Genomic DNA, 72089 nt, shown 5'->3' with positions numbered 1-72089 from the left:
CACCGTCTTACAGCGGAACACCTCCGCTCCCTCTTTTGATGGTGTATGTTCGGGCATTCGAACCTTTTCTTACCCGCTTTTACAAACCAGGGTCGGACTTTCACACCTTTTAGTAGCCGAACAACTCCGCTCCCGCTATTGATTGTGTACAGTCGGGTATTTTAACCTTTTCTTACCCGCTTTTTACCAACTATGGTCGGACATTCACACCGTCTTACAGCGGAACACCTCCTCTCCCGCTTATGATCATGTACGGTTTGATATTCGAAAATTTACTTTCTTGTTTTAAAGCAATTATTGATGGACATTCAAACCTTCTTTTTGATTGTGTATAGTCGGGCTTTCGAGCCTTTTCTTCCCGGTTTTTACAAACCATGGTGTGACTTTCACACCTTCTTGTAGCCAAACAACTCCGCTCCCGCTATTGATTTTGTACAGTCGGGTATTTTAACCTTTTCTTACCCGCTTTTTACCAACTATGGTCGGACATTCACACCGTCTTACAGCGGAACACCTCTGCTCCCGCTTTTGATGGTGTATAGTCGGGCTTTCGAACCTTTTCTTACCCGCTTTTTACAAACTATGGTGGGACATTCAAACCTTCTTGTATCCGAAAACCTCCGCTCTCTCTTTTGATCATATATTGTCGGACATTCGCACCTTTTCGTACCCGCTTTTTACAAACCATGGTCGGACTTTCACACCTTTTAGTAGCCAAACAACTCCGCTCCCGCTATTGATTGTGTACAGTCGGGTATTTTAACCTTTTCTTACCCGCTTTTTACCAATTATGGTCGGACATTCACACCTTCTTTCGGCGGAACACCTCCGCTCCCTGTTTTGATCATTTATGGTCTGGCAATACTACCTTTTCTTACCCGTTTTTAGGTAATTATGGCTGGAAATTCACAGCTTCTTGCAGCCGAACACCTCTTCTCCCGCTTTTGATGATGAATTGTCCGGCATTCTTACCTTTTCTAACACATTTTTCAGCAATTATTGTCGGTCATTCACACCTTTCTCATCAGCTTTTTGCAAATTATGATCTGACATTCACACCTACTTGCAGCCGAACACCTCGGCTTCCGCTTTTGATGGTGTATATTTTGGCATTCGAACCTTTTCTTACCCGCTTTTTACAAACCATGGTCGGACTTTCACACCTTCTTTTAGCCGAACAACTCCGCTCCCGCTATTGATTGTGTAGAGTCGGGTATTTTAACCTTTTCTTACCCGCTTTTTACCAACTATGGTCGGACATTCACACCTTCTTACAGCGGAACACCTCCGCTCCCTCTTTTGATGGTGTATGTTCTGGCATTCGAACCTTTTCTTACCGACTTTTTACAAACTATGCTCGGACATTCACACCTTCTTGCAGCGAAACACCTCCGCTCCCTCTTTTGATTGTGTATGTTCGGGCATTCAAACCTTTTCTTACCCGCCTTTTACAAACTATGGTCGGACATTCAAACCTTCTTGTGGCCGAACACATCCACTTCTGCTTTTTATGATGTATAGTTGGGCATTCACACCTTTTCTTACCCATTTTTCAGTAATTATTGGTGGACATTCAGACCTTCTTGCAGCTGAACACCTCTGCTCCCGCTTTTGATGGTGTATAGTCGGGCTTTCGAGGCTTTTCTTCAACGGTGTTTACAAATTATTGTTGGAAATTCAGACCTTGCAGCCGAACACCTCCGCTCCCTCTTTTGATCATACATTGTCGGGCATTCGCACCTTGTCTTACCCGCGTTTTACAAACCATGGTCGGACTTTCACACCTTCTTGTAGCCGAACAACTCCGCTCCCGCTATTGATTGTGTACAGTCGGGTATTTTAACCTTTTCTTACCCGCTTTTTACCAATTATGGTCGGACATTCACACCGTCTTACAGCGGAACACCTCCGCTCCCTCTTTTGATGGTGTATGTTCGGGCATTCGAACTTTTTCTTACCCACTTTTTACAAACTATGGTCGGACATTCAAACCTTCTTGTAGCAGAACACATCCACTTCTTCTTTTGATGATGTATGGTTGGGCATTCGCACCTTTTCTTACCCATTTTTCAGGAATTATGGGTGGACATTCACACCTACTTGCAGTCGAACAGCTCTGCTCCCACTTTTGATTGTTTGGTTGGATATTCGAACCTTTTCTTAACTGCTTTTTACAAACTTTGGTCGGACATTCACACCTTCTTGCAGCCGAACACCTCCGCTTCCGCTTTTGATGGTATATATTCGGGAATTCGAACCTTTTCTTACCCGCTTTTTACCAACTATGGTCGGACATTCGCACCATCTTACAGCGGAACACCTCCGCTCCCTCTTTTGATGGTGTATGTTCGGGCATTCGCACCTTTTCTTACCTGCTTTTTACAAACTTTGGTCGGACGTTCACACCTTCTTGCAGCCTAACACCTCCGCTTCCGCTTTTGATGGTATATATTCGGGCATTCGAACCTTTTTTTACCCGCTTTTTACCAACTATGGTCGGACATTCGCACCATCTTACAGCGGAACACCTCTACTCCCGCTTTTGATGATGAATGGTCTGGCATTCTTACCTTTTCTAACACATTTTTCAGCAATTATTGTCGGTCATTCACACCGTCATTGGAGACGTCCTTTGAGTGAAGGAATATATTTCCCCATTCCAAGTCTGAGAATGGGAAACAGTAGTGAAAAAATATGTGCGCCTACTTTATTGGCTGTGTCGCTCACTCCAGAGCAATTCGATTTTTTTAATGTTTGTGGTGCTCGCCCTCACATTTCCTTGGCCAAACCTACACACTGGCATTGACAAGGTGTGGGAGAGTTTGTTGCTACATGTCAGAAAGAAACAGATTGGACCGTTTCACCTGCTGATCCAAATTTGATGTTTTCTGAACGATTGTCAGCATACAAAAAAACATTTTTGAGTACAATGCATTGTCAAAGAACTGTGGAATTAATTCCTACCACAGAATCACATTTTTCAGCAACTTTTGTTGGTCATTCACACCTTTCTCATCAGCTTTTTGCAAATTATGATCTGACATTCACACCTACTTGCAGCCGAACACCTCGGCTTCCGCTTTTGATGGTGTATATTTTGGCATTCGAACCTTTTCTTACCCGCTTTTTACAAACCATGGTCGGACTTTCACACCTTCTTTTAGCCGAACAACTCCGCTCCCGCTATTGATTGTGTAGAGTCGGGTATTTTAACCTTTTCTTACCCGCTTTTTACCAACTATGGTCGGACATTCACACCTTCAACATGCCCTTCAATGTCCACAATTTTGGCGTCACGAACAGGATCCCTCGACTGGTGTCTCTGGACCGGACCGCAGTGCATGGCCAGCCTGGACTGAAGTAGCTGTTCCAGCCTCATACCTCCAAGGCCTTTTCTGAGAGAGAGGACTGGCAGGTCCTTTTCCTGAATACCAGCGCTGGGATCATTTTTTAAATATGATAGTCTGAGACGATAGGACTGCTTTTTAGTTTTTATTTGAATAAAAGAGGGTTTCCCGGTTGTGTCATTAGTGAGACAGAGATTTCATGGGTAAGTGAAACTTTTGAAGCAGTCCGAAGAAGTGTGAAGTACTCTGAAGAAGTGTGAGTACAGATTAAAGGTCCTCATTGGAGACGTCCTTTGAGTGAAGGAATATATTTCCCCATTCCAAGTCTGAGAATGGGAAACAGTAGGTCTCAGACTTTTGACCCTACCGGGGGACCTAAGCATGTTGAAATGAAAAAGAAATATGGTCCAGAGGTTTTCCACCTGAAGGTTCTTTTAGTATGTTAGAAATAAGAAAATTAGAAGAAAAGTTTTGCAAATATGAGAAAGAGATGAAGCAAAAAAAAGAAAATTAAGTTTAAATAAGAAGTAAGAAAGGTATAGAATGTTGGAAAAAATAAAGTGTATTAAGAGAAAGAAAGGAAAATGTTAAACAAATGCCATGACGGAATGATGATAATAATTTAGTATGTGGACGAAAACATAATTCAGCTCTGATTAAGACTGAATCTTCTTTTAAACCACCACCATATTCCACTGATAACACTTTTTCTCCTTCTGCACCTCTTTACCCCACCCTGAGCGCTCTCGCTGTGCCGGATCCAGACCTGGACTCCTGCCCTCCACGACGCCTGCAACAACAACAGCCAGCCCTGCCACAAGCCTCTGGCTCTCGGGAAGAAGGGACTTCTTCCATCCTCCCTCGGGAAGAAATTCCATCATTCTCACAACATCAGTTACATAGGTCTGATGATGAGGAAAAGGAAGACGTTTGGTTCTCCAGCGTACCTGCCCAAGAACTTTTAACGCAAGTGACAAAAATCCTTTACCCACAATCTGGACTTCAGAGATCTAAACGTGAGAAAAAACAAAACCAGATTCAAACCATGCCTATGGTTAAAGTTGCAGTTCCCACTGGACCATTACTGGTTTATCGACCCTGGACTGAGACTGACATCATGGAAGCATAACAATGCTTACCAGATCCAGAGATTTCTGGACCCCATTTTGCTGACGAGTTGCGAGATTTCTGCGCACAATCTGCCCGACTGGGGTTGAATTGCGTCGCACATTGGCAAAAAAGTTCAAACCGACCGACCTCTGCAAAATAGAGGCCAGTATGCTACAACTGGATTTGCGACCTACCAACAGTGAACGAGGACATAATGATAACGCTCAATATGAAGCAGCCATCCAAAGACTGTGTCAAGCCATCACCACTCAATTTCCAACCAAAATCAATATGTCCCACATTTACACCTGCAAACAGAAACCCGGTGAAGGGACTGATGATTTTGTACACCGCATCCTTGAGGAAGTCAGCAAGCACAGCGGTCATCAGAGACCAAGGGATTTGGGTAATGAATCAGGACCATGGGAGAGTATTGCATGCAATGCAATAATTAAAGGCCTCATGCCAGATGTCGCCACTGAAGTAAAGAACATTTACGTGGGATGGTGTGAGGGTCCTCGTTTGGCTGACGTTCGCCGATATGTTTGCCATGCTCATAACCAAGTTGAGACGCGTAAGACAACCAAAAGGGACAAGTGTGAAAAGGAGCTGCATTTGGCAGCCATGACCATGTATTACGCAGTTGGTGTAAACAGAGGACGAGGCCGAAGTTGAAGACGTGGACGTGTGGGAGAGGAGGTCGAAATGGGCCACGCCAGAGCTATGATCCGAATATTTGTTTTTACTGTGGCCAGACTGGACACTGGAAGAAGGACTGTCCACAGCTGAAAAGTGATGAAATTGGGCAAAAGGCTGACTGAGGGTGGGAGGCAGGTTCTGGACGTCACGCGGCAGCGGAGCCTCCACTGATGGGTGATAGCACAAACACACTCACACATTTTTCCTGCTCTGTGTAGTGAAGAAACGCTTGCCGACTGTGATTCACGTAGTAAAGTTTTGCATGCTATTTCCGTCCTAGAGCAAAGATATTTCTTTCAGAATATAGGAACTTATGTTCATCAGTAGTGACGTCAGGGGAGTTTGATTGTCCTCAAAAGTTAAGTGGAAACCACGTTTACTGTATGTCTGCCTCAGGCCAGGTTGTGAAGGAGAAAATGACAATGCCCATTGCGTGTTGTCACTCCCGATGAGCTCTCCTTCAAACACTCATTTTTGTTATCAGAGTTGTGTCCCATTAACCTGATGGGCTGTGATCTCATGTGTAAATTAGGCATTATTTTAACTTCTACACCAGAGGGTGTTAAGGTTATGTTACAGCCTGACAAAGTTTTCACAGCAGTGCAGTTTGATTCATCGGCACTTACATATGCTTATGAGTGGAAACTTCCCAGCTCTCCTTTTTCACAACAACTAGTGGAAGAAGCAAAAGCGTTAGTTTCACCCCTTTCTGATTTCATGCAACCTACTGATTTGCACTGCACATCACACATTTCTTCGGGGCCTGACAATGACTATGAGAAGAAGTGAAAAAATATGTGCGCCTACTTTATTGGCTGTGTCGCTCACTCCAGAGCACTTCGATTTTTTTAATGTTTGTGGTACTCGCCCTCACATTTCCTTGGCCAAACGTACACACTGGCAGTGACAAGGTGTGGGAGAGTTTGTTGCTACATGTCAGAAAGAAATGGAGTGGACCGTTTCACCTGCTGATCCAAATTTGATGTTTTCTGAACGATTGTCAGCATACAAAAAAACATTTTTGAGTACAATGCATTGTCAAAGAACTGTGGACTTAATTCCTACCACAGAATCACATTTTGAAGCATGTTTTTTATCTGAAACAGATTTGTCTTCGATACCCATGTTGGCTGAAGTGCCCAATGATCTTTGGGCTAAGAGCAAATATGATGTGGGGTTGATAAAAGGCTGTGAACCAGTAATTGTCACCCCTAAATCAGACTTTTGTCCATGTAAAAAACAATACCCTTTTAAGCCTGAAGCAATTAAAGGGATTAAACCTGTTTTTCAATCTTTTCAGAAAACAGGCGTTATTGTTCCTTTTGAAAATTCACCTGTGGTTACTCCATTGTTTCCTGTTAAAAAGATTAAAGATGCTGGCCAGCCAGATGAATGGCGTTTTGTACAGGACCTCCAAGCGGTGAATGCTGCAGTTCAGCCACATGCTCCTACTGTGCCCAACCCACACACTATTTTGTCTCAAATTACATCAGATGCACAGTTTTTCTCCGTGGTTGACTTGTCGCCAGTGCACCCTGATAGCCCATTTTGGTTTGCTTTTTAGTTTGAAGGGAGATCTTGGACTTTTACCCGGTTATGCCAGGGGTACTGTGAAAGTCCCACTATTTACAATGCTGCCCTCAAAGCTAGTCTGGATTAACTTCAATCAACCACAGGCTCTGCTCTTTTGCAGTATGTGGATGACATCCTTTTATGTGGTCCATCTAAACAACAGTGTGAAAAAGACAGTGAATCTGTTGAAACATCTTCCTTCTTATGGCCATAAAGCCAGCCTTTCTAAGTTACAGTTTGTACAGGACGAAGTCACCTTTTTGGGTCATGTGATTTCTAAGGATGGGCGCTCACTTTCTCCTAAACGTGTTGCTGCAGTTCAGATCATTCCTAAACCGGTTACTAAAAAACAGCTTATGTCATTCTTAGGTATAACATCTTACTGCAGGAACTTTATTCCTAACTACTCTTTTCTCGAAGCTCTCTTAGGTGCTCTTATCCATGGTAAAGGCAGCTGCAGTTCTGACATGCAGCTCTCTTTGCAGGCAGAAGACTCCCTCACAGATCTCCATGCTTTGTAAACCTTTGCCTCTGCAGATGAAATTTGGTCCTCTGGACGCATTTGGTCCTCTGTGGGTGCAACTTATATGGATGGTGTTTGGATGGGACCTGATGGTAAACCCTGTCTACCTAAACATTTTTTTCCTCATTTTTCAAAATTGACACATGGGTTGGACCATGTGTCAAAAGGGGGGATGCTGAATGCACTCACTGCTCAGTGGTTCACAAAAGGGTTCAGTTCATATGCGCAAAAATACTGTCAGTCATGTATGGTTTGTGCCACACATAATGTAGGAAAGGCATTACACACATCGCAAGTTCCACACCCTCCATCAGAGAAACCTTTTGAACATTTGATGATGGATTTTGTTGAACTCACACCAGCTGAAGGAAAGAAATATGCACTAGTAATAGTGGACGTGTTTAGTAAATGGGTTGAAGTTTTCACTGCAAAACATGCAAACAGTAATGCAGTGACTAAAGCACTGCTAAACAGAAATCATTCCTAGATGGGGCATTCCAGAGAAGATCAGCAGTGATAATGGCACACATTTTGTAAACACTGCATTGACTGAGGTTGGTAAATTCCTGGGAATAACCTTGCGCACACATTGTGCTTATCATCCACAGAGTGGAGGTGCTGTGGAAAGAGAAAATGGTACATTAAAGTCCAAGTTAGCCAAATGTTGTGAAGAAACAGGTCTGCCATGGACAAAAACATTACCTATTGTGCTTACCTACATGAGAATGAGAATCAGAGCTCAAGTGAATCTCAGCCCATTTGAAATTTTATTTGGCAGACCTCCTAACCTGGGATTGGGACCTGTAACCAGACCCCTCCCTTCCACAACTGTTTGTGATGATGCTATGTTGTCTTACTGTCGAAACCTTTCCACTGTTCTATCTCAAGTTTCACAGACAGTAAAAGCAGCCCTTCCAGCCACAGAAAACACACCACTCCAACCAGATGACAGGTGGTGAAGGAACTTCGCAGGAAACATTGGAAGTCCAAACGTTGGCAAGGCCCGTTCCAGGTGCTACTGGTCACTCATACAGCTGTTAAAGTTGCAGAGAGAGCAACCTGGATTCATGCCAGTCACTGTAAGAAGGTACCAGAACCAGTAGATGACTTCCACCCTGACATACATCAGCCTAACCAACACGCCCGGAAGGACAAAGATAAGAGTCAGCAGTAAAAGCTGTACTCCACCGGTGTGTTAAGTGCTAGTAACCTCTGACACCGAAGATTGAAACATCCTTACTGAGACCAGCGATGAAGATGATCATACACATGCTGTGAACCATGGAAGAAACTGTTTGTTGTTTGTATTTTCTTATTATATATATAATCCAAAATGGACATTTTATTTTATTTTATGAGCTCATATCACAACATGAGATAGGCAGCAATAAATTCCTAGAATATCAACAACTTAAGTCTATAATAACAAAGAAATATATCCTCCACCAACCAGACTTACAACTCCCGATTAGGGTAGTAGAATTTCTAAGCATCTGCACCCCAAAACTACTATCAAAAATATATAAATTATTGTCTAAGATAGATGACACAATGTCTCTACCGTCCTCAAAATGGGAGGCAGATTTATCCATCAGTTCTAGTCATAGCTTCTGGCCACATATATGTTTGAACACCTTCAGAATGACTCGAAATCCTAATTTACAGCTCATACAATACAAAATTCTTCATAGAACACACTATACAGGACAAAGGATGTTCAGGATGGGTTTAACACACTCAAACATCTGCTCACATTGCACAGATAACACACCTGATGATTATGCACACGCTTTGTGGTTTTGTGCGCCTGTCCAGAAGTTCTGGCTTGAAGTCTGTGCGGACCTATCAACATGACTAAAGTGTACCATTCCTGCATGCCCCACACTGTGCATACTGGGTGACTTAGACAACATCAATGTGGAATTTAGCTTAGCACACATGATCCTCACAGTGTTATGTATAGCAAAGAAAACTATTCTCATGAACTGGAAAGCGAAGAACAATCTGTGTATTAACCAGTTTAGAAATTTTCTTTTAGATTATATTAGCATGGAAACAATGTCTGCTTCCTCAAAACATCAATTGGCTGAATTTAATTCTCTCTGGTCCCTTCTGATTAGCTTGATCACATAGTGGTGGTGGTGGGTTGCTGTCCCGTCGCTCTGGGCGGTTGGGTGTGTGCTGGGGGGGGCTGTGTGGCTTCGGGCGTCTGGTGGTCTCTCGGGTCGTGGGGAAATACGGCAGCCCTGTATTATTGCTTCCTGTGAAATCAAGATACAATGTGCACATGCTGGTTACAAATAAGAAAATACAAACAACAAACAGTTTCTTCCATGGTTCACAGCATGTGTATGATCATCTTCATCGCTGGTCTCAGTAAGGATGTTTCAATCTTCGGTGTCAGAGGTTACTAGCACTTAACACACCGGTGGAGTACAGCTTTTACTGCTGACTCTTATCTTTGTCCTTCCGGGCGTGTTGGTTAGGCTGATGTATGTCAGGGTGGAAGTCATCTACTGGTTCTGGTACCTTCTTACAGTGACTGGCATGAATCCAGGTTGCTCTCTCTGCAACTTTAACAGCTGTGTGAGTGACCAGTAGCACCTGGAACGGGCCTTGCCAACGTTTGTGCTTCCAATGTGAAGTTCTTTCACCACCTGTCATCTGGTTGGAGTGGTGTGTTTTCTGTGGCTGGAAGGGCTGCTTTTACTGCCTGTGAAACTTGAGATAGAACAGTGGAAATGTTTCGACAGTAAGAAAACATAGCATCATCACAAACAGTTGTGGAAGGGAGGGGTCTGGTTACAGGTCCCAATCCCAGGTTAGGAGGTCTGCCAAATAAAATTTCAAATGGGCTGAGATTCACTTGAGCTCTGATTCTCATTCTCATGTAGGTAAGCACAATAGGTAATGCTTTTGTCCATGGCAGACCTGTTTCTTCACAACATTTGGCTAACTTGGACTTTAATGTACCATTTTCTCTTTCCACAGCACCTCCACTCTGTGGATGATAAGCACAATGTGTGCGCAAGCTTATTCCCAGGAATTTACCAACCTCAGTCAATGCAGTGTTTACAAAATGTGTGCCATTATCACTGCTGATCTTCTCTGGAATGCCCCATCTAGGAATGATTTCTGTTTAGCAGTGCTTTAGTCACTGCATTACTGTTTGCATGTTTTGCAGGGAAAACTTCAACCCATTTACTAAACACGTCCACTATTACTAGTGCATATTTCTTTCCTTCAGCTGGTGTGAGTTCAACAAAATCCATCATCAAATGTTCAAAAGGTTTCTCTGGTGGAGGGTGTGCAACTTGCGATGTGTGTAATGCCTTTCCTACATTATGTGTGGCACAAACCATACATGACTGACAGTATTTTTGCGCATATGAACTGAACCCTTTTGTGAACCACTGAGCAGTGAGTGCATTCAGCATCCCTCCTTTTGACACATGGTTCAACCCATGTGTCAATTTTGAAAAATGAGGAAAAAAATGTTTAGGTAGACAGGGTTTACCCTCAGGTCCCATCCAAACACCATCCGTATGAGTTGCACCCACAGAGGACCAAATGCGTCCAGAGGACCAAATTTCATCTGCAGAGGCAAAAGTTTGCAAAGCATGGAGATCTGTGAGGGAGTCTTCTGCCTGCAAAGAGAGGGAAGCGAAAACAGGAAAAAAATTAGCTGCCTGCTTAGCTGCAGCATCAGCTCTGGCATTGCCACAAGCAACAGGATCGTCTGAGTTAGTGTGAGCTGCACACTTACAGACCGAGATTGCTGTAGGCAAAAGGATCGCATCAAGAAGATCAGAAACCTGCTTGGAGTTCAGAATAGTTTTACCATCTGATTTAAGGAAATGCCTGTGTTTCCACAGCGCACCAAAGTCATGAACAACACCAAAAGCATATCTGGAATCTGTGTAAATAGTGACAGACTTACCAGCTGCCAACTTACAAGCTTCAGTAAGTGCAATAAGCTCAGTAGTTTGAGCGGAGAAATGTTTAGGAAGAGAACCAGACAACAAAGTGTCATGTGAAGAACATACTGCAAACCAAACACAGTTAGTACCTGTGGCTGGATCACGCAAAGCTGATCCATCTACAAAAAGAATCATGTCAGAGTTTGGAAGAGGAGTCTCTAAAAGATCAGGTCGGGGTGTACAAACTTGTTCCAAAACAGCTTCACAGTCATGAGGCTCCCCATCCTCAGGAGTCGGAAGCAAAGTAGCAGGATTCAGAACAGTACAACGTTTAACAGTGACATTTGGCATATCACGGAGCACAGAGGTGTATCTGAGCCAACAAGCAGTTGAAAGATGTGAAGTTTTCTGCTCGAGAAGAATAATGGCAACAGTATGAGGAACCAAAACAGTCAAATTAGCGTAGCCCACAATATCTTGGGAGGCCAGGACAGCTTTCTCTGCAGCTGCAACAGCACGAAGACAACCAGGCAGGCCTGCAGCCACAGAGTCCAGTTTTGCTGAGAAATGAGCCACTGGCCTTTGCCTGCCCCATGTTCCTGCATAAGAACAGATGTCATACAACCATGCTTCTCATCAACTGCCTGTATGAAAGGTTTATGAGGATCTGGAATGCCAAGTGTTGGTGCAGTTTGAAGAGCCAGCTTAAGCTGACTAAAGGCTGATTCAGCCTCAGGAGTCCATGGAACACGATCAGCTGACTGGAGCTGCATGTCAGAACTGCAGCTGCCTTTACCATGGATAAGAGCACCTAAGAGAGCTTCGAGAAAAGAGTAGTTAGGAATAAAGTTCCTGCAGTAAGATGTTATACCTAAGAATGACATAAGCTGTTTTTTAGTAACCGGTTTAGGAATGATCTGAACTGCAGCAACACGTTTAGGAGAAAGTGAGCGCCCATCCTTAGAAATCACATGACCCAAAAAGGTGACTTCGTCCTGTACAAACTGTAACTTAGAAAGGCTGGCTTTATGGCCATAAGAAGGAAGATGTTTCAACAGATTCACTGTCTTTTTCACACTGTTGTTTAGATGGACCACATAAAAGGATGTCATCCACATACTGCAAAAGAGCAGAGCCTGTGGTTGATTGAAGTTAATCCAGACTAGCTTTGAGGGCAGCATTGTAAATAGTGGGACTTTCACAGTACCCCTGGCATAACCGGGTAAAAGTCCAAGATCTCCCTTCAAACTAAAAAGCAAACCAAAATGGGCTATCAGGGTGCACTGGCGACAAGTCAACCACTGAGAAAAACTGTGCATCTGATGTAATTTGAGACAAAATAGTGTGTGGGTTGGGCACAGTAGGAGCATGTGGCTGAACTGCAGCATTCACCGCTTGGAGGTCCTGTACAAAACGCCATTCATCTGGCTGGCCAGCATCTTTAATCTTTTTAACAGGAAACAATGGAGTAAGCACAGGTGAATTTTCAAAAGGAACAATAACGCCTGTTTTCTGAAAAGATTGAAAAACAGGTTTAATCCCTTTAATTGCTTCAGGCTTAAAAGGGTACTGTTTTTTACATGGACAAAAGTCTGATTTAGGGGTGACAATTACTGGTTCACAGCCTTTTATCAACCCCACATCATATTTGCTCTTAGCCCAAAGATCATTGGGCACTTCAGCCAACATGGGTATCGAAGACAAATCTGTTTCAGATAAAAAACATGCTTCAAAATGTGATTCTGTGGTAGGAATTAAGTCCACAGTTCTTTGACAATGCATTGTACTCAAAAATGTTTTTTTGTATGCTGACAATCGTTCAGAAAACATCAAATTTGGATCAGCAGGTGAAACAGTCCACTCCATTTATTTCTGACATGTAGCAACAAACTCTCCCACACCTTGTCACTGCCAGTGTGTACGTTTGGCCAAGGAAATGTGAGGGCGAGTACCACAAACATTAAAAAAATCGAAGTGCTCTGGAGTGAGCGACACAGCCAATAAAGTAGGCGCACATATTTTTTCACTTCTTCTCATAGTCATTGTCAGGCCCCAAAGAAATGTGTGATGTGCAGTGCAAATCAGTAGGTTGCATGAAATCAGAAAGGGGTGAAACTAACACTTTTGCTTCTTCCACTAGTTGTTGTGAAAAAGGAGAGCTGGGAAGTTTCCACTCATAAGCATATGTAAGTGCCGATGAATCAAACTGCACTGCTGTGAAAACTTTGTCAGGCTGTAACATAACCTTAACACCCTCTGGTGTAGAAGTTAAAATAATGCCTAATTTACACATGAGATCACAGCCCATCAGGTTAATGGGACACAACTCTGATAACAAAAATGAGTGTTTGAAGGAGAGCTCATCGGGAGTGACAACACGCAATGGGCATTGTCATTTTCTCCTTCACAACCTGGCCTGAGGCAGACATAGAGTAAACGTGGTTTCCACTTAACTTTGGAGGACAATAAAACTCCCCTGACGTCACTACTGATGAACAAAAGTTCCCATAATCTGAGAGAAACATCTTTGCTCTAGGACGGAAATAGCATGCAAAACTTTACTACGTGAATCACAGTCGGCAAGCGTTTCTTCACTACACAGAGCAGGAAAAATGTGTGAGTGTGTTTGTGCTATCACCCATTAGTGGAGGCTCCGCTGCCGCGTGACGTCCAGAACCTGCCTCCCACCCTCAGTCAGCCTTTTGCCCAATTTCATCACTTTTCAGCTGTGGACAGTCCTTCTTCCAGTGTCCAGTCTGGCCACAGTAAAAACAAATATTCGGATCATAGCTCTGATCCCACACATCCACGTCTTCGACTTCGGCCTCGTCCTCTGTTTACACCAACTGCGTAATACATGGTCATGGCTGCCAAATGCAGCTCCTTTTCACACTTGTCCCTTTTGGTTGTCTTACGCGTCTCAACTTGGTTATGAGCATGGCGAGCATATCGGCGAACGTCAGCCAAACGAGGACCCTCACACCATCCCACGTAAATGTTCTTTACTTCAGTGGCGACATCTGGCATGAGGCCTTTAATTATTGCATTGCATGCAATACTCTCCCATGGTCCTGATTCATTACCCAAATCCCTTGGTCTCTGATGACCGCTGTGCTTGCTGACTTCCTCAAGGATGCGGTGTACAAAATCATCAGTCCCTTCACCGGGTTTCTGTTTGCAGGTGTAAATGTGGGACATATTGATTTTGGTTGGAAATTGAGTGGTGATGGCTTGACACAGTCTTTGGTTGGCTGCTTCATATTGAGCGTTATCATTATGTCCTCGTTCACTGTTGGTAGGTCGCAAATCCAGTTGTAGCATACTGGCCTCTATTTTGCAGAGGTCGGACGGTTTGAACTTTTTTGCCAATATGCGACGCAATTCAACCCCAGTCGGGCAGAATTGTGCGCAGAAATCTCGCAACTCGTCAGCAAAATGGGGTCCAGAAATCTCTGGATCTGGTAAGCATTGTTATGCTTCCATGATGTCAGTCTCAGTCCAGGGTCGATAAACCAGTAATGGTCCAGTGGGAACTGCAACTTTAACCATAGGCATGGTTTGAATCTGGTTTTGTTTTTTCTCACGTTTAGATCTCTGAAGTCCAGATTGTGGGTAAAGGATTTTTGTCACTTGCGTTAAAAGTTCTTGGGCAGGTACGCTGGAGAACCAAACGTCTTCCTTTTCCTCATCATCAGACCTATGTAGCTGATGTTGTGAGAATGATGGAATTTCTTCCCGAGGGAGGATGGAAGAAGTCCCTTCTTCCCGAGAGCCAGAGGCTTGTGGCAGGGCTGGCTGTTGTTGTTGCAGGCGTTGTGGAGGGCAGGAGTCCAGGTCTGGATCCGGCACAGCTAATACTAAATTATTATCATCATTCCGTCATGGCATTTGTTTAACATTTTCCTTTCTTTCTCTTAATACACTTTATTTTTTCCAAAATTCTATACCTTTCTTACTTCTTATTTAAACTTAATTTTCTTTTTTTTTGCTTCATCTCTTTCTCATATTTGCAAAACTTTTCTTCTAATTTTCTTATTTCTAACATACTAAAAGAACCTTCTGGTGGAAAACCTCTGGACCATATGTCTTTTTCATTTCATCATGCTTAGGTCCCCCGGTAGGGTCAAAAGTCTGAGACCTACTGTTTCCCATTCTCAGACTTGGAATGGGGAAATATATTCCTTCACTCAAAGGACGTCTCCAATGAGGACCTTAATCTGTACTCACACTTCTTCGGAGTACTTCACACTTCTTCGGACTGCTTCAAAAGTTTCACTTACCCATGAAATCTCTGTCTCACTAATGACACAACCGGGAAACCCTCTTTTATTCAAATAAAAACTAAAAAGCAGTCCTATCGTCTCAGACTATCTGTTTTATGAATTTAAGGGGCTAAAAAGTTTTGTTCTCGTTTTTCTATGATTAACCGAATGTATGTGAGAGTCCAAACAGACAGAAGGGTTACGGCCGAGCGCTGGACCTTCCTACCCGGCTGGGGTATATGTTCTTGTATGTTGTCTGACTGTTTGATTTGAATGTGTTGTGTAAGTGTCCTGTTGAATGTTACATGTTTGGGCTTTGACACGCTTCACTGTGGTTGTTAACTGTGTGGTGTGTCCTGAAATGTTATATGTTTGGGCTGTGTGACATGCTTAATGCTTTTCAGTAGCAACCCACTTATTCATATATAGCAACTGACAACATAAGAAGTCCGGACATACTTTGATAGTAGTTGTAGAAGTATCCTTATTGATAATAGATAAACTAATTCATAGTGATAGAACAGTAGATGAACAGGTGCCTGCACATGTCTCATGAAAATAAAATGGGTGTATGATTGCTGACGGCAGAGCAATACTGCCAAACTTATGAGTTCTTGTGGCAAACTTGATTCAGTGTCTTGACGTGTATACGCTGTTTCGCTGACTTGTCACAAGAAACAAAGTGTGTTTGATAAGATCCGACCATTTTATTACGGGAGGATCAGTATGTATGGATTCTGATGTGACTGATAAACCCATTCGTATCTTAAGCATAATCTAATACGTGAGACAACGCCCTGGCACACAATCAAAAAAAAAAAGAGAGAGAGCGGTTTTGTGTCCCCACAGTCCATAATGTAGAAAAGAGAGAAAAAAGCCTTTCTTATTTGGTGTGTGTGCTCACAGTGCAGAGTGTAGAGAAAAGAGAGGAAAGAAAGCCGTTTTGGTGTCACGGGTGCTGTGACTTACACACACACATTTCTGAATTGAGAAAGGAAATTATTTTAGAGAAAGCACTAGAGTTTAGATCCCACATTTGTTGATAGGCATTCATTTAATTTTTCTTTTAATCAGTTTTAAAGTGAATACTAACTGAGAAATGAAAAAGGTGAAGAGTTTAGAAGCTTGGTTCAAGAGCAAAACTTGGTTTATGATCAGCTGAGTCTCTAAACAGAACAGCAAAGGGCTTCATCGAACATTTAAAAAAGATTCAGATTGTTAGAATATCCAGAATTTATAGGAATGGTGGTGATTACTCTTATTTTCTAGAATGGAAATAACTGCACCATGTCTGTTTTATGAATTTAAGGGGCTAAAAAGTTTTGTTCTCGTTTTTCTATGATTAACCGAATGTATGTGAGAGTCCAAACAGACAGAAGGGTTACGGCCGAGCGCTGGACCTTCCAAAAAAGATGAGACAGGCTGGACCTGTGCCATACTAGTTAAGACCTGCCTGTGGATAACAGGTTCTTTAAACTCTCACACACACAAACTCACACACGTTCGCACACATACACCCATACACACACACATTCTTGAACTTGCTGCAAGATTAAACATTTGCATTAACTGACTCCAGCAACTCTGAGTCTCATTGAGAGACTTTTCTCAACAATTGGGTCCTCAAACCAGATCTCAACGTTTTTTCCGCTTTCCAGGGTCGGAGCTGAAACCATGCACGGGGGAGTCCAGTACTCCTAATGAAAGACCCCCTGCTGAATTGCGGTAATTAGGGGCCAGTGTCCACTGAAAGGGGGAAAAAGGGACGAGATCGTACTTTTGAATCAATGGCCAGAAGCCATTGGCAGTGCAGGCATCAACAATAATGGTGTTATTTCACCCATTAACACTTAAGGTACCTCATGCAGTGGCTGTGATATGGTTACTTAACAAAATATCTTTACCAGACATCTCTCCTACATAACAGTTCTTCTTTCACAGCCACACCTTGTTGTCGAGAGATGTGCTACACTTAATCCATCCACACTGCTACCTACCCCACAGATGGAAAGCCTCATGATTGCATGTCAGAAATAACCATCAGTGTTTTACCCAGGCCAGACTTAACTGATATACGTTATGAAAATGCAGAAATAACTATATTTATTCAACAGGTCAAGCAAAAAACCCTGATGGCACAAATGCTACAGGATTTGCAGTAGTAACAGAAACTGAAGTTTTCTTAAAACAACCACTACCAAAAAATTACTCTTTTCAAGCAGTCGAATTGGTAGCTTTAACTGAAGCTTGTAAATTAAATAACAAAAAGGTTGTTAACGTTTACACTGACAGTCAGTATGCCTTCTCAACTGTACATGTGTTAACACAGCATTGGAAAAACAGGTATGTTGACATCCACAGCTAAATGTATAAACTACAAATATTTTAGCATTATTAGATGTTATTCAATTGCCATCTACAATAGACTCGTATGAATGACCGGAAGGAAAACCATACTGCCAAAGAATTTGTTTAAATATGCTGCAGTATTGAGCCACGGACCATGTCATGTCTCAACAGGAGGGATGGAAGCAATAATGAACAAGGTTTTTACAGCATATGGTTTTACTAATTATTGAATTTTTTTTTTTAGAATAAATAAATGAATAAAGTTTTGTCTAGCAGGTCAAATATGTGCAAAATACATTCCACAGGGCAATCTAAGACCAAAACGAAGATAATTCCCTAAGCCAGTGTATCTTTTTCAACATATTTGTTTGTATTTCATTATTTCATTATTGTGTAGATTTCATTGAACTAAATTAATGTTAAGGGAAACGATTCTGCTCAGTGACAACAGAGGTTTTTACCAAATGGTCTGAAATATTTCCATGTGCACAAGCAGATGCACTCTCAGTAGCAAAATCACGCGTAAAATAACTCATTTCTAGATTTGAAATTCCTGAAAAGATCTTCAGTGATAATTTGACACACTTTGTAAACTATGTCATCTCACTGATGGCAAAGAACTTAAAATAGATCTTAGAAACCACTGTGATATAGAAGGTTTCGCTAACACATTGGAATTGTTTTACTATTTACATATGCATGTGCAGTGAAGAATTGCTTGCTGCTGATAAATGCAAAGAAGAACAGCTTACACATAGATGCTCACATATAGGCTGCTGAATGCAATGAAGACCTGCTTATCCAGTAAAGTTCAATGTCAATGTGTAATATTCAATTAGGATTTGCAAAACAGTGAAGTTAAACAATGAATGGGTCCATAGTCGGTATGAGAAGACTACAGGAATATTTACCTGGGTGTACGTTCAAACAGAGATGAGAAAATTGCGATAAATTATTGTTTGTTTGTTTGTTAGTATGTATATGAATGTTATGTGTATAAACTGTGTTGAGTTGTAGTTACTCAGTAGTGTCTCAGTGAAACAACCGACGGGGGAAGCCTTGCGGTGACAACAAAAGCAGTGTTTTACTGATCAGTCAAGTTGCTCCAGTGTACTCCATACAAACTGGTTGGCTACTGAAGGGATAGAAAATGGGGAATACTTGTTTTAAAGCAAACAAGGAATTAGATGGGAAAAATACATGTTTTAACGGGACCCAGACAATATTAAATACTCAGACAGATGGGAGAAGAAGTGTAGTTTTGTAGGAAATCACAAAATTATTACATAAAATTAGTGAAATCAATTGAAGAATGCCTTTTTGAAGAGCTGTTTACCACAGATGAGCAGCTTTGCGACCAAGCACATTGTAGATCGCTTTACTGCCAAAATGATCTAGTTTAATGGATTGGTTTAGACATGCATAACAGCATTTTAAGAACAAAGAGAGAAACAAAAAGGGACAACGCTTCATGGTGGAAGGTGATGTATAAATAACTGTGTATATGATGAAGGAGAGACCATTTGAGCAGCACAGCCATTTCGCAGCACAGGGACAGCAGTCCAAGTTAAAGGATCTCCCACGTGGTATCACCTGTCACACTGTGTCAAGGCATCAAAAGAAGAAAAAATCACCAAACTCAAGGACAAAGAGACGAAGACTCCGGTGAACGAAGAGAGAGGACTTACAAACCAGAAATACAAAAGGATGCTCGATATCAAGATCCAGAAGAAGAGGCTAACAATGCCACGAACACTTACGATGCTGGGAATGATGCCAGCAATGAACAGAGAAGAAGATTCAGTGTCATCAATCTGCAACACGTGCCTCTAATGAGGGGGTGAATATAGAATCCTCAACGATTACAACGTCTCTGGGAACTGTGACAACAACAAGGTTTAAACCATTTTGATATATATTGTAACCTATTGGCTAAGGAATAGTGCTGAAAATTAGGTAAATCTAATCCACCACTGTCCTTGGTCTTCTGTAGGGTTTTTAAACTAATACGTGGTGGTTTGTTTTTCCACAGAAATTTGGAGATGCATGAATCTAGTGACTTAAACCAAGTAGCAAATGGTTTTATGGGGATCATTGAGAACAAATAGTTAACTTTTGGTAGTATCATCATTTTAATGGTTGTAACTCTCCCCATAAGTGATATAGGTAAGGACTTCCAACGAGAGAGATCGTCCTCTACTCTCTTTAATAATTGCACATAATTTAGCTTTGTTAGCTCTGAGAGCCTGGAGGAAATGTTTATGCCTAAATATCTAATATTTCCTGACTGTAAAGTGATCGCAGGTATATTCTGGACCCTACAGTTAATGGGCAGAACTGTGGTCTTAGACCATTTGATAGAGTAGTCAGAAAGTGCCGAGAATTTATTTATGAGTGTGATCGTGTGAGTGAGAGACGTCTCTGAGTTCTGAAGGAAAAATAATACATCATCAGCATAAAGACTTATTTTATGCTCAATATTTTGGGGTTGGATGCCTTTAATATTTCTATCTTGTCTGATAGCAGCTGCTAAAGGTTTGATGAAAATAGCAAAAAGTGAGGGAGAAAGTGAGCAACCCTGTCTTGTACCTCTCTGCAGACTGAAGCTTGGAGAAGTTTGATCATTTGTCCTGACACTTGCATTTGGGGAGCTATATAATATCCTTATCCAGTTGATGAAGTGTGACCCAAACCCAAATTTGTTTTATGCTGCGAATAAAAATTTCCAGTTCCCTCCATTAAATGCTTTTTCTGCATCTAGAGAGTCGATTGTGGTTTCCAAGTTGTTGATGGTAGAATAGTCTATGAGATTAACGATGCGGTTTGTGAACGAACTGTTGTGCCTACTGCTCTTCAGCCTTTCAAATGAAAGGTAGAATTTAAAACGTGACAAATGAACGAAGACCCAAGGAGTTGAGTCGTAAACTAATCAATACTGTTTCCTGTGCGAGGACCCGTCAGTCGAGGAGTTGAGTCATGAACGAATCAATACTGTTTCCTGTCCTGCTGACTGAGCTTATGAAGCTGCCGCCTGCCATGTGGTGAGGAAGGGTACTGCATGAAAATGAACGAATCACTCACTGAGACAACTCGTTACTCCCGAGTCATATAAAAAATTTGTTCATATCGAACGAATCGCTCACGAACGACACTTCACTATCTATTTGACGAGTTATGCATGAATTCGGATTTTGCAATAAAATTAATTCCTTCTCTCAAACCAAGTTCAAACTGCTTTGTCCTTCATATTAATCTATTTCTAATCTAGTTTCAACAATAAACAACCCCACATCATATTTGCTCTTCGCCCAAAGATCATTGGGCACTTCAGCCAACATGGGTATCGAAGACAAATCTTTTTCAGATTAAAAACATGCTTCAAAATGTGATTCTGTGGTAGGAATTAATTCCACAGTTCTTTGACAATGCATTGTACTCAAAAATGTTTTTTTGTATGCTGACAATCGTTCAGAAAACATCAAATTTGGATCAGCAGGTGAAACGGTCCAATCCGTTTCTTTCTGATATGTAGCAACAAACTCTCCCACACCTTGTCAATGCCAGTGTGTAGGTTTGGCCAAGGAAATGTGAGGGCGAGTACCACAAACATTAAAAAAATCGAATTGCTCTGGAGTGAGCGACACAGCCAATAAAGTAGGCGCACATATTTTTTCACTTCTTCTCATAGTCATTGTCAGGCCCCAAAGAAATGTGTGATGTTCAGTGCAAATCAGCAGGTTGCATGAAATCAGAAAGGGGTGAAACTAACGCTTTTGCTTCTTCCACTAGTTGTTGTGAAAAAGGAGAGCTGGGAAGTTTCCACTCATAAGCATATGTAAGTGCAGATGAATCAAACTGCACTGCTGTAAAAACTTTGTCAGGCTGTAACATAACGTTAACACCCTCTGGTGTAGAAGTTAAAATAATGCCTAATTTACACATGAGATCACAGCCCATCAGGTTAATGGGACACAACTCTGATAACAAAAATGAGTGTTTGAAGGAGAGCCCATCGGGAGTGACACACGCAATGGGCGATGTCATTTTCTCCTTCACAACCTGGCCTGATGCAGACATAGAGTAAACGTGGTTTCCACTTAACTTTGGAGGACAATCAACCTCCCCTGACGTCACTACTGATGAACATAAGTTCCTATATTCTGAGAGAAATATCTTTGCTCTAGGACGGAACTAGCATGCAAAACTTTACTACGTGAATCACAGTCGGCAAGCGTTTCTTCACTACACAGAGCAGGAAAAATGTGTGAGTGTGTTTGTGCTATCACCCATTAGTGGAGGCTCCGCTGCCGCGTGACGTCCAGAACCTGCCTCCCACCCTCAGTCAGCCTTTTGCCCAATTTCATCACTTTTCAGCTGTGGACACAGCCACAGTAAAAACAAATATTCGGATCATAGCTCTGGCGTGGCCCATTTCGACCTCCTCTCCCACACGTCCACGTCTTCAACTTCGGCCTCGTCCTCTGTTTACACCAACTGCGTAATACATGGTCATGGCTGCCAAATGCAGCTCCTTTTCACACTTGTCCCTTTTGGTTGTCTTACGCGTCTCAACTTGGTTATGAGCATGGCGAGCATATCGGCGAACCTCAGCCAAACGAGGACCCTCACACCATCCCACGTAAATGTTCTTTACTTCAGTGGCGACATCTGGCATGAGGCCTTTAATTATTGCATTGCATGCAATACTCTCCCATGGCCCTGATTCATTACCCAAATCCCTTGGTCTCTGATGACCGCTGTGCTTGCTGACTTCCTCAAGGATGCGGTGTACAAAATCATCAGTCCCTTCACCGGGTTTCTGTTTGCAGGTGTAAATGTGGGACATATTGATTTTGGTTGGAAATTGAGTGGTGATGGCTTGACACAGTCTTTGGATGGCTGCTTCATATTGAGCGTTATCATTATGTCCTCGTTCACTGTTGGTAGGTCGCAAATCCAGTTGTAGCATACTGGCCTCTATTTTGCAGAGGTCGTCAGTTTGAACTTTTTTGCCAATATGCGACGCAATTCAACCCCGGTCGGGCAGAATTGTGCGCAGAAATCTCGCAACTCGTCAGCAAAATGGGGTCCAGAAATCTCTGGATCTGGTAAGCATTGTTATGCTTCCATGATGTCAGTCTCAGTCCAGGGTCGATAAACCAGTAATGGTCCAGTGGGAACTGCAACTTTAACCATAGGCATGGTTTGAATCTGGTTTTGTTTTTTCTCACGTTTAGATCTCTGAAGTCCAGATTGTGGGTAAAGGATTTTTGTCACTTGCGTTAAAAGTTCTTGGGCAGGTACGCTGGAGAACCAAACGTCTTCCTTTTCCTCATCATCAGACCTATGTAACTGATGTTGTGAGAATGATGGAATTTCTTCCCGAGGGAGGATGGAAGAAGTCCCTTCTTCCCGAGAGCCAGAGGCTTGTGGCAGGGCTGGCTGTTGTTGTTGCAGGCGTCGTGGAGGGCAGGAGTCCAGGTCTGGATCCGGCACAGCGAGAGCGCTCAGGGTGGGGTAAAGAGGTGCAGAAGGAGAAAAAGTGTTATCAGTGGAATATGGTGGTGGTTTAAAAGAAGATTCAGTCTTAATCAGAGCTGAATTATGTTTTCGTCCACATACTAAATTATTATCATCATTCCGTCATGGCATTTGTTTAACATTTTCCTTTCTTTCTCTTAATACACTTTATTTTTTCCAACATTCTATACCTTTCTTACTTCTTATTTAAACTTAATTTTCTTTTTTTTGCTTCATCTCTTTCTCATATTTGCAAAACTTTTCTTCTAATTTTCTTATTTCTAACATACTAAAAGAACCTTCAGGTGGAAAACCTCTGGACCATATTTCTTTTTCATTTCAACATGCTTAGGTCCCCCGGTAGGGTCAAAAGTCTGAGACCTACTGTTTCCCATTCTCAGACTTGGAATGGGGAAATATATTCCTTCACTCAAAGGACGTCTCCAATGAGGACCTTTAATCTGTACTCACACTTCTTCGGAGTACTTCACACTTCTTCGGACTGCTTCAAAAGTTTCACTTACCCATGAAATCTCTGTCTCACTAATGACACAACCGGGAAACCCTCTTTTATTCAAATAAAAACTAAAAAGCAGTCCTATCGTCTCAGACTATCATATTTAAAAAATGATCCGAGCGCTGGTATTCAGGAAAAGGACCTGCCAGTCCTCTCTCTCAGAAAAGGCCTTGGAGGTATGAGGCTGGAACAGCTACTTCAGTCCAGGCTGGCCATGCACTGCGGTCCGGTCCAGAGACACCAGTCGAGGGATCCTGTTCGTGACGCCAAAATTGTGGACATTGAAGGGCATGTTGAAGGTGTGAATGTCCGACCATAGTTGGTAAAAAGCGGGTAAGAAAAGGTTAAAATACCCGACTCTACACAATCAATAGCGGGAGCGGAGTTGTTCGGCTAAAAGAAGGTGTGAAAGTCCGACCATGGTTTGTAAAAAGCGGGTAAGAAAAGGTTCGAATGCCAAAATATACACCATCAAAAGCGGAAGCCGAGGTGTTCGGCTGCAAGTAGGTGTGAATGTCAGATCATAATTTGCAAAAAGCTGATGAGAAAGGTGTGAATGACCAACAAAAGTTGCTGAAAAATGTGATTCTGTGGTAGGAATTAATTCCACAGTTCTTTGACAATGCATTGTACTCAAAAATGTTTTTTTGTATGCTGACAATCGTTCAGAAAACATCAAATTTGGATCAGCAGGTGAAACGGTCCAATCTGTTTCTTTCTGACATGTAGCAACAAACTCTCCCACACCTTGTCAATGCCAGTGTGTAGGTTTGGCCAAGGAAATGTGAGGGCGAGCACCACAAACATTAAAAAAATCGAATTGCTCTGGAGTGAGCGACACAGCCAATAAAGGAGGCGCACATATTTTTTCACTACTGTTTCCCATTCTCAGACTTGGAATGGGGAAATATATTCCTTCACTCAAAGGACGTCTCCAATGACGGTGTGAATGACCGACAATAATTGCTGAAAAATGTGTTAGAAAAGGTAAGAATGCCAGACCATTCATCATCAAAAGCGGGAGTAGAGGTGTTCCGCTGTAAGATGGTGCGAATGTCCGACCATAGTTGGTAAAAAGCGGGTAAAAAAAGGTTCGAATGCCCGAATATATACCATCAAAAGCGGAAGCGGAGGTGTTCGGCTGCAAGAAGGTGTGAACGTCCGACCAAAGTTTGTAAAAAGCAGGTAAGAAAAGGTGCGAATGCCCGAACATACACCATCAAAAGAGGGAGCGGAGGTGTTCCGCTGTAAGATGGTGCGAATGTCCGACCATAGTTGGTAAAAAGCGGGTAAGAAAAGGTTCGAATGCCCGAATATATACCATCAAAAGCGGAAGCGAAGGTGTTCGGCTGCAAGAAGGTGTGAATGTCCGACCAAAGTTTGTAAAAAGCAGTTAAGAAAAGGTTCGAATATCCAACCAAACAATCAAAAGTGGGAGCAGAGCTGTTCGACTGCAAGTAGGTGTGAATGTCCACCCATAATTCCTGAAAAATGGGTAAGAAAAGGTATGAATGCCCAACTATACATCATCAAAAGCAGAAGTGGATGTGTTCGGCCACAAGAAGGTTTGAATGTCCGACCATAGTTTGTAAAAGGCGGGTAAGAAAAGGTTCGAATGCCCGAACATACACAATCAAAAGAGGGAGCGGAGGTGTTTCGCTGTAAGAAGGTGTGAATGTCCGACCATAGTTGGTAAAAAGCGGGTAAGAAAAGGTTAAATTACCCGACTCTACACAATCAATAGCAGGAGCGGAGTTGTTCGGCTAAAAGAAGGTGTGAAAGTCCGACCATGGTTTGTAAAAAGCGGGTAAGAAAAGGTTCGAATGCCAAAATATACACCATCAAAAGCGGAAGCCGAGGTGTTCGGCTGCAAGTAGGTGTGAATGTCAGATCATAATTTGCAAAAAGCTGATGAGAAAGGTGTGAATGACCGACAATAATTGCTGAAAAATGTGTTAGAAAAGGTAAGAATGCCGGACAATTCATCATCAAAAGCGGGAGAAGAGGTGTTCGGCTGCAAGAAGCTGTGAATGTCCAGCCATAATTACCTAAAAACGGGTAAGAAAAGGTAGTATTGCCAGACCATAAATGATCAAAACAGGGAGCGGAGGTGTTCCGCCGAAAGAAGGTGTGAATGTCCGACCATAATTGGTAAAAAGCGGGTAAGAAAAGGTTAAAATACCCGACTGTACACAATCAATAGCGGGAGCGGAGTTGTTTGGCTACTAAAAGGTGTGAAAGTCCGACCATGGTTTGTAAAAAGCGGGTACGAAAAGGTGCGAATGTCCGACAATATATGATCAAAAGAGAGAGCGGAGGTTTTCGGATACAAGAAGGTTTGAATGTCCCACCATAGTTTGTAAAAAGCGGGTAAGAAAAGGTTCGAAAGCCCGACTATACACCATCAAAAGCGGGAGCAGAGGTGTTCCGCTGTAAGACGGTGTGAATGTCCGACCATAGTTGGTAAAAAGCGGGTAAGAAAAGGTTAAAATACCCGACTGTACAAAATCAATAGCGGGAGCGGAGTTGTTTGGCTACAAGAAGGTGTGAAAGTCACACCATGGTTTGTAAAAACCGGGAAGAAAAGGCTCGAAAGCCCGACTATACACAATCAAAAAGAAGGTTTGAATGTCCATCAATAATTGCTTTAAAACAAGAAAGTAAATTTTCGAATATCAAACCGTACATGATCATAAGCGGGAGAGGAGGTGTTCCGCTGTAAGACGGTGTGAATGTCCGACCATAGTTGGTAAAAAGCGGGTAAGAAAAGGTTAAAATACCCGACTGTACACAATCAATAGCGGGAGCGGAGTTGTTCGGCTACTAAAAGGTGTGAAAGTCCGACCCTGGTTTGTAAAAGCGGGTAAGAAAAGGTTCGAATGCCCGAACATACACCATCAAAAGAGGGAGCGGAGGTGTTCCGCTGTAAGACGGTGTGAATGTCCGATCATAGTTGGTAAAAAGCGGGTAAGAAAAGGTTAAAATACCCGACTGTACACAATCAAAAGAGGGAGCGGAGTTGTTCAGCTAAGAGAAGGTGTGAAAGTCCGACCATGGTTTGTAAAAAGCGGGTAAGAAAAGGTTCGTATGCCCGAATATACACTATCAAAACCGGAAGCGTAGGTGTTCGGCTGCAAGAAGGTGTGAACGTCCGACCAAAGTTTGTAAAAAAGCAGTTAAGAAAAGGTTCGAATATCTAACCAAACATAATCAAAAGCGGGAGCAGAGCTGTTTGACTGCAAGTAGGTGTGACTGTCAGAGAATAATTTGCAAAAAGCTGATGAGAAAGGGTGAGAAATCCCGACTATACACCATCAAATGCGGTAGCGGAGTTGTTCGACTGTGAGTAGGTGTGATTCTCCAACCATAATTGCTGAAAAGTGTGTTAGAAAAGGTAAGAATGCCGGTCCATACATCATCAAAAGCGGGAGAGGTGGTGTTCGGCTGCAAGTAGGTGTGAATGTCCATTAATAATTGCTTTAAAACATGAAAGAAAATTTTCGAATATCAAACCTTACATGATCATTAGCGGGAGAGGAGGTGTTCAGCTGCAAGAAGATGTGAATATCCACCCATAATTACTGAAAAATGGGTAGGAAAAGATGCGAATGTCCAACCATAAATCATCAAAAGCAGGAGTGGAGTTGTTCAGCTACAAGAAGGTATGAAAGTCCAACCATGGTTTGTAAAAAGCGGGTAAGAGAAGGTTCGAATACTGAAAAATGTGTTAGAAAAGGTAAGAATGCCGGACCATATATCATCAAAAGCGGGAGAGGTTGTGTTCGGCTGCAAGAAGGTGTGAATGTCCAGCCATAATTACTCACAAACGGGTAAGAAAAGGTACTATTGCCAGACCATATATGATCAAAACAGGGAGCGGAGGTGGTTCAGCTGCAAGAAGGTTTGAATGTCCGACTAAAGTTTGTAAAAAGCGGGTAAGACAAGGTGTGAATGCCCGACAATGTATGATCAAAAGAGGTGCGGAGGTTTACAGCTGCAAGAAGGTCTGAATATCCACCCATAATTACTGAAAAATGGGTAAGAAAAGGTGCGAAAGCCCAACCGCACATGATCATAAGTGGATGAGAAGGTGTTCGACTGCAAGTAGGTGTGAATGTAAGATCATAATTTGTAAAAAGCGGGTAAGAAAAGGTAAGAATGCCCAACCATAAATTATCAAAAGTGGCAGCAGAGTTTCGGCTGGTATTTATCAATGTCTAGATAGATTTCAACAAAAAACAACGTTGTACTTTGCAGTAAAAGAAAGTGCAAATCAAAAGTTTTAGGAATCCGAGAATAAGCTTATTTTCATGAGTTCTGCACGATTTCGGATTTTATGTATAAAATGAATTTCTTCACGCAAACTAAGTTAACACTGCTTTGTCCTTCATATGTACCCATTTCTACATATATTTCAAGCATAAACTTCCTCATATTACCCTGAATGAGAAAGAGCCACACTTGTGATTAAGCCATACCTCCCTTTTGAGGAGTTCTGCATGATTTGGGATTTTATCTATAAAATTAATTCCTTCACTCAAACTATGTTAAAACGGCTTTTACCTTCATATTTATCAATGTCTCGATAGATTTAAACAAAAAAACCACGTTGTACTTTTCAATAAAAGAAAGAGCCAATCAAAAGTTTTAGGAATCCGAGAATAAGCTTATTTTCATGAGTTCTGCACGATTTCGGATTTTATGTATAAAATGAATTCATTCACTCAAACCAAGTTAAAACTGCTTTTTCCTTCATATTTATCAATGTCTAGATCGACTTCAACAAAGAACAACATTGTATTTTGCAGTAGAAGAAAGAGCAAAACTGAAGGATCAGGAATCCGAGAATAAGCTTCTTTTCATACGTTCTGCATGATTTGGGATTTTATGTATAAAATGAATTCCTTCACTCAAACTAAGTTAACACTGCTTTGTCCTTCATATGTACCCATTTCTACATATATTTCAAGCATAAACTTCCTCATACTACCCTGAATGAGAAAGAACCACACTTGTGATTAAGCCATACGCCCCTTTTGAGGAGTTCTGCATGATTTGGGATTTTATCTATAAAATCAATTCCTTCACTCAAACTATGTTAAAACGGCTTTTACCTTCATATTTATCAATGTCTCGATAGATTTAAACAAAAAAACAACGTTGTTTAAATATTTCTAGACATGGTAAATATGAAGGACAAATCAGTTTTAACATAGTTTGAGTGAAGTAATGCATTTTATAAGCAAAATCCCAAATCATGCAGAACTCACGAAATGCTTTTTCTCACTTTTCACTGCTTTTTACAAACTTTGGTCGGACGTTCACACCTTCTTGCATCCGAACACCTCCGCTTCCGCTTTTGATGATGTATATTCGGGCATTCGAACCTTTTTTTACCCGCTTTTTACAAACCATTGTCGGACTTTCACACCTTCTTGCAGCCGAACACCACCTCTCCCGCTTTTAATGATGTATGGTCCAGTATTCTTACCTTTTCTAACACATTTTTCAGCAATTATGGTCGGACATTCACACCTACTCACAGCTGGACACCTCCGCTCTCGCTTTTGATTATACAATGAAGGGACATCGCTCCTTGTCTTACCAGCTTTTTACAAACTTTAGTCGAACATTCACACCTTCTTGCAGCTGAACACCTCCGCTCCCGCTTTTGATGATGTATAGTCGGGCTTTCGAGCCTTTTCTTACCCGGTTTTTACAAATTATGGTTGGACATTCAGACCTTGCAGCCGAACACCTCCGCTCTCTCTTTTGATCATACATTGTTGGGCATTCGCACCTTGTCTTACCCGCTTTTTACAAACTATAGTCAGACATTCACACCTTGCAGCTGAACCTCCGCTCCCTGTTTTGATCATGTATGGTCTGGTAATACTACCTTTTCTTCCCCCGTTTGTGAGTAATTATGGCTGGACATTCACACCTACTTGCAGTCGAACAGCTCTGCTCCCGCTTTTGATTATGTTTGGTTGGATATTCGAACCTTTTCTTAACTGCTTTTTACAAACCATGGTCGGACTTTCACACCTTCTTGTAGCCGAACAACTCCGCTCCCGCTATTGATTGTGTACAGTCGGGTATTTTAACCTTTTCTTACCCGCTTTTTACCAACTATGGTCGGACATTCACACCGTCTTACAGCGGAACACCTCCGCTCCCGCTTTTTATGGTGTATAGTCGGGCATTCGAACCTTTTCTTACCCGCTATTTACAAACTATGGTAGGACATACAAACCTTCGTGTATCCGAAAACCTCCGCTCTCTCTTTTGATCATACATTGTCGGACATTCGCACCTTTTCTTACCCGCTTTTTACAAACCATGGTCGGACTGTCACACCTTCTTGTAGCCGAACACATCCGCTCCCGCTATTGATTGTGTACAGTCGGGTATTTTAACCTTTTCTTACCCGCTTTTTACCAAGTATGGTTGGACATTCACACTTTCGTACAGCGGAACACCTCCGCTCCCTCTTTTGATGGTGTATGTTCGGGCATTCAAACCTTTTCTTACCCGCTTTTTACCAAGTATGGTTGGACATTCACACTTTCGTACAGCGGAACACCTCCGCTCCCTCTTTTGATGGTGTATGTTCGGGCATTCAAACCTTTTCTTACCCGCTTTTTCCAAACTATGGTCGGCTATTCACAGCTTCCTCTCCACCATACTTGTATGGTGGGATATTCACACCCACTTGCATCCGAAAACCTCCGCCCCAAATTTTGTTGATATTTAGTCGGACATTCGCACCTTACCCGCTTCTGGCAAACTATGGCCTTCTTGCAGCCAAACAACTCTGATCTCGCTTTTGATGATGTAAGGTTGGGCATTCAGACCTTGCTTCACCTGCTTTTCACCAAATATAGTCGGACATTCACACCTTCTTGCAGCCGAACACTTCCGCTCCACCTTTTAGTGTTCTATCACACCTTTTTTTTCACCGCATTTTATACATTATGGTTGGAAATTTTCAACCACTTTCATCCGAAGACCTCTCCTCCCGCTTTTGTTAATATATTTGAACTTTACTTTGACATTCAAACCTTCTTGCAGCTGAACCACCTCCGCTCCCTGTTTTGATCATATATGGTCTGGCAATACTACCTTTTCTTACCCGTTTGTGAGTAATTATGGCTGGACATTCACACCTACTCACAGCCGAACAACTCCGCTCCCGCATTTGATGGTGTATAGTCGGGCATTCTCACCCTTTCTCATCAGCTTTTTGCAAATTATGATCTGACATTCACACCTACTTGCAGTCGAACAGCTCTGCTCCCGCTTTTGATTATGTTTGGTTGGATATTCGAACCTTTTCTTAACTTCTTTTTACATATTTTGGTTGGACGTTCACACCTTCTTGTTGCCGAACACTTCCACTCCTGCTTTTGATGATGTATGGTTGGGCATTCACACCTTTTTTTGCCCATTTTTCAGGAATTATGGGTGGACATTCACACCTTGCAGCTGAACACCTCCTATCCCACTTATGATCATGTGCGGTTTGATTTTCGAAAAGTTTCTTTCATGTTTTCTAGCAATTATTGATGGACATGTAGACCTTCTTGCAGCTGAACACCTCCGCTCCCGCTTTTGATCATACATTGTCAGGCATTCGCACCTTGTCTTACCCACTTTTTACAAACTTTAGTCGAACAGTCACACCTTTTTGCAGCCGAACACCACCTCTACCGCTTTTGATGATGTATGGTCCAGCATTCTTACCTTTTCTAACACATTCTTCAGCAATTATGGTCGGACATTCACACCTACTCAGAGCCGAACACCTCCGCTCCCGCATTTGATGGTCTATAGTCGGGCATTCTACAGCGGAAAAGACTCATTCTTATGTTTGGTTAGATATTCGAACCTTTTCTTAACTGCTTTTTACAAACTTTGGTCGGACGTTCACAATATCTTGCAGCCGAACACCTCCGCTTCCGCTTTTGATGGTGTATATTCGGGCATACGAACCTTTTCTTACCCGCTTTTTACAAACCAAGGTCGGACTTTCACACCTTCTCTTAGCTGAACAACTCCGCTCCCTCTTTTGATGGTGTACAGTCGGGTAATTTAACCTTTTCTTACCCGCTTTTTACCATCTATGGTCGGACATTCACACCGTCTTACAGCGGAACACCTCCGCTCCCTCTTTTGATGATGTATGGTTAGGCAATCGCACCTTTTCTTACCCATTTTTCAGTAATTATGGGTAGACATTCACACCTTCTTGCAGCTGAACACCTCCTCTCCTGCTTATGATCATGTGCAGTTTGATATTTGAAAATTTTCTTTCATGTTTTCTAGCAATTATTGATGGACATTCAGACCGTCTTGAAGTTGAACACCTCCGCTCCCACTTTTGATGGTGTATAGTCGGGCTTTCGAGCCTTTTCTTCCCCGGTTTTTACAAATTATGGTTGGACATTCAGACCTTCTTGCAGCCGAAAACCTCCACTCCCTCTTTTGATCATACATTGTCGGGCATTCGCACCTTTTCTTACCCGCTTTTTACAAACCATGGTCGGACTTTCACACCTTCTTGTAGCGGAACAACTCCGCTCCCGCTATTGATTGTGTACAGTCGGGTATTTTAACCTTTTCTTACCCGCTTTTTACCAACTATTGTTGGACATTCACACCGTCTTACAGCGGAACACCTCCGCTCCCTCTTTTGATGGTGTATGTTCGGGCACTCGAACCTTTTCTTACCCGCTTTTTACAAACTATGGTCAGACATTCAAACCTTCTTGTAGCCGAACACATCCACTCCTGCTTTTGATGATGGGTATTCAAACCTACTTGTTGCCCGCTTTTTATTAATTATGGGTGGACATACACACCTTGTCGCAGCCAAACACCTCCGCTCCCTGTTTTGATCATGTATGATTGGACATTCGCACCTTTTCTCACCCGCTTTTTACTATGGTCGGCCATTCACAGCTTCCTCTCCACCATACTTGTATGGTGGAATATTCACACCCACTTGCATCCGAAGACCTCCGCCCCCACTTTTGTTGATATTTAGCCGGTCATTCGCAGCTTACCCGCTTTTGGCAAACTATGGCCTTCTTGCAGCCAAACACCTCTGATCTCGTTTTTGATGATGTAAGGTTGGGCATTCAGACCTTGCTTCACCTGCTTTTCACCAAATATAGTCGAACAGTCACACCTTCTTGCAGCCGAACACTTCTGCTCCACCTTTTAGTGTTCTATGGGGTATTCACACCTTTTTTTTCATCGCATTTTATTGATTATGGTTGGAAATTCTCACCCACTCTTATCCGAAGACCTCTCCTCCTGCTTTTGTTAATATATAGTCGAGCATTCAAACCTTTTCTTACCCGCTTTTTACAAATTATGGTTGAACATTCACACCTACTTGCAGCCGAACACCTCCGCTCCCGCTTTTGATGGTGTATAGTCGGGCTTTCGAGCCTTTTCTTCCCCGGTTTTTACAAATTATGGTTGTACATTCAGACCTTGCAGCCGAAAACCTCCGCTCCCTCATTTGATCATACATTGTCAGGCATTCGCACCTTGTCTTACCCGCTTTTTATAAACTTTAGTCAGATATTCACACCTTGCAGCTGAACCACCTCCGCTCCCTGTTTTGATAATGTATGGTCTGGCAATACTACCTTTTCTTACCGGTTTGTGAGTAATTATGGCTGTATATTCACACCTACTTGCAGCCGAACACCACTTTTCCCGCTTTTGATGATGTATGGTCCGGCATTCTAGTCTTTTCTAACACATTTTTCAGCAATTATGGTTTGACATTCACACCTACTCACAGCCGAACACTTCCGCTCCCGCATTTGATGGTGTATAGCCGGGCATTCTCACCCTTTCTCATCAGCTTTTTGCAAATTATGATCTGACATTCACACCTACTTGCAGTCGAACAGCTCTGCTCCCGCTTTTGATTATGTTTGGTTGGATATTCGAAACTTTTCTTCACTGCTTTTTACAAACTTTGGTCGGACGTTCACACCTTCTTGTAGCCGAACACATCCACTCCTGCTTTTGATGATGGGTATTCAAACCTACTTGTTGCCCGCTTTTCATTAATTATGGGTGGACATACACACCTTGTCGCAGCCAAACACCTCCGCTCCCTGTTAGGATCATGTATGGTTGGGCATTCGTACCTTTTCTTACCCATTTTGCAGTAATTATGGGTGGACATTCACACCTTCTTGCATTTGAACACCTCCTCTCCCGCTTATGATCATGTGCGGTTTGATATTCGAAAATTCTCTTCCATGTTTTCTAGCAATTATTGATGGACATTCAGACCTTCTTGCAACTGAACACCTCCGCTCCAGCTGTTGATGGTGTATAGTCGGGCTTTCGAGCCTTTTCTTCCCAGATTTTTACAAAATATGGATGGACATTCAGACCTTGTTTCAGCCGAAAACCTCCTCTCCCTCTTTTGATCATACATTGTCGGGCATTCACACCTTTTCTTACCCGCTTTTTACAAACCATGGTCGGACTTTCACACCTTTTAGTAGCGGAACAACTCTGCTCCCGCTATTGATTGTGTACAATCGGGTATTTTAACCTTTTCTTACCTGCTTTTTGCCAACTATGGTCGGACATTCACACCTTCTTACAGCTGAACACCTCCGCTCCCTCCTTTGATGGTGTATGTTCGGGCATTCGAACCTTTTCTTACCCGCTTTTTACAAACTATGGTCAGACATTCACACCTTCTTGCAGCCGAACACTTCCGCTCTACCTTTTAGTGTTCTATGGGGTATTCACACCTTTTTTTTCACCGCATTTTATAGATTATGGTTGTAAATTCTCACCCACTCTTATCCGAAGACCTCTCCTCCTGCTTTGGTTAATATATAGTCGGGCATTCGAACCTTTTCTTACCCGCTTTTTACAAATTATGGTCGAACATTCACACCTACTTGCAGCCGAACACCTCCGCTCCCGCTTTTGATGGTGTATAGTCGGGCTTTCGAGCCTTTTCTTCCCCGGTTTTTACAAATTATGGTTGGACATTCAGACCTTGCAGCCGAAAACCTCCGCTCCCTCTTTTGATCATACATTGTCATGCATTCGCACCTACTTGCAGCCGAATACTTCCGCTCCACCTTTTAGTGATGTATGGTTGGCATTTGCACCTTTTCTTACCCTTTCTTACCCTACTGATTGCTTAAGATGAAGTTGTTTTTTCTCAAACTACAACATTTTTTTAATTGTTGAAACTTGATTTGAAGTGGATAAATAAGGAGGACAAACAGTTTTAAGTCAGGCTGATAGAAGGAATTAATTTTATAGCAAAATCTGTATTTCGTCATATGTCGAGAGATGCTTATTGCTGAAGAAGTTCTTTCTCATTCTAGAAAGTACAACGTTGTTTATCGTTGAAACTTGATTAGACATGAATAAATATGAAGTACAAAGCAGTCTTAACTTGGTTAGAGTTAAGGAATTCGTTTTATAGGAGAATCCGAATTCGTGCATAACTCGTAAAATAGAGCTTATTTTCGGATTCCTGAAGAATGAGTCTGGTTCTTTCTCATAATACAAAGTTTGTTGTTTATTGTTGAAACTTCATCAGAAGTGAAGAAATAAATGAATGCCTATCAACAAATGTGGGATCTAAACTCTAGTGCTTCCTCTAAAATAATTTCCTTTCTCAATTCAGAAATGTGTGTGTGTAAGTCACAACACCCGTGACACCAAAACGGCTTTCTTTTCTCTCTTTTCTCTACACTCTGCACTGTGAGCACACACACCAAATCAGAAAGGCTTTTTTCTCTCTTTTCTACATTATGGACTGTGGGGACACAAAACCGCTCTCTCTTTTTTTTTTTGATTGTGTGCCAGGGCGTTGTCTCACGTATTAGATTATGCTTACGATACGAATGGGTTTATCAGTCACATCAGAATCCATACATACTGATCCTCCCCTAATAAAATGGTCGGATCTTATCAAACACACTTTGTTTCTTGTGACAATCAAGTCAGCGAAACAGCGTATACACGTCAAGACACTGAATCAAGTTTGCCACAAGAACTCATAAGTTTGGCAGTATTGCTCTGCCGTCAGCAATCATACACCCATTTTATTTTCGTGAGACATGTGCAGGCACCTGTTCATCTACTGTTCTATCACTATGAATTAGTTTATCTATTATCAATAAGGATACTTCTACAACTACTCTATCAAAGTATGTCCAGACTTCTTATGTTGTCAGTTGCTATATATGAATAAGTGGGTAGCTACTGACAAGCATTAAGCATGTCACACAGCCCAAACATATAACATTTCAGGACACACCACACAGTTAACAACCACAGTGAAGTGTCAAAGCCCAAACATGTAACATTCAACAGGACACTTACACAACACATTCAAATCAAACAGTCAGACAACATACAAGAACATATACCCCAGCCGGCATTGCTCCCTGCCTATTTTCCTACAGCTCACTATGTGTGCGCACACCTTTATTCACAAACTCTTCAACTTATACTCTTTTACCAAAGCTGCTACAGCTCGATTGGCCGAATACCGAATAATCCTAATTCGGTGAATTTGACATCTGCCTTACATGTAACAGATTAGCGGTTTAGCAGTTTTAATTTAGTTTGAGTGAAGGAATTCATTTTATAGCAAAATCCGAAATCGTGAAGAACTCATGAAAGTAAGCTTATTCTCGGATTCCTGAAACTTTAGATTTGCTATTTCTTTTCCTGCAAAGTACAACGTTGTTTTTTTTGTTTAAATCTTTCAAGACATGGTAAATATGAAGGACAAAGCAGTTTTAACATAGTTTGAGTGAAGGAATTCATTTTATTGATAAAATCCCAAGAGTCTGCTGAGAAAAGAGAGTGAATGCGAAGTAGACTTTAACACGGCTCTGGGAGCGAGCCGAATGCGGGCTAACCGGGAGAATTGCTTGAAAGAAACGCGACACCGAATGAGCGGTCAGAACAAAGCCTCAATACGGTTTTCCCGTGGTGTTTTTGTTGCTGCCTTGTCTTTTGCACAGAGTAAAAGACAAGGCAGCCATCGAATAGGGCCCGATTGTTCCTACTTGGTCAGCCGAGGAGCAAGGGGGGGGGGCAAGCGTCTCAACCAAGCAAAGCTCACCATGGGGAAGGTGGCTATGACAACTAGCCTGCACTAATGCACGAGCAGCACTAATGAGTTGTTTCTATTTTTGGCAGGCTTTACCTTTGCGGGTGAAGCCCTTTCTGTCTGTGCAAAAGAAATCTTGTTACTGTGCAGAGTGACTTCTCTGAGTAGAGTCGCCTTACTTGTTGCGACTGTGCCGATGTTCGAAGCTGGAGTGCAAAGTTGTTGCTTGAATGGTGCTTGCTGGAGCGTGCGGGAGAGCAAAGTTATACCATTTAAAAGGGCTGAAGAGTGCTCAGTGCAGCAGGTGGGCGGAGGTGCAAAGTGACACTCTGGCCACCTATGGCCATAAAAAGAACAGGGGTGTTAGCGGACAAGTGCGCATTGTGCCAGGAAGGGCCCTCGGACGTGAACCAGTGCATAGTTGTCGCTTCTCGGCCTTTTGGCTAAGATCAAGTGTAGTATCTGTTCTTATCAGTTTAATATCTGATATGTCCTCTATACGAGGACTAAATATTAAATGGATTTTTAGCAATAGGAGTTGAAAAATTAGCTTGCTCCGTTCACTCCAAGCATTGACCCCGTACTGCAGTGCCGCTGGGAACGGTGCGCTCTTCTCTACTCTTGTGAAAAAGCAAACAGCGGTGCAGGATGCAAGTTTCAGGGAGCCCAAGATGAAACTTTCTTTTAGTCTGCTGAGAAAAGAGAGTGAATGCGAAGTAGACTTTAACACGGCTCTGGGAGCGAGCCGAGTGCGGGCTAACCGGGAGAATTGCTTGAAAGAAAAGCCATACCAAATGAGCGGTCAGAACAAAGCCTCAATACAGTGTTCCCGTTGTGTTTTTGTTGCTGCCGCTGTTTGCTTTTTCACAAGAGCGCACCTGTTGAGGGGGGTTCTGGGGGGGCCTGGGTGATGGTGGGTCTCAGGCCTGGGCTGCTGCGACTGGTGTGACCGGGTGGTTTGTTTGTTTGTTTTTTGTTGTTGTTTGTTTGTTTTTTGTAGAGGTCCTCCGGAGTGGGGTTGGGTTGAGTGGGGTGGGGCGGGATGGGTACCTTCTGGGGGTACAGTAGCTCCCAGAATATGGTCGCTGCAGGCCCCGAGCCTGGTGGACATCAGGCCCTCCTGTCCTGTGTTGGCTCCCTGGTAGCGGGGATGCCTATTGCAGCCAGTCCCTGGCTGCCCCCAGTGTATATCCCCATACCCCTCTCCCTTCTGGCTCCTGTACACAGCACACACTCACACATGAAGGGTATTGGGGGCGTGTGTGTTCGGTGGGGTGTAGTGGACTCTGCAGTAGTTGCACTCTGCAGTTCCCACCCCTGTTTTAATTACACCTTAGACATTACTACTTATCAAACACACTCACACACACACATTAGGTCTTGGGGGGTGGTTACACTGAGTGGCATCTGGTGGGCGGGGCTCTTTGGGTATGTAGGCTTCCCAGAGGGCCACGCTCCCAGTTCTACAAGTTTGGCTGCCCCTCAATTTTAATTGCTCACTATTAGAAAATATTGAAGAGCCAGAAGGGTGAGGGGAGGGGTCTTCTTCGCACACCCCTGCTTCCTGGTTGCTGCTCGGGGTGGGAGGGGCCAGGAGGATTAATTAATTGTTCTGCTGGTTTGGGGTCTGTGGTGGCTGGGGGGCTGCTGGCCCCCTGGTGTGCCCGCTGCACTACACCCCAGCGGAGTCGAGGGAGGGAGGACGTGTGGATGTATGGGACATGAAAGTGTGTGTGGTAATGATTGGGCCTGGATCTTGGACTTGCTGTCGCCTGGCCTGCCTGTGCTTCTCCCGATGGGGGGGGGCGGCGTGGCCTCTCTCCGCTGCTCGCGACTTCACCCACCTGTGGGCACGTCTTGACTCCCAGGGCACTTGGCCAGGGGTGCTGGGGCAGGCGCTGACCCACTGTGTGGCTGTCTGGGGCGCTTGGCCCTCCTGGGTATTGGGTGGGGCCTCTGCCGGGGGGTTTGGGGGCGCTCGGGCTCCTGGGGCCCGGATCCAGTGCACGGCCCATGTCTGGGCGGCTGGGGCCTGGCGACGTCGGTGGGCTGTTGCCCCTGGCTCCCGGAGGGCCTCTGCCCTATGCTTATGGGGGCTCTTTCCGGGGGCTTCCTCTGCAGTCTTCTGGGTGGATGCGTGGTTGCCCCTGCGGTGGGCTTCCTGGGTTCTGTGCTCTGTGGGGGCTGCTGGTGGCCCGGGTCTTGTGGCCCTCTCTGCCTGCTTCTGATTGCTTGGGGGGGCTGTGGATTGTGGCCCTGTATGCTTATACACTCATAACTAAGCACGGTTATCATGTAGGTCCTGTGCCATGGGTGTTGCATGTTCTCACACACACACAACCACATTCATTAGTCCAGTAGCATGGTCGCTAAGCAGTTGATGTATTATCATGTCGTCTCAGGTCATCTATATCCACAGCTGTGTTGTATGCGATGTATGTTCTGTTTTTCTCTTCTTTCCTCTTCTTCTTTCCTTGTCCCCCGGTCCGGTTCAGTTCTATTACATGTCATATATTGTAAACAGAAATAAATAAATGGGCATCAAGGGGAGCTTTACATTTATAAAACTTCCCTTGGCAAAGCAAATCTGTTTGGCATCAAAGGTATTCAGACTACAATTCTGCTGCCATAATGCTGAACACGATAAGGGGAAAAAAAAGTAAAGAAGACAGTTCTGCCGAAAGCCAGGGACTAGACCTGTTCTAAGTTCTGTACTTTTTAAAAGGGAGCCAACACAGGACAGGAGGGCCTGATGTCCACCAGGCTCGGGGCCTGCAGCGACCATATTCTGGGAGCTACTGTACCCCCAGAAGGTACCCATCCCGCCCCACCCCACTAAACCCAACCCCACTCCGGAGGACCTCTACAAAAAACAAACAAACAACAACAAAAAACAAACAAACAAACCACCCGGTCACACCAGTCGCAGCAGCCCGGGCCTGAGACCCACCATCACCCAGGCCCCCCCAGGCCCCCCCTCAACAGGTGCGCTCTTGTGAAAAAGCAAACAGCGGCAGCAACAAAAACACAACGGGAACACCGTATTGAGGCTTTGTTCTGACCGCTCATTTGGTATGGCGTTTCTTTCAAGCAATTCTCCCGGTTAGCCCACACTCGGCTCGCTCCCAGAGCTGTGTTAAAGTCTACTTCGCATTCACTCTCTTTTCTCAGCAGACTAAAAGAAAGTTTCATCTTGGGCTCCCTGAAACTTCCATCCTGCACCGCTGTTTGCTTTTTCACAAGAGCAGAGAAGAGCGCACCGTTCCCAGCGGCACTGCAGTACTGGGTCGATGCTTGGAGTGAACGGAGCAAGCTTCTTTTTCAACTCCTATTCTTAAAAATCCATTTAATATGTAGTCCTCGTATAGAGGACATATTAAACTGATAAGAACAGATACTACACTTGATCTTAGCCAAAAGGCCGAGAAGCGATAACTGTCCACTGTTTCAGGTCCGAGGGCCCTTGCTGGCACAATGCGCACTTGTAGCAGTGTTCTTTTTATGGCCATAGGTGGCCAGAGTGTCACGTTGCACCTCCGCCCACCCGCTGCACTGAGCACTCTTCAGCCCTTTTAAATGGTATAACTTTGCACTCCCGCATGCTCCAGCAAGCACCATTCAAGCAACAACTTTGCACTCCAGCTTCGAACATCGGCACAATCGCAACAAGTAAGGCGACTCTACTCAGAGAAGTCACTCTGCACAGTAAGAAGATTTCTTTTGCACAGACAGAAAGGGCTTCACCCGCAAAGGTAAAGCCTGCCAAAAATAGAAACAACTCATTAGTGCTGCTCTCCACGAAAGTCTTTAGTAAAAGGCGAAAGACTTGTATGTTATGAAGAGAAACCAGAGTACGATTATCCGTCACTGCGGGAGCAGGGCATCAGGCTAGTTGCCATAGCCACCTTCCCCATGGTGAGCGTTGCTTGGTTGAAACGCTTGCCCCTGTGCAATCGACAAGGCAGCAACAAAAACACCACGGGAACACCGTATTGAGGCTTTGTTCTGACCGCTCATTTGGTGTCGCGTTTCTTTCAAGCAATTCTCCCGGTTAGCCCACACTCGGCTCGCTCCCAGAGCCGTGTTAAAGTCTACTTCGCATTCACTCTCTTTTCTCAGCAGACTCTTGGGATTTTATCTATAAAATGAATTCCTTCACTCAAACTATGTTAAAACTGCTTTGTCCTTCATATTTACCATGTCTAGAAAGATTTAAACAAAAAAAAAACAACGTTGTACTTTGCAGTAAAAGAAAGAGCAAATCTAAAGTTTCAGGAATCCGAGAATAAGCTTACTTTCATGAGTTCTTCACGATTTCGGATTTTGCTATAAAATGAATTCCTTCACTCAAACTAAATTAAAACTGCTAAACCGCTAATCTGTTACATGTAAGGCAGATGTCAAATTCACCGAAATAGGATCTAAGGGTATTCGGCCAATCGAGCTGTAGCAGCTTTGGTAAAAGAGTATAAGTTGAAGAGTTTGTGAATAAAGGTGTGCGCACACATAGTGAGCTGTAGGAAAATAGGCAGGGAGCAATGCCGGCTGGGGTATATGTTCTTGTATGTTGTCTGACTGTTTGATTTGAATGTGTTGTGTAAGTGTCCTGTTGAATGTTACATGTTTGGGCTTTGACTGTGTGGTTGTTAACTGTGTGGTGTGTCCTGAAATGTTATATGTTTGGGCTGTGTGACATGCTTAATGCTTGTCAGTAGCTACCCACTTATTCATATATAGCAACTGACAACATAAGAAGTCTGGACATACTTTGATAGTAGTTGTAGAAGTATCCTTATTGATAATAGATAAACTAATTCATAGTGATAGAACAGTAGATGAACAGGTGCCTGCACATGTCTCACGAAAATAAAATGGGTGTATGATTGCTGACGGCAGAGCAATACTGCCAAACTTATGAGTTCTTGTGGCAAACTTGATTCAGTGTCTTGACGTGTATACGCTGTTTCGCTGACTTAATTGTCACAAGAAACAAAGTGTGTTTGATAAGATCCGACCATTTTATTACGGGAGGATCAGTATGTATGGATTCTGATGTGACTGATAAACCCATTCGTATCGTAAGCATAATCTAATACGTGAGACAACGCCCTGGCACACAATCAAAAAAAAAAAGAGAGAGCGGTTTTGTGTCCCCACAGTCCATAATGTAGAAAAGAGAGAAAAAAGCCTTTCTGATTTGGTGTGTGTGCTCACAGTGCAGAGTGTAGAGAAAAGAGAGAAAAGAAAGCCGTTTTGGTGTCACGGGTGTTGTGACTTACACACACACATTTCTGAATTGAGAAAGGAAATTATTTTAGAGGAAGCACTAGAGTTTAGATCCCACATTTGTTGATAGGCATTCATTTATTTCTTCACTTCTGATGAAGTTTCAACAATAAACAACAAACTTTGTATTATGAGAAAGAACCAGACTCATTCTTCAGGAATCCGAAAATAAGCTCTATTTTACGAGTTATGCACGAATTCGGATTCTCCTATAAAACGAATTCCTTAACTCTAACCAAGTTAAGACTGCTTTGTCCTTCATATTTATTCATGTCTAATCAAGTTTCAACGATAAACAACGTTGTACTTTGTACTTCTTCAGCAATAAGCATCTCTCGACATATGACGAAATACAGATTTTGCTATAAAATTAATTCCTTCTATCAGCCTGACTTAAAACTGTTTGTCCTCCTTATTTATCCACTTCAAATCAAGTTTCAACAATTAAAAAAATGTTGTAGTTTGAGAAAAAACAACTTAATCTTAAGCAATCAGTAGGGTAAGAAAGGGTAAGAAAAGGTGCAAATGCCAACCATACATCACTAAAAGGTGGAGCGGAAGTATTCGGCTGCAAGTAGGTGCGAATGCCTGACAATGTATGATCAAAAGAGGGAGCGGAGGTTTTCGGCTGCAAGGTCTGAATGTCCAACGATAATTTGTAAAAATCGGGGAAGAAAAGGCTCGAAAGCCCGACTATACACCATCAACAGCTGGAGCGGAGGTGTTCAGCTGCAAGAAGGTCTGAATGTCCATCAATAATTGCTAGAAAACAGGGAAGAGAATTTTCGAATATCAAACCGCACATGATCATAAGCGGGAGAGGAGGTGTTAAAATGCAAAAAGGTGTGAATGTCCACCCATAATTACTGCAAAATGGGTAAGAAAAGGTACGAATGCCCAACCATACATCATCAAAAGCAGGAGTGGATGTGTTCGGCTACAAGAAGGTTTTAATGTCCGACCATAGTTTGTAAAAAGCGGGTAAGAAAAGGTTCGAGTGCCCGAATATACACCATCAAAAGAGGGAGCGGAGGTGTTCCGCTGTAAGACGGTGTGAATGTCCAACAATAGTTGGTAAAAAGCGGGTAAGAAAAGGTTCGTATGCCCGAATATACACCATCAAAAGCGGAAGCGGAGGTGTTCGGCTGCAAGATATTGTGAACGTCCGACCAAAGTTTGTAAAAAGCAGTTAAGAAAAGGTTCGAATATCTAACCAAACATAAGAATGAGTCTTTTCCGCTGTAGAATGCCCGACTATAGACCATCAAATGCGGGAGCGGAGGTGTTCGGCTCTGAGTAGGTGTGAATGTCCGACCATAATTGCTGAAGAATGTGTTAGAAAAGGTAAGAATGCTGGACCATACATCATCAAAAGCGGTAGAGGTGGTGTTCGGCTTCAAAAAGGTGTGACTGTTCGACTAAAGTTTGTAAAAAGTGGGTAAGACAAGGTTGCTAATGCCTGACAATGTATGATCAAAAGCGGGAGCGGAGGTGTTCAGCTGCAAGAAGGTCTACATGTCCATCAATAATTGCTAGAAAACATGAAAATCATGAACATCGAAAATCATACCGCACATGATCATAAGTGGGATAGGAGGTGTTCAGCTGCAAGGTGTGAATGTCCACCCATAATTCCTGAAAAATGGGCAAAAAAAAGGTGTGAATGCCCAACCATACATCATCAAAAGCAGGAGTGGAAGTGTTCAGCTACAAGAAGGTGTGAACGTCCAACCAAAATATGTAAAAAGAAGTTAAGAAAAGGTTCGAATATCCAACCAAACATAATCAAAAGCGGGAGCAGAGCTGTTCGACTGCAAGTAGGTATGAATGTCAGAACATAATTTGCAAAAAGCTGATGAGAAAGGGTGAGAATGCCCGACTATACATCATCAAATGCGGGAGCGGAGTTGTTCGGCTGTGAGTAGGTGTGAATCTCCGACCATAATTGCTGAAAAATGTGTTAGAAAAGGTAAAAATGCCGGTCCAAACATCATCAAAAGCGAGAGAGGTTGTGTTCGGCTGCAAGTAGGTGTGAATGTCCAGCCATAATTACTCACAAACGGGTAAGAAAAGGTAGTATTGCCAGACCATATATGATCAAAACAGGGAGCGGAGGTGGTTCAGCTGCAAGAAGGTTTGAATGTCAAACTAAAGTTAAAATATATTAACAAAAGCGGGAGGAGAGGTCTTCGGATGAAAGTGGTTGAAAATTTCCAACCATAATGTATAAAATGCGGTGAAAAAAAAGGTGTGATAGAACACTAAAAGGTGGAGCGGAAGTGTTCGGCTGCAAGAAGGTGTGAATGTCCGACTATATTTGGTGAAAAGCAGGTGAAGCAAGGTCTGAATGCCCAACCTTACATCATCAAAAGCGAGATCAGAGTTGTTTGGCTGCAAGAAGGCCATAGTTTGCCAAAAGCGGGTAAGGTGCGAATGTCCGACCAAATATCAACAAAATTTGGGGCGGAGGTTTTCGGATGCAAGTGGGTGTGAATATCCCACCATACAAGTATGGTGGAGAGGAAGCTGTGAATAGCCGACCATAGTTTGGAAAAAGCGGGTAAGAAAAGGTGCGAATGTCCGACAATGTATGATCAAAAGAGAGAGCGGAGGTTTTCGGATACACGAAGGTTTGAATGTCCTACCATAGTTTGTAAATAGCGGGTAAGAAAAGGTTTGAATGCCCGACTATACACCATCAAAAGAGGGAGCGGAGGTGTTCCGCTGTACGAAGGTGTGAATGTCCGACCATACTTGGTAAAAAGCGGGTAAGAAAAGGTTAAAATACCCGACTGTACACAATCAATAGCGGGAGCGGAGTTGTTCGGCTACAAGAAGGTGTGAAAGTCCGACCATGGTTTGTAAAAAGCAGTTAAGAAAAGGTTCGAATATCCAACCAAACATAATCAAAAGCGGGAGCAGAGCTGTTCGACTGCAAGTAGGTGTGAATGTCCAGCCATAATTACTCACAAACGGGGGAAGAAAAGGTAGTATTGCCAGACCATACATGATCAAAACAGGGAGCGGAGGTTCAGCTGCAAGGTGTGAATGTCTGACTATAGTTTGTAAAAAGCGGGTAAGACAAGGTGCGAATGCCCAACAATATATGATCAAAAGAGAGAGCGGAGGTGTTCGGCTGCAAGGTCTGAATGTCCAACCATAATTTGTAAAAACCGGGTAAGAAAAGGCTCGAAAGCCCGACTATACATCATCAAAAGCGGGAGCGGAGGTCTTCAGCTGCAAGAAGGTGTGAATGTTCGACTAAAATTTGTAAAAAGCTGGTAAGACAAGGAGCGATGTCCCGACATTGTATGATCAAAAGCGGGAGCGGAGGTGTCCAGCTGTGAGTAGGTGTGAATGTCCGACCATAATTGCTGAAAAATGTGTTAGAAAAGGTAAGAATACTGGACCATACATCATCAAAATTGGGAGAGGTGGTGTTCGGCTGCAAGAAGGTGTGAAAGTCTGACAATGGTTTGTAAAAAGCGGGTAAAAAAATGTTCGAATGCCCGAATATACATCATCAAAAGCGGAAGCGGAGGTGTTCGGATGCAAGAAGGTGTGAACGTCCGACCAAAGTTTGTAAAAAGCAGTGAAAAGCGAGAAAAAGCATTTCGTGAGTTCTGCATGATTTGGGATTTTGCTTATAAAATGCATTACTTCACTCAAACTATGTTAAAACTGATTTGTCCTTCATATTTACCATGTCTAGAAATATTTAAACAAGAAAACAACGTTGTACTTTGCAGTAAAAGAAAGAGCAAATCTAAAGTTTCAGGAATCCGAGTATAAGCCTGCTTTCATGAGTTCTGCACGATTTCGGATTTTGCTATAAAATGAATTTTTTTGCTCAAACCAAGTTAAAACTGCTTTGTCCTTCCATATTCATCAATGTCTAGATCGACTTCAACAAAGAAAAACATTGGACTTTGCAGTAGAAGAAGTTGAAATCCATCTACACATTGATAATTATGAAGGACAATGCAGTTCCCACTTGCCCATAAGAAAATAAGCTTATTCTCGGATTCCTGATCCTTCAGTGTTGCTCTTTCTTCTACTGCAAAATACAATGTTGTTCTTTGTTGAAGTCGATCTAGACATTGATAAATATGAAGGAAAAAGCAGTTTTAACTTGGTTTGAGTGAATTAATTCATTTTATACATAAAATCCGAAATCGTGCAGAACTCATGAAAATAAGCTTATTCTCGGATTCCTAAAACTTTTGATTGGCTCTTTCTTTTACTGCAAAGTACAACGTTGTTTTTTTGTTTAAATCTATCGAGACATTGATAAATATGAAGGTAAAAGCCGTTTTAACATAGTTTGAGTGAAGGAATTGATTTTATAGATAAAATCCCAAATCATGCAGAACTCCTCAAAAGGGGCGTATGGCTTAATCACAAGTGTGGCTCTTTCTCATTCAGGGTAGTATGAGGAAGTTTATGCTTGAAATATATGTAGAAATGGGTACATATGAAGGACAAAGCAGTGTTAACTTAGTTTGAGTGAAGGAATTCATTTTATACATAAAATCCCAAATCATGCAGAACGTATGAAAAGAAGCTTATTCTCGGATTCCTGATCCTTCAGTTTTGCTCTTTCTTCTACTGCAAAATACAATGTTGTTCTTTGTTGAAGTCGATCTAGACATTGATAAATATGAAGGAAAAAGCAGTTTTAACTTGGTTTGAGTGAATGAATTCATTTTATACATAAAATCCGAAATCGTGCAGAACTCATGAAAATAAGCTTATTCTCGGATTCCTAAAACTTTTGATTTGCTCTTTCTTTTATTGCAAAGTACAACGTTGATTTTTTGTTTAAATCTATCGAGACATTGATAAATATGAAGGTAAAAGCCGTTTTAACATAGTTTGAGTGAAGGAATTAATTTTATAGATAAAATCCCAAATCATGCAGAACTCCTCAAAAGGGAGGTATGGCTTAATCACAAGTGTGGCTCTTTCTCATTCAGGGTAATATGAGGAAGTTTATGCTTGAAATATATGTAGAAATGGGTACATATGAAGGACAAAGCAATGTTAACTTAGTTTGCGTGAAGAAATTCATTTTATACATAAAATCCGAAATCGTGCAGAACTCATGAAAATAAGCTTATTCTCGGATTACTAAAACTTTTGACTTGCACTTTCTTTTACTGCAAAGTACAACGTTGTTTTTTGTTGAAATCTATCTAGACATTGATAAATACCAGCCGAAACTCTGCTGCCGCTTATGATAATTTATGGTTGGGCATTCATACCTTTTCTTACCCGCTTTTTACAAATTATGATCTTACATTCACACCTACTTGCAGTCGAACACCTTCTCATCCACTTATGATCATGTGCGGTTGGGCTTTCACACCTTTTCTTACCCATTTTTCAGTAATTATGGGTGGACATTCAGACCTTCTTGCAGCCGAAAACCTCCGCTCCTCTTTTGATCATACATTGTCGGGCATTCACACCTTGTCTTACCCGCTTTTTACAAACTTTAGTCGGACATTCAAACCTTCTTGCAGCTGAACCACCTCCGCTCCCTGTTTTGATCATATATGGTCTGGCAATAGTACCTTTTCTTACCCGTTTGTGAGTAATTATGGCTGGACATTCACACCTTCTTGCAGCCGAACACAACCTCTCCCGCTTTTGATGATATATGGTCCGGCATTCTTACCTTTTCTAACACATTTTTCAGCAATTATGGTCGGAGATTCACACCTACTCACAGACGAACACCTCCGCTCCCACATTTGATAGTGTATAGTCGGGCATTCTCACCCTTTCTCATCAGCTTTTTGCAAATTATGATCTGATATTCACACCTACTTGCAGTCGAACAGCTCTGCTCCCGCTTTTGATTATGTTTGGTTGGATATTCGAACATTTTCTTAATGCTTTTTACAAACTTTGGTCGGACGTTCACACCGTCTTGCAGCCGAACACCTCCGCTTCCGCTTTTGATGGTGTATAGTCGGGCATTCGAGCCTTTTCTTACCCACCTATTACTTACTATGGTTGGACATTCAAACCTTCTTGTAGCTGAACACATCCGCTCCTGCTTTTGATGATGTATGATTTGGCATTCGCACCTTTTCTTACCCATTTTTCAGTAATTATTGGTCGGACGTTCAGACCTTCTTGCACCTGAACACCTCTGCTCCCGCTTTTGATGGTGTATAGTCGGGCTTTCGAGCCTTTTCTTCCCCGATTTTTACAAATTATGGTTGGACATTCAGACCTTGCAGCCGAAAACCTCCGCTCCCTCTTTTGATCATACATTGTCGGGCATTCGCCCCTTGTCTTACACGGTTTTTACAAACTTTAGTCAGACATTCACACCTTGCAGCTGAACCACCTCCATTCCCTGTTTTGATCATGTGTGGTCTGGAAATACTACCTTTTCTTCCCCCGTTTGTGAGTAATTATGGCTGGACATTCACATCTACTTGCAGCCGAAAAACCACCTCTCCCGCTTTTGATGATGTATTGTCCGGCATTCTAGTCTTTTCTATCACATTTTTCAGCAATTATGATCTGACATTCACACCTACTTGCAGTCGAACAGCTCTGCTCCCGCTTTTAATTATGTTCGGTTGGATATTCAAACCTTTTCTTAACTGCTTTTTACAAACTTTGGTCGGACGTTCACACCTTCTTGCAGCCGAACACCACCTCTCCCGATTTTGATGATGTATGGACCGGCATTCTTACCTTTTCTAACACATTTTTCAGCAATTATGGTTGGAGAATCACACCTACTCACAGCCGAACAACTCCGCTACCGCATTTGATGGTGTATAGTCGGGCATTCTCACCCTTTCTCATCAGCTTTTTACAAATTATGATCTGACATTCACACCTACTTGCAGTCGAACAGCTCTGCTCCCGCTTTTGATTATGTTTAGTTAGATATTCGAACCTTTTCTTAACTGCTTTTTACAAACTTTGGTCGGACGTTCACACCTTCTTGCAGCCGAACACCTACGCTTCCGGTTTTGATAGTGTATATTCGGGCATACGAACCTTTTCTTACCCGCTTTTTACAAACCAAGGTCGGACTTTCACACCTTCTCTTAGCTGAACAACTCCGCTCCCTCTTTTGATTGTGTACAGTCGTGTAATTTAACCTTTTCTTACCCGCTTTTTACCATCTATGTTCGGACATTCACACCGTCTTACAGCGGAACACCTCCGCTCCCTCTTTTGATGATGTATGGTTAGGCATTCGCACCTTTTCTTACCCATTTTTCAGTAATTATGGGTAGACATTCACACCTTCTTGCAGCTGAACACCTCCTCTCCCGCTTATGATCATGTGCAGTTTGATATTCGAAAATTTTCTTTCATGTTTTCTAGCAGTTATTGATGGACATTCAGACCGTCTTGCAGCTGAACACCTCCGCTCCCACTTTTGATGGTGTATAGTCGGGCTTTTGAGCCTTTTCTTCCCCGGTTTTTACAAATTATGGTTGGACATTCAGACCTTCTTGCAGCCGAAAACCTCCACTCCCTCTTTTGATCATACATTGTCGGGCATTCGCACCTTTTCTTACCCGCTTTTTACAAACCATGGTCGGACTTTCACACCTTTTAGTAGCCGAACAACTCCGCTCCCGCTATTGATTGTGTACAGTCGGGTATTTTAACCTTTTCTTACCCGCTTTTTACCAACTATGGTTGGACATTCACACCTTCTTACAGCAGAACAACTCCGCTCCCTGTTTTGATTATGTATGGTTTGACATTCGCACCTTCTCTCACCCGCCTTTTACTATGGTCGGCCATTCACAGCTTCCTCTCCACCATACTTGTATGGTGGGATATTCACACCCACCTGCATCCGAAGACCTCCGCCCCCACTTTTGTTGATATTTAGTCGGTCATTCGCACCTTACCCGCTTTTGGCAAACTATGGCCTTCTTGCAGCCCAACACCTCTGATCTTGCTTTTGATGATGTAAGGTTGGGCATTCAGACCTTGCTTCACCTGCTTTTCACCAAATATAGTCGGACATTCACACCCACTTGCATCCGAAGACCTCCGCCCCAAATTTTGTTGATATTTAGTCGGACATTCGCACCTTACCCGCTTTTGGCAAACTATGGCCTTCTTGCAGCCAAACACCTCTGATCTCGCTTTTGATGATGTAAGGTTGGGCATTCAGACCTTGCTTCACCTGCTTTTCACCAAATATAGTCGGACATTCACACCTTCTTGCAGCCGAACACTTCCGCTTTTAGTGTTCTATGAGGCATTCACATATTTTTTTTCACCGTATTTTATAGATTATGGTTGGAAATTCTCACCCACTCTCATCCGAAGACCTCTCCTCCCGCTTTTGTTAATATATAGTCGGGCATTCGAACCTTTTCTTACCCGCTTTTTACAAATTATGGTCGAACATTCACACCTACTTGCAGCTGAATACTTCCGCTCCACCTTTTAGGTATGTATGGTTGGCATTTGCACCTCTTTTTATACTGATTGCTGAAGATTAAGTTGTTCTTTCTCAAACTACAAATTTTTTTTAATTGTTGAAACTTGATTTGAAGTGGATAAATAAGGAGGACAAACAGTTTTAAGTCAGGCTGATAGAAGGAATTAATTTTATAGCAAAATCTGTACTTCGTCATATGTCGAGAGATGCTTATTGCTGAAGAAGTTCTTTCTCATTCTACAAAGTACAACGTTGTTTATCGTTGAAACTTGATTAGACATGAATAAATATGAAGGACAAAGCAGTCTTAACTTGGTTTGAGTTAAGGAATTCGCTTTATAGGAGAATCCGAATTCGTGCATAACTCATAAAATAGAGCTTATTTTCGGATTCCTGTAGAATGATTCTGGTTCTTTCTCATAATACAAAGTTTGTTGTTTTTTGTTGAAACTTCATCAGAAGTGAAGAAATAAATGAATGCCTATCAACAAATTGACCTTCTGTTGACCTTCGGGGAGGTGAGTATCTTCACTAGACTCACCTGTCTGCTCTTCCTCCTCATTTAGCGTAGCTCCACCCTCTGCCTGTGAATTCTCACAGACTTCAACACTGAGTGGTGAGGCCTCTACAGGCCCCTCCCCCTTTTGCTCCTCACTTCCAATCCAAGCTTTTGGCGGGAAGTTTGAATTTATTGGGTCAACCTCTTCACTTTGTTCACCAACTGCCACCTTTGGTCCTTCTCTTTGTTGGCTTGACTGTGGCTTTACCGTCTTTAATTTGTTGGCAAAAGATTTAGGGCAATCTCTGAAGAGGTGATTTAATTCTCCACAGAGATTACATTTCCTGCCATTTGGACACTCTCCAAAAGTTTGCCCAATTTCTCTGCTCTTCCCACATAACACCTTGGTACAAGCCTCAACCAGGTGCCCATGCTCACCACACTTGCGGCAGAACTTGGGCTGACCCTGGTAGTGGATGTAACCTCGGTTTTCAAGGTGGCCAGAGTGTCGCCCACCCGCTGCACTGAGCACTCTTCAGCCCTTTTAAATGGTATAACTTTGCACTCCCGCACGCTCCAGCAAGCACCATTCAAGCAACAACTTTGCACTCCAGCTTCGAACATCGGCACAGTCGCAAATAGTAAGGCGACTCTACTCAGAGAAGTCACTCTGCACAGTAAGAAGATTTCTTTTGCACAGACAGAAAGGGCTTCACCCGCAAAGGTAAAGCCTGCCAAAAATAGAAACAACTCATTAGTGCTGCTCTCCACAGAAATCTTTAGTAAAAGGCGAAAGACTTGTACGTTATGAAGAGAAACCAGAGTACGATTATCCGTCACTGCGGGAGCAGGGCATCAGGCTTGTTGGCATAGCCACCTTCCCCATGGTGAGCTTTGCTTGGTTGAGACGCTTGCTCCCCCCCCTTGCTCCTCGGCTGACCAAGTAGGAACAATCGGGCCCTATTCGATGGCTGCCTTGTCTTTTACTCTGTGCAAAAGACAAGGCAGCAACAAAAACACCACGAGAATCCCGTATTGAGGCTTTGTTCTGACCGCTCATTCGGGGTCGCGTTTCTTTCAAGCAATTCTCCTGGTTAGCCCACACTCGGCTCGCTCCCATAGCCGTGTTAAAGTCTACTTCGCATTCACTCTCTTTTCTCAGCAGACTCTTGGGATTTTATCTATAAAATGAATTCCTTCACTCAAACTATGTGAAAACTGCTTTGTCCTTAATATTTACCATGTCTAGAAAGATTTAAACAAAAAAAACAACGTTGTACTTTGCAGTAAAAGAAAGAGCAAATCTAAAGTTTCAGGAATCCGAGAATAAGCTTACTTTCATGAGTTCTTCACGATTTCGGATTTTGCTATAAAATGAATTCCTTCACTCAAACTAAATTAAAACTGCTAAACCGCTAATCTGTTATATGTAAGGCAGATGTCAAATTCACCGAAATAGGATCAAAGGGTATTCGGCCAATCGAGCTGTAGCAGCTTCGGTAAAAGAGTATAAGTTGAAGAGTTTGTGAATAAAGGTGTGCGCACACATAGTGTGCTGTACGAAAATAGGCAGGGAGCAATGCCGGCTGGGGTATATGTTCTTGTATGTTGTCTGACTGTTTGATTTGAATGTGTTGTGTAAGTGTCCTGTTGAATGTTACATGTTTGGGCTTTGACACGCTTCACTTTGGTTGTTAACTGTGTGGTGTGTCCTGAAATGTTATATGTTTGGGCTGTGTGACATGCTTAATGCTTGTCAGTAGCTACCCACTTATTCATATATAGCAACTGACAACATAAGAAGTCCGGACATACTTTGATAGTAGTTGTAGAAGTATCCTTATTGATAATAGATCACTAATTCATAGTGATAGAACAGTAGATGAACAGGTGCTTGCACATGTCTCACGAAAATAAAATGGGTGTATGATTGCTGACGGCAGAGCAATACTGCCAAACTTATGAGTTCTTGTGGCAAACTTGATTCAGTGTCTTGACGTGTATACGCTGTTTCGCTGACTTGATTGTCACAAGAAACAAAGTGTGTTTGATAAGATCCGACCATTTTATTACGGGAGGATCAGTATGTATGGATTCTGATGTGACTGATAAACCCATTCGTATCTTAAGCATAATCTAATACATGAGACAACGCCCTGGCACACGATAAAAAAAAAAAAGAGAGAGAGCGGTTTTGTGTCCCACTCTAAAACTGTCAGGCAGTCGGTCGAGTTTTTCAAAATCTTTAAAAACATCTAAAATGTCTGATGATAAAAGGTCCCAATAGGTCAGATAGAATTCTGCAGGAAGCCCGTCTAAACCCGGAGCTCGACTTCTCTTAAAACCTGTTAGGCATTTTTTTAACTCTAAAGCAGTAAAATTCTGTGTCAAGTGTGCATTCTCTTTTACGGTTTTGTCAAAAAATTTTAAGATTTCTGCCGATGTTTCCAAGTGCACTGGTTTCTCTTTGTACATGTTACTATAAAAGGTATGTACAGTTTCAATCATCTCTTGTGTGGATTTTGTTAAAAACCCATCTTCTCTTTTTAGATTTTGAATACACTCCTTTTTATTTATAACTTTCTTTCTTTTTCACCTTCCTCAATTTCCTGCTCCCTGCTTCTTACAAAAATTCCTTTACTCTTTATTTCTGCTAAAACTGACATTTCCTTTTTGACATCTTTGATTTCTTCTTTAAAGTCTATGCCACACTGATTTAGTTTAAAGTAGCGCTGTAAGCGTTTATGTAGTCCCATCATACATCTATTCTCTTTCCTTTTTTTACGTTTACCTTGCTGTTTAAAAAAAGTCTGGGTCGTTTCCTTCACCATTTCCCACCATTGTGCATGTGTTTCGTAGAGGTCTTGAAGGGTCTGCCACTCTTTATAACATTCCCTGTACTGACTGACTATGATTTCATCCTCCAACAGGGAACAGTTGAGTTTCCACAGACCACTTCCTACCGTCACACCAGAAGGGGGTGAAAGGGTGCAGGAGAGCATAAGGTGGTCTGAAAAGAAAACAGGGGTTAATCTAACATCAGTGGGTGGGCAATCTCTAGTAAAGAAATAATCAATGCGAGAGGCTCTGGTGCCATCATGACTAAACCAGGTGAAGCCCTCCTCTCTGGGATGCATGGTTTTAAAACAGTCAGTAAGCTTAAAATCCCTGCATATGCCCTGAAGTAAAATCGAAGTCTTATCCACTTTAAAATCTACCCCTGCTCTTTTTCTATCTTTCCTGCTCAAGATACAGTTAAAATCCCCTCCTACAACTAAAGGTACTTGCCCTAGCATGTAAAGCTGTATATCTTCTAAAAGGTCATACCTTTCATTTTTTCCATTGAAACCATAAATATTTAAGAGGTTAAAGTCTTGCCCCATAAAATTCAAGTGTGCTAAAAGTGCCCGTCCGTCTCTCACCACTGTGCTACCTTTCACCAGAACATGCGGATTTTTAATTAGAATGGCCACACCATCATTTTTATTTTGATTTGAGCCACTCCATATCGATAAATGGGGCCACATTTCCTCCCATTGTCTATGGTTTTTTAAAAAAGGTAGTCCACATTCTTGTATTAAAAACACATCTGATTTTATGGAGTCTAAGAAGGATAAAATACTCTGGGCTCTTGTCTTTGATTTCACACTTCTCACATTTAGTGTTGAGAAGGTGAGAACCATTAAAAGCATAAAGGAAAGTAGGTATGTCATTTTCGTTTTTCTAAGTTATCAAAACAAATTACACACAGGTTATTTCTTGGGAAACTAGCTCTTCCTTCATTTCTTTAGGTGAAAAGTGAGTAGGGTGATCTATATTTCCTTTTCGGACTCTCGGTGTTGGCCTCTGACGCAATGTTGCATTTAACTTTGAGTCCCTGGGGGTTGATTGCAGAGCTGAAGTTAAAAAGGAGACCTCATTTGGTGAGTCGGAGGGGAAGACTCTAGGTTCTTCCACTGAAGAACTGTCTGAAAGGGACCTAACCCTTCCCCTCTTCTCTGATACCACTGGGGAATCAGAGGCTCAGATGCCGTCCTCTTCGGCTGTTGACCTTCGGGGAGGTGAGTATCTTCACTAGACTCACCTGTCTGCTCTTCCTCCTCATTTAGCGTAGCTCCACCCTCTGCCTGTGAATTCTCACAGACTTCATCACTGAGTGGTGAGGCCTCTACAGGCCCCTCCCCTTTTTGCTCCTCACTTCCAATCCAAGCTTTTGGCGGGAAGTTTGAATTTATTGGGTCAACCTCTTCACTTTGTTCACCAACTGCCACCTTTGGTCCTTCTCTTTGTTGGCTTGACTGTGGCTTTACCGTCTTTAATTTGTTGGCAAAAGATTTAGGGCAATCTCTGAAGAGGTGATTTAATTCTCCACAGAGATTACATTTCCTGCCATTTGGACACTCTCCAAAAGTTTGCCCAATTTCTCTGCTCTTCCCACATAACACCTTGGTACAAGCCTCAACCAGGTGTCCATGCTCACCACACTTGCGGCAGAACTTGGGCTGCCCCTGGTAGTGGATGTAACCTCGGTTTTCAAGGTGGCCAGAGTGTCGCCCACCCGCTGCACTGAGCACTCTTCAGCCCTTTTAAATGGTATAACTTTGCACTCCCGCACGCTCCAGCAAGCACCATTCAAGCAACAACTTTGCACTCCAGCTTCGAACATCGGCACAGTCGCAACAAGTAAGGCGACTCTACTCAGAGAAGTCACTCTGCACAGTAAGAAGATTTCTTTTGCACAGACAGAAAGGGCTTCTCCCGCAAAGGTAAAGCCTGCCAAAAATAGAAACAACTCATTAGTGCTGCTCTCCACAGAAATCTTTAGTAAAAGGCGAAAGACTTATGAGAAAGAGTTATGAAGAGAAACCAGAGTACGATTATCCGTCACTGCGGGAGCAGGGCATCAGGCTAGTTGGCATAGCCACCTTCCCCATGGTGAGCTTTGCTTGGTTGAGACGCTTGCCCCCCCCCCCCCCTTGCTCCTCGGCTGACCAAGTAGGAACAATCGGGCCCTATTCGATGGCTGCCTTGTCTTTTACTCTGTGCAAAAGACAAGGCAGCAACAAAAACACCACGAGAATCCCGTATTGAGGCTTTGTTCTGATCGCTCATTCGGTGTCGCGTTTCTTTCAAGCAATTCTCCCGGTTAGCCCACACTCGGCTCGCTCCCATAGCCGTGTTAAAGTCTACTTCACATTCACTCTCTTTTCTCAGCAGACTCTTGGGATTTTATCTATAAAATGAATTTCTTCACTCAAACTATGTGAAAACTGCTTTGTCCTTAATATTTACCATGTCTAGAAAGATTTAAACAAAAAAAACAACGTTGTACTTTGCAGTAAAAGAAAGAGCAAATCTAAAGTTTCAGGAATCCGAGAATAAGCTTACTTTCATGAGTGCTTCACGATTTCGGATTTTGCTATAAAATGAATTCCTTCACTCATACTAAATTAAAACTGCTAAACCGCTAATCTGTTATATGTAAGGCAGATGTCAAATTCACCGAAATAGGATCAAAGGGTATTCGGCCAATCGAGCTGTAGCAGCTTCGGTAAAAGAGTATAAGTTGAAGAGTTTGTGAATAAAGGTGTGCGCACACATAGTGTGCTGTACGAAAATAGGCAGGGAGCAATGCCGGCTGGGGTATATGTTCTTGTATGTTGTCTGACTGTTTGATTTGAATGTGTTGTGTAAGTGTCCTGTTGAATGTTACATGTTTGGGCTTTGACACGCTTCACTGTGGTTGTTAACTGTGTGGTGTGTCCTGAAATGTTATATGTTTGGGCTGTGTGACATGCTTAATGCTTGTCAGTAGCTACCCACTTATTCATATATAGCAACTGACAACATAAGAAGTCCGGACATACTTTGATAGTAGTTGTAGAAGTATCCTTATTGATAATAGATCACTAATTCATAGTGATAGAACAGTAGATGAACAGGTGCTTGCACATGTCTCACGAAAATAAAATGGGTGTATGATTGCTGACGGCAGAGCAATACTGCCAAACTTATGAGTTCTTGTGGCAAACTTGATTCAGTGTCTTGACGTGTATACGCTGTTTCGCTGACTTGATTGTCACAAGAAACAAAGTGTGTTTGATAAGATCCGACCATTTTATTACGGGAGGATCAGTATGTATGGATTCTGATGTGACTGATAAACCCATTCGTATCTTAAGCATAATCTAATACGTGAGACAACGCCCTGGCACACGATAAAAAAAAAAAAAGAGAGAGAGCGGTTTTGTGTCCCCACAGTCCATAATGTAGAAAAGAGAGAAAAAAGCCTTTCTGATTTGGTGTGTGTGCTCATAGTGCAGAGTGTAGAGAAAAGAAAGCCGTTTTGGTGTCACGGGTGTTGTGACTTACACACACACATTTCTAAATTGAGAAAGGAAATTATTTTAGAGGAAGCAGTAGAGTTTAGATCCCACATTTGTTGATAGGCATTCATTTATTTCTTCACTTCTGATGAAGTTTCAACAATAAACAACAAACTTTGTATTATGAGAAAGAACCAGACTCATTCTTCAGGAATCCGAAAATAAGCTCTATTTTATGAGTTATGCACGAATTCGGATTCTCCTATAAAACGAATTCATTAACTCAAACCAAGTTAAGACTGCTTTGTCCTTCATATTTATTCATGTCTAATCAAGTTTCAACGATAAACAACGTTGTACTTTGTAGAATGAGAAAGAACTTCTTCAGCAATAAGCATCTCTCGACATATGACGAAATAAAGATTTTGCTATAAAATTAATTCCTTCTATCAGCCTGACTTAAAACTGTTTGTCCTCCTTATTTATCCACTTCAAATCAAGTTTCAACAATTAAAAAAAAATTGTAGTTTGAGAAAGAACAACTTAATCTTCAGCAATCAGTATAAAAAGAAGTGCAAATGCCAACCATACATACCTAAAAGGTGGAGCGGAAGTATTCAGCTGCAAGTAGGTGTGAATGTTCGACCATAATTTGTAAAAAGCGGGTAAGAAAAGGTTCGAATGCCCGACTATATATTAACAAAAGCGGGAGGAGAGGTCTTCGGATGAGAGTGGGTGAGAATTTCCAACCATAATCTATAAAATACGGTGAAAAAAAATATGTGAATGCCTCATAGAACACTAAAAGCGGAAGTGTTCGGCTGCAAGAAGGTGTGAATGTCTGACTATATTTGGTGAAAAGCAGGTGAAGCAAGGTCTGAATGCCCAACCTTACATCATCAAAAGCGAGATCAGAGGTGTTTGGCTGCAAGAAGGCCATAGTTTGCCAAAAGCGGGTAAGGTGCGAATGTCCGACTAAATATCAACAAAATTTGGGGCGGAGGTCTTCGGATGCAAGTGGGTGTGAATATTCCACCATACAAGTATGGTGGAGAGCAAGTTGTGAATAGCCGACCATAGTTTGGAAAAAGCGGGTAAGAAAAGGTTTGAATGCCCGAACATACACCATCAAAAGAGGGAGCGGAGGTGTTCCGCTGTACGAAGGTGTGAATGTCCGACCATAGTTGGTAAAAAGCGGGTAAGAAAAGGTTAAAATACCCGACTGTACACAATCAATAGCGGGAGCGGAGTTGTTCGGCTACAAGAAGGTGTGAAAGTCCGGGAAGAAAAGGATGGTGTATAGTCGGGCTCGAAAGCCCGACTATACACCATCAAAAAGAAGGTTTGAATGTCCATCAATAATTGCTTTAAAACAAGAAAGTAAATTTTCGAATATCAAACCGCACATGATCATAAGCGGGAGAGGAGGTGTTCGGCTGCAAGAAGGTGTGAATGTCCACCCATAATTCATGAAAAATGGGTAAAAAAAAAGGTGTGAATGCCTAACAATACATTATCAAAAGCAGGTGTGAATGTCAGATCATAATTTGTAAAAAGCTGATGAGTGAGAAAGAGTGAGAATGCCCGACTATACACCATCAAATGCGGGAGCGGAGGTGTTCGGCTCTGAGTAGGTGTGAATGTCCGACCATAATTGCTGAAGAATGTGTTAGAAAAGGTAAGAATGCTGGACCATACATCATCAAAAGCGGGAGAGGTGGTGTTCGGCTGCAAAAAGGTGTGACTGTTCGACTAAAGTTTGTAAAAAGAGGGTAAGATAAGGTGCGAATGCCTGACAATGTATGATCAAAAGCGGGAGCGGAGGTGTTCAACTGCAAGAAGGTCTACATGTCCATCAATAATTGCTAGAAAACATGAAAGAAACTTTTCGAAAATCAAACCGCACATGATCATAAGTGGGATAGGAGGTTTTCAGCTGCAAGGTGTGAATGTCCACCCATAATTCCTGAAAAATGGGCAAAAAAAAGGTGTGAATGCCCAACCATACATCATCAAAAGCAGGAGTGGAAGTGTTCGGCTACAAGAAGGTGTGAACGTCCAACCAAAATAAGTTAAAATTTAGTTAAGAAAAGGTTCGAATATCCAACCAAACATAATCAAAAGCGGGAGCAGAGCTGTTCGACTGCAAGTAGGTGTGAATGTCAGATCATAATTTGCAAAAAGCTGATCAGAAAGGGTGAGAATGCCCGACTATACATCATCAAATGCGGGAGCGGAGTGGTTCGGCTGTGAGTAGGTGTGAATCTCCGACCATAATTGCTGAAAAATGTTTTAGAAAAGGTAAAAATGCCGGTCCATACATCATCAAAAGCGAGAGAGGTTGTGTTCGACTGCAAGTAGGTGTGAATGTCCAGCCATAATTACTCACAAACGGGTAAGAAAAGGTAGTAGCCAGACCATATATGATCAAAACAGGGAGCGGAGGTGGTTCAGCTGCAAGAAGGTTTGAATGTCAAACTAAAGTTCAAATATATTAACAAAAGCGGGAGGAGAGGTCTTCGGATGAGAGTGGTTGAAAATTTCCAACCATAATGTATAAAATGCGGTGAAAAAAAAGGTGTGATAGAACACTAAAAGGTGGAGCGGAAGTGTTCGGCTGCAAGAAGGTGTGAATGTCCGACTATATTTGGTGAAAAGCAGGTGAAGCAAGGTCTGAATGCCCAACCTTACATCATCAAAAGCAAGATCAGAGTTGTTTGGCTGCAAGAAGGCCATGGTTTGCCAAAAGCGGGTAAGGTGCGAATGTCCGACTAAATATCAACAAAATTTGGGGCGGAGGTCTTCGGATGCAAGTGGGTGTGAATATCCCACCATACAAGTATGGTGGAGAGGAAGCTGTGAATAGCCGACCATAGTTTGGAAAAAGCGGGTAAGAAAAGGTTTGAATGCCCGAACATACACCATCAAAAGAGGGAGCGGAGGTGTTCCGCTGTACGAAGGTGTGAATGTCCGACCATACTTGGTAAAAAGCGGGTAAGAAAAGGTTAAAATACCCGACTGTACACAATCAATAGCGGGAGCGGATGTGTTCGGCTACAAGAAGGTGTGACAGTCCGACCATGGTTTGTAAAAAGCGGGTAAGAAAAGGTGCGAATGTCCGACAATGTATGATCAAAAGAGAGAGCGGAGGTTTTCGGATACACGAAGGTTTGAATGTCCTACCATAGTTTGTAAATAGCGGGTAAGAAAAGGTTCGAATGCCCGACTATACACCATAAAAAGCGGGAGCGGAGGTGTTCGGCTACAAGAAGGTGTGAAAGTCCGACCATGGTTTGTAAAAAGCAGTTAAGAAAAGGTTCGAATATCCAACCAAACATAATCAAAAGCGGGAGCAGAGCTGTTCGACTGCAAGTAGGTGTGAATGTCCAGCCATAATTACTCACAAACGGGGGAAGAAAAGGTAGTATTGCCAGACCATACATGATCAAAACAGGGAGCGGAGGTTCAGCTGCAAGGTGTTAATGTCTGACTATAGTTTGTAAAAAGCGGGTAAGACAAGGTGCGAATGCCCAACAATGTATGATCAAAAGAGAGAGCGGAGGTGTTCGGCTGCAAGGTCTGAATGTCCAACCATAATTTGTAAAAACCGAGTAAGAAAAGGCTCGAAAGCCCGACTATACATCATCAAAAGCGGGAGCGGAGGTGTTCAGCTGCAAGAAGGTGTGAATGTTCGACTAAAGTTTGTAAAAAGCTGGTAAGACAAGGAGCGATGTCCCGACATTGTATGATCAAAAGCGGGAGCGGAGGTGTCCAGCTGTGAGTAGGTGTGAATGTCCGACCATAATTGCTGAAAAATGTGTTAGAAAAGGTAACAATACTGGACCATACATCATCAAAAGCGGGAGAGGTGGTGTTCGGCTGCAAGAAGGTGTGAAAGTCCGACAATGGTTTGTAAAAAGCGGGTAAAAAAAGGTTCGAATGCCCGAATATACATCATCAAAAGCGGAAGCGGAGGTGTTCGGATGCAAGAAGGTGTGAACGTCCGACCAAAGTTTGTAAAAAGCAGTGAAAAGCGAGAAAAAGCATTTCGTGAGTTCTGCATGATTTGGGATTTTGCTTATAAAATGCATTACTTCACTCAAACTATGTTAAAACTGATTTGTCCTTCATATTTACCATGTCTAGAAATATTTAAACAAAAAAAACAACGTTGTACTTTGCAGTAAAAGAAAGAGCAAATCTAAAGTTTCAGGAATCCGAGTATAAGCCTGCTTTCATGAGTTCTGCACGATTTCGGAATTTGCTATAAAATGAATTGCTTTGCTCAAACCAAGTTAAAACTGCTTTGTCCTTCCATATTCATCAATGTCTAGATCGACTTCAACAAAGAAAAACATTGGACTTTGCAGTAGAAGAAGTTGAAATCCATCTACACATTGATAAATATGAAGGACAAAGCAGTTCCCACTTGCCCATAAGAAAATAAGCTTATTCTCCGATTCCTGATCCTTCAGTGTTTCTCTTTCTTCTACTGCAAAATTCAATGTTGTTCTTTGTTGAAGTCGATCTAGACATTGATAAATATGAAGGAAAAAGCAGTTTTAACTTGGTTTGAGTGAATTAATTCATTTTATACATAAAATCCGAAATCGTGCAGAACTCATGAAAATAAGCTTATTCTCGGATTCCTAAAACTTTTGATTTGCTCTTTCTTTTATTGCAAAGTACAACGTTGTTTTTTTTTGTTTAAATCTATCGAGACATTGATAAATATGAAGGTAAAAGCCGTTTTAACATAGTTTGAGTGAAGGAATTAATTTTATAGATAAAATCCCAAATCATGCAGAACTCCTCAAAAGGGAGGTATGGCTTAATCACAAGTGTGGCTCTTTCTCATTCAGGGTAATATGAGGAAGTTTATGCTTGAAATATATGTAGAAATGGGTACATATGAAGGACAAAGCAGTGTTAACTTAGTTTGCGTGAAGAAATTCATTTTATACATAAATTCCGAAATCGTGCAGAACTCATGAAAATAAGCTTATTCTCGGATTCCTAAAACTTTTGATTTGCACTTTCTTTTACTGCAAAGTACAACGTTGTTTTTTGTTGAAATCTATCTAGACATTGATAAATACCAGCCGATACTCTGGTGCCGCTTTTGATAATTTATGGTTGGGCATTCTTACCTTTTCTTACCCGCTTTTTACAAATTATGATCTTACATTCACACCTACTTGCAGTCGAACACCTTCTCATCCACTTATGATCATGTGCGGTTGGGCTTTCGCACCTTTTCTTACCCATTTTTCAGTAATTATGGGTGGACATTCAGACCTTCTTGCAGCCGAAAACCTCCGCTCCTCTTTTGATCATACATTGTCGGGCATTCACACCTTGTCTTACCCGCTTTTTACAAACTTTAGTCGGACATTCAAACCTTCTTGCAGCTGAACCACCTCCGCTCCCTGTTTTGATCATATATGGTCTGGCAATAGTACCTTTTCTTACACGTTTGTGAGTAATTATGGCTGGACATTCACACCTTCTTGCAGCCGAACACAACCTCTCCCGCTTTTGATGATATATGGTCCGGCATTCTTACCTTTTCTAACACATTTTTCAACAATTATGGTCGGACATTCACACCTACTCACAGACGAACACCTCCGCTCCCACATTTGATAGTGTATAGTCGGGCATTCTCACCCTTTCTCATCAGATTTTTGCAAATTATGATCTGATATTCACACCTACTTGAAGTCGAACAGCTCTGCTCCCGCTTTTGATTATGTTTGGTTGGATATTCGAACATTTTCTTAATGCTTTTTACAAACTTTGGTCGGACGTTCACACCGTCTTGCAGCCGAACACCTCCGCTTCCGCTTTTGATGGTGTATAGTCGGGCATTCGAGCCTTTTCTTACCCACCTATTACTTACTATGGTTGGACATTCAAACCTTCTTGTAGCCGAACACATCCGCTCCTGCTTTTGATGATGTATGATTTGGCATTCGCACCTTTTCTTACCCATTTTTCAGTAATTATTGGTCGGACATTCAGACCTTCTTGCACCTGAACACCTCTGCTCCCGCTTTTGATGGTGTATAGTCGGGCTTTCGAGCCTTTTCTTCCCCGATTTTTACAAATTATGGTTGGACATTCAGACCTTGCAGCCGAAAACCTCCGCTCCCTCTTTTGATCATACATTGTCGGGCATTCGCCCCTTGTCTTACACGGTTTTGACAAACTTTAGTCAGACATTCACACCTTGCAGCTGAACCACCTCCATTCCCTGTTTTGATCATGTGTGGTCTGGAAATACTACCTTTTCTTCTCCCGTTTGTGAGTAATTATGGCTGGACATTCACACCTACTTGCAGCCGAAAAACCACCTCTCCCGCTTTTGATGATGTATTGTCCGGCATTCTAGTCTTTTCTATCACATTTTTCAGCAATTATGATCTGACATTCACACCTACTTGCAGTCGAACAGCTCTGCTCCCGCTTTTGATTATGTTCGGTTGGATATTCAAACCTTTTCTTAACTGCTTTTTACAAACTTTGGTCGGACGTTCACACCTTCTTGCAGCCGAACACCCCCGCTTCCGCTTTTGATGGTATATATTCGGGTATTCGAACCTTCTCTTACCCGCTTTTTACAAACCATGGTTGGACTTTCATACCTTCTTGTAGCTGAACAACTCCACTCCTGCTTTTGATGATTTATGGTTGGACATTCGCATCTTTTCCTACCCATTTTTCAGTAATTATAGGTGGATATTCACATCTTCTTGCAGCTGAACACCTCCTCTCCCGCTAATGATTATGTAAGGTTTGATATTCGAAAATTTTCTTTCATGTTTTAAAGCAATTATTAATGGACATTCACACCTACTTGCAGCCGAACACCACCTCTCCCGCTTTTGATGATGTATAGACCGGCATTCTTACCTTTTCTAACACATTTTTCAGCAATTATGGTTGGAGAATCACACCTACTCACAGCCGAACAACTCCACTACCGCATTTGATGGTGTATAGTTTGGATTTCTCACCCTTTCTCATCAGCTTTTTGCAAATTATTATCTGACATTCACACCTACTTGCAGTCGAACAGCTCTGCTCCCGCTTTTGATTATGTTTGGTTAGATATTCGATACCCTTTTCTTAACTGCTTTTTTACAAACTTTGGTCGGAACGTTCTCACACCTTCTTGCAGCCGAACACCTACACTTCCGGTTTTGATAGTGTATATTCGGGCATACAAACCTTTTCTTACCCGCTTTTTACAAACCATGGTCGGACTTTCACACCTTCTCTTAGCTGAACAACTCCGCTCCCTCTTTTGATTGTGTACAGTCGGGTATTTTAACCTTTTCTTACCCGCTTTTTACCAACTATGATCGGACATTCACACCGTCTTACAGCGGAACACCTCTGCTCCCACTTTTGATGGTGTATAGTCGGGCATTCGAACCTTTTCTTACCCGCTTTTTACAAACTATGGTGGGACATTCAAACCTTCTTGTATCCGAAAACCTCCGCTCTCTCTTTTGATCATACATTGTCGGACATTCGCACCTTTTCTTACCCGCTTTTTACAAACCATGGTCGGACTTTCACACCTTCTTGTAGCCGAACACATCCGCTCCCGCTATTGATTGTGTACAGTCGGATATTTTAACCTTTTCTTACCCGCTTTTTACCAACTATGGTCGGACATTCACACCTTCGTACAGCGGAACACCTCCGCTCCCTCTTTTGATGGTGTATGTTCGGGTATTCAAACCTTTTCTTACCCGCTTTTTCCAAACTATGGTTGGCTATTCACAGCTTCCTCTCCACCATACTTGTATGGTTGGATATTCACACCTACTTGCATCCGAAGACCTCTGCCCCAAATTTTGTTGATATTTAGTCGGACATTCGCACCTTACCCGCTTTTGGCAAACTATGGCCTTCTTGCAGCCAAACACCTCTGATCTCGCTTTTGATGATGTAAGGTTGGGCATTCAGACCTTGCTTCACCTGCTTTTCACCAAATATAGTCGGACATTCAACACCTTCTTGCAGCCGAACACTTCCGCTCCACCTTTTAGTGTTCTATCACACCTTTTTTTCACCGCATTTTATACATTATGGTTGGAAATTTTCAACCACTCTCATCCGAAGACCTCTCCTCCCGCTTTTGTTAATATATTTGAACTTTAGTCGGACATTCAAACCTTCTTACAGCGTAACACCTCCGCTCCCTCTTTTGATGGTGTATGTTCGGGCATTCGAACCTTTTCTTACCCGCTTTTTACAAACCATGGTCGGACTTTCACACCTTTTAGTAGCCGAACAACTCCGCTCCCGCTATTGATTGTGTACAGTCGGGTATTTTAACCTTTTCTTACCCGCTTTTTACCAACTATGGTCGGACATTCACACCGTCTTACAGCGGAACACCTCCTCTCCCGCTTATGATCATGTACGGTTTGATATTCGAAAATTTACTTTCTTGTTTTAAAGCAATTATTGATGGACATTCAAACCTTCTTTTTGATGGTGTATAGTCGGGCTTTCGAGCCTTTTCTTCCCGGTTTTTACAAACCATGGTCGGACTTTCACACCTTCTTGTAGCCGAACAACTCCGCTCCTGCTATTGATTGTGTACAGTCGGGTATTTTAACCTTTTCTTACCCGCTTTTTACCAACTATGGTCGGACATTCACACCGTCTTACAGCGGAACACCTCCTCTCCCGCTTATGATCATGTACGGTTTGATATTCGAAAATTTACTTTCTTGTTTTAAAGCAATTATTGATGGACATTCAAACCTTCTTTTTGATGGTGTATAGTCGGGCTTTCGAGCCTTTTCTTCCCGGTTTTTACAAACCATGGTCGGACTTTCACACCTTCTTGTAGCCGAACAACTCCGCTCCTGCTATTGATTGTGTACAGTCGGGTATTTTAACCTTTTCTTACCCGCTTTTTACCAACTATGGTCGGACATTCACACCGTCTTACAGCGGAACACCTCTGCTCCCGCTTTTGATGGTGTATATAGTCGGGCATTCGAACCTTTTCTTACCCGCTTTTTACAAACTATGGTGGGACATTCAAACCTTCTTGTATCCGAACACCTCCGCTCTCTCTTTTGATCATACATTGTCGGACATTCGCACCTTTTCTTACCCGCTTTTTACAAACCATGGTTGGACTTTCACACCTTCTTGTAGCCGAACACATCCGCTCCCGCTATTGATTGTGTAACGTCGGGTATTTTAACCTTTTCTTACCCGCTTTTTACCAACTATGGTCGGACATTCACACCTTCGTACAGCGGAACACCTCCGCTCCCTCTTTTGATGGTGTATGTTCGGGTATTAAAACCTTTTCTTACCCGCTTTTACCAAACTATGGTCGGCTATTCACAGCTTCCTCTCCACCATACTTGTATGGTTTGGATATTCACACCCACTTGCATCCGAAGACCTCTGCCCCAAATTTTTTTTATATTTAGTCGGACATTCGCACCTTACCCGCTTTTGGCAAACTATGGCCTTCTTGCAGCCAAACACCTCTGATCTCGCATTTGATGATGTAAGGTTTGGCATTCAGACCTTGCTTCACCTGCTTTTCACCAAATATAGTCGGACATTCACACCTTTCTTGCAGCCGAACACTTCCGCTCCACCTTTTAGTGTTATATCACACCCTTATTTTCACCGCATTTTTATACATTATGGTTGGAAATTTTCAACCACTCTCATCCGAAGACCTCTCCTCCCGCTTTCTTTAATATATTTGAACTTTAGTCGGACATTCAAACCTTCTTGCAGCTGAACCACCTCCGCTCCCTGTTTTGATCATATATGGTCTGGCAATACTACCTTTTTCTTACCCGTTTGTGAGTAATTATGGCTGGACATTCACACCTACTTGCAGCCGAACACAACCCCTCTCGCTTTTGATGATGTATGGACCGGCATTTTTACCTTTTCTAACACATTTTTCAGCAATTATGGTCGGAGATTCACACCTACTCACAGCCGAACAACTCCGCTCCCGCATTTGATGATGTATAGTCGGGCATTCTCACCCTTTCTCATCAGCTTTTTGCAAATTATGATCTGACATTCACACCTACTTGCAGTCGAAAAGCTCTGCTCCCGCTTTTGATTATGTTTGGTTGGATATTCGAACACTTTTCTTTACTGCTTTTTACATATTTTGGTTGGGACGTTCACACCTTCTTGTAGCCGAACACTTCCACTCCTGCTTTTGATGATGTATGGTTGGGCATTACACACCTTTTTTTTGCCCATTTTTCAGGCATTATGGGTGGACATTCACACCTTGCAGCTGAACACCTCCTATCCCCACTTATGATCATGTGCGGTTTTGATTTTCGAAAAGTTTCTTTCATGTTTTTCTAGCAATTATTGATGGACATGTAGACCTTCTTGCAGCTGAACACCTCCGCTCCCCGCTTTTGATCATACATTGTCAGGCATTCGCACCTTGTCTTACCCACTTTTTACAAACTTTAGTCGAACAGTTACACTTTTTGCAGCCGAACACCACCTCTCCCCGCTTTTGATGATGTATGGTCCAGCATTCTTATCTTTTCTAACACATTCTTTCAGCAATTATGGTCGGACATTCACACCTACTCAGAGCCGAACACCTCCGCTCCCGCATTTGATGGTGTATAGTCGGGCATTCTCACCCTTTCTCATCAGCTTTTTACAAATTATAATCTGACATTCACACCTGCTTTTGATAATGTATTGTTAGGCATTCGCACCTTTTTTTTACCCATTTTTCAATGAATTATGGGTGGACATTCACACCTTCTTGCAGCCGAACACCTTCCTCTCCCACTTATGATCATGTGCGGTTTGATATTCGAAAATTTACTTTCTTGTTTTAAAGCAATTATTGATGGACATTCAAACCTTCTTTTTGATGGTGTATAGTCGGGCTTTCGAGCCTTTTCTTCCCGGTTTTTACAAACCATGGTCGGACTTTCACACCTTCTTGTAGCCGAACAACTCCGCTCCTGCTTTTGATGGTGTATAGTCGGAGCATTCCGAACCTTTTCTTACCCGCTTTTTACAAACTATATGGTGGGACATTCAAACCTTCTTGTATCCGAAAACCTCCGCTCTCTCTTTTGATCATACATTGTCGGACATTAGCACCCTTTTCTTACCCGCTTTTTACAAACCAGGGTCGGACTTTCACTCTTCGTTGTAGCCGAACACATCCGCCTCCCGCTATTGATTGTGTACAGTCGGGTATTTTAACCTTTTCTTACCCGCTTTTTACCAACTATGGTCGGACATTCACACCTTCGTACAGCGGAACACCTCCGCTCCCTCTTTTGATGGTGTATGTTCGGGCATTCAAACCTTTTCTTACCCGCTTTTTCCAAACTATGGTCGGCTATTCACAGCTTCCTCTCCACCATACTTGTATGGTGGAATATTCACAACCCAGCTTGCATCCGAAGACCTCCGCCCACAAATTTTGTTGATATTTAGTCGGACATTCGCACCTTACCCGCTTTTGGAAAACTATGGCCTTCTTGCAGCCAAACACCTCTGATCTCGCTTTTGATGATGTAAGGTTGGGCATTCAGACCTTGCTTCACCTGCTTTTCACCAAATATAGTCGGACATTCACACCTTCTTGCAGCCGAACACTTCCGCTTTTAGTGTTCTATGAGGCATTCACATTATATTTTTTCACCGTACTTTATAGATTATGGGTTGGAAATTCTCACCCACTCTCATCTGAAGACCTCTCCTCTCCGCTTTTGTTAATATATAGTCGGGCATTTGAACCTTTTCTTACCCCGCTTTTTACAAATTATAGTCGAACATTCACACCTACTTGCAGCTGAATACTTCCGCTCCACCTTTTAGGTATGTATGGTTGGCATTTGCACCTCTTTTTATACTGATTGCTGAAGATTAAGTTGTACTTTCTCAAACTACAACATTTTTTTATTTGTTGAAACTTGATTTGAAGTGGATAAATAAGGAGGACAAACAGTTTTAAGTCAGGCTGATAGAAGGAATTAATTTTATAGCAAAATCTGTACTTCGTCATATGTCGAGAGATGCTTATTGCTGAAGAAGTTCTTTCTCATTCTACAAAGTACAACGTTGTTTATCGTTGAAACTTGATTAGACATGAATAAATATGAAGGACAAAGCAGTCTTAACTTGGTTTGAGTTAAGGAATTCGTTTTATAGGAGAATCCGAATTCGTGCATAACTCATAAAATAGAGCTTATTTTCGGATTCCTGAAGAATGATTCTGGTTCTTTCTCATAATACAAAGTTTGTTGTTTATTGTTGAAACTTCATCAGAAGTGAAGAAATAAATGAATGCCTATCAACAAATGTGGGATCTAAACTCTAGTGCTTCCTCTAAAATAATTTCCTTTCTCAATTTAGAAATGTGTGTATGTAAGTCACAACACCCGTGACACCAAAACGGCTTTCTTTTCTCTACACTCTGCACTATGAGCACACACACCAAATCAGAAAGGCTTTTTTCTCTCTTTTCTACATTATGGACTGTGGGGACACAAAACCGCTCTCTCTCTTTTTTTTTTTATATCGTGTGCCAGGGCGTTGTCTCATGTATTAGATTATGCTTAAGATACGAATGGGTTTATCAGTCACATCAGAATCCATACATACTGATCCTCCCGTAATAAAATGGTCGGATCTTATCAAACACACTTTGTTTCTTGTGACAATCAAGTCAGCGAAACAGCGTATACACGTCAAGACACTGAATCAAGTTTGCCACAAGAACTCATAAGTTTGGCAGTATTGCTCTGCCATCAGCAATGATACACCCATTTTATTTTCGTGAGACATGTGCAAGCACCTGTTCATCTACTGTTCTATCACTATGAATTAGTGATCTATTATCAATAAGGATACTTCTACAACTACTATCAAAGTATGTCCGGACTTCTTATGTTGTCAGTTGCTATATATGAATAAGTGGGTAGCTACTGACAAGCATTAAGCATGTCACACAGCCCAAACATATAACATTTCAGGACACACCACACAGTTAACAACCACAGTGAAGCGTGTCAAAGCCCAAACATGTAACATTCAACAGGACACTTACACAACACATTCAAATCAAACAGTCAGACAACATACAAGAACATATACCCCAGCCGGCATTGCTCCCTGCCTATTTTCGTACAGCACACTATGTGTGCGCACACCTTTATTCACAAACTCTTCAACTTATACTCTTTTACCGAAGCTGCTACAGCTCGATTGGCCGAATACCCTTTGATCCTATTTCGGTGAATTTGACATCTGCCTTACATATAACAGATTAGCGGTTTAGCAGTTTTAATTTAGTTTGAGTGAAGGAATTCATTTTATAGCAAATCGTGAAGAACTCATGAAAGTAAGCTTATTCTCGGATTCCTGAAACTTTAGATTTGCTCTTTCTTTTACTGCAAAGTACAACGTTGTTTTTTTTGTTTAAATCTTTCTAGACATGGTAAATATTAAGGACAAAGCAGTTTTCACATAGTTTGAGTGAAGGAATTCATTTTATAGATAAAATCCCAAGAGTCTGCTGAGAAAAGAGAGTGAATGCGAAGTAGACTTTAACACGGCTATGGGAGCGAGCCGAGTGTGGGCTAACCAGGAGAATTGCTTGAAAGAAACGCGACCCCGAATGAGCGGTCAGAACAAAGCCTCAATACGGGATTCTCGTGGTGTTTTTGTTGCTGCCTTGTCTTTTGCACAGAGTAAAAGACAAGGCAGCCATCGAATAGGGCCCGATTGTTCCTACTTGGTCAGCCGAGGAGCAAGGGGGGGGGAGCAAGCGTCTCAACCAAGCAAAGCTCACCATGGGGAAGGTGGCTATGGCAACAAGCCTGATGCCCTGCTCCCGCAGTGACGGATAATCGTACTCTGGTTTCTCTTCATAACGTACAAGTCTTTCGCCTTTTACTAAAGATTTCTGTGGAGAGCAGCACTAATGAGTTGTTTCTATTTTTGGCAGGCTTTACCTTGGCGGGTGAAGCCCTTTCTGTCTGTGCAAAAGAAATCTTGTTACTGTGCAGAGTGACTTCTCTGAGTAGAGTCGCCTTACTTGTTGCGACTGTGCCGATGTTCGAAGCTGGAGTGCAAAGTTGTTGCTTGAATGGTGCTTGCTGGAGCGTGCGGGAGTGCAAAGTTATACCATTTAAAAGGGCTGAAGAGTGCTCAGTGCAGCGGGTGGGCGACACTCTGGCCACCTTGAAAACCGAGGTTACATCCACTACCAGGGGCAGCCCAAGTTCTGCCGCAAGTGTGGTGAGCATGGGCACCTGGTTGAGGCTTGTACCAAGGTGTTATGTGGGAAGAGCAGAGAAATTGGGCAAACTTTTGGAGAGTGTCCAAATGGCAGGAAATGTAATCTCTGTGGAGAATTAAATCACCTCTTCAGAGATTGCCCTAAATCTTTTGCCAACAAATTAAAGACGGTAAAGCCACAGTCAAGCCAACAAAGAGAAGGAACAAAGGTGGCAGTTGGTGAACAAAGTGAAGAGGTTGACCCAATAAATTCAAACTTCCCGCCAAAAGCTTGGAT

At 42.4% G+C, this 72089-nt stretch overlaps 6 non-coding genes across 6 annotated transcripts; 2 read left to right on the top strand and 4 right to left on the bottom strand.

Annotated features, from left to right (window-relative positions):
• The first annotated feature begins 37374 nt into the window (after positions 1–37374).
• LOC140314903 (U2 spliceosomal RNA) lies at positions 37375–37565 on the top strand. The gene has a single exon (XR_011917230.1). It is a non-coding gene; the product is annotated as a U2 spliceosomal RNA (small nuclear RNA).
• A 2635-nt stretch (positions 37566–40200) lies between these two features.
• On the bottom strand, positions 40201–40384 carry LOC140314927 (U2 spliceosomal RNA). Its single transcript, XR_011917252.1, has one exon. It is a non-coding gene; the product is annotated as a U2 spliceosomal RNA (small nuclear RNA).
• Positions 40385–40692: 308 nt separating this feature from the next.
• On the bottom strand, positions 40693–40806 carry LOC140314865 (U5 spliceosomal RNA). The gene has a single exon (XR_011917194.1). It is a non-coding gene; the product is annotated as a U5 spliceosomal RNA (small nuclear RNA).
• Positions 40807–51892: 11086 nt separating this feature from the next.
• LOC140314855 (U5 spliceosomal RNA) lies at positions 51893–52006 on the bottom strand. The gene has a single exon (XR_011917185.1). It is a non-coding gene; the product is annotated as a U5 spliceosomal RNA (small nuclear RNA).
• Positions 52007–55934: 3928 nt separating this feature from the next.
• On the bottom strand, positions 55935–56054 carry LOC140314881 (U5 spliceosomal RNA). The gene has a single exon (XR_011917210.1). It is a non-coding gene; the product is annotated as a U5 spliceosomal RNA (small nuclear RNA).
• A 15369-nt stretch (positions 56055–71423) lies between these two features.
• LOC140314859 (U5 spliceosomal RNA) lies at positions 71424–71537 on the top strand. The gene has a single exon (XR_011917189.1). It is a non-coding gene; the product is annotated as a U5 spliceosomal RNA (small nuclear RNA).
• The last annotated feature ends 552 nt before the right edge of the window (positions 71538–72089 follow it).

This window comes from Leuresthes tenuis, unplaced genomic scaffold (assembly GCF_036924035.1).
Source record: "Leuresthes tenuis unplaced genomic scaffold, fLeuTen1.0.hap1 SCAF_9, whole genome shotgun sequence".
Lineage (NCBI taxonomy): Eukaryota > Metazoa > Chordata > Actinopteri > Atheriniformes > Atherinopsidae > Leuresthes > Leuresthes tenuis.
Note: the sequence above shows the minus strand (reverse complement) of the source record. Positions and strands in the feature narration are given on the sequence as shown.